The sequence below is a fragment of the Cucumis sativus genome, chromosome 4 (genome assembly GCF_000004075.3).
Source record: "Cucumis sativus cultivar 9930 chromosome 4, Cucumber_9930_V3, whole genome shotgun sequence".
NCBI classification, from domain to species: domain Eukaryota; kingdom Viridiplantae; phylum Streptophyta; class Magnoliopsida; order Cucurbitales; family Cucurbitaceae; genus Cucumis; species Cucumis sativus.
Genome location: NC_026658.2, coordinates 10,562,026 through 10,634,114, shown reverse-complemented (window position 1 = coordinate 10,634,114; position 72,089 = coordinate 10,562,026). Strand labels below are relative to the sequence as shown.

The 72,089-nt window shown below is 32.3% G+C and overlaps 2 protein-coding genes across 2 annotated transcripts; one reads left to right on the top strand and one right to left on the bottom strand.

The window, feature by feature from the left end:
- Window positions 1-18,482: 18,482 nt before the first annotated feature.
- LOC101215628 (BTB/POZ domain and ankyrin repeat-containing protein NOOT2) lies at window positions 18,483-21,750 on the bottom strand. The gene is made up of 2 exons (XM_004150202.3): window positions 20,908-21,750; window positions 18,483-19,650 (listed from the first exon to the last, which is right to left on the bottom strand). Exons 1-2 carry the CDS (start codon window positions 21,409-21,411, stop codon window positions 18,682-18,684), a joined length of 1,473 nt encoding a protein of 490 aa, XP_004150250.1. The 5' UTR covers window positions 21,412-21,750; the 3' UTR covers window positions 18,483-18,681.
- Window positions 21,751-59,151: 37,401 nt separating this feature from the next.
- LOC116403343 lies at window positions 59,152-59,706 on the top strand. Its single transcript, XM_031884143.1, has one exon. It carries the CDS (start codon window positions 59,152-59,154, stop codon window positions 59,704-59,706), a length of 555 nt encoding a protein of 184 aa, XP_031740003.1.
- The last annotated feature ends 12,383 nt before the right edge of the window (window positions 59,707-72,089 follow it).

The following is a 72,089-nucleotide window of genomic DNA, read 5'->3' as shown; positions in this document are numbered from 1 at the left end:
GTCATCACACTCTTAAAGTTTCTTAAACTATGTTGTATAGCACATTTTGACATTGTTGTTTATATAGGAAAAAACAACTGAACAAATTTTGAATGATCTTAGAGTACCATCATTGATGGATATTCCTACTCCTACTCCTACTCCTACTCCTACTCCTACTCCTACTCCAATCATAAATTCCCTACCAGTAAATTCATTTGTAACTTTTTTGTTCCTTTATTATTTTAAAACTATTATTGTTTGAGATTTTTCTAACCATATTATTGTTGAAAAAGAGTGTTACTAGCAACACTCCCCACAAATGTTTGCTACTAGATTGGATTGGTTGAAGAGAAGTCATTGTTGAAGGTAGATGGTCCTCCAATGATCCATCAATTCTTGTCCACCATGTACCTCTTGGCCCCAACGCAGTTCGTGTGTGGGTTGATCCAATGAAAATACCAAATTCCTTCTTATGGAGACCTACTTTTGACATTATTGTTATTGACGATGCTATAGGCACTATTGTAGCATGGCCAATGGATAAAGTCAAACTATGTAAGAAATTTATTTACTTTGTGAATTATGTATTTTTCTTTAATTGATTTATTGTTAGAGTTAGATAATGATATTTCTTTTTATTTTTTGTTAGGTGATTGATGTGTGGAGAAAACAATGGAACAACACATATGTGGGATTATTATGGTATTGCTACAATTTGAACATCTTTTTTTATCATATCAAAATTTTTGGATTATATATATAAAGTGATTTTATTTGAATTAAGAATTTACTTGTTCTAATAGTTAAGAAATTTATTGGAACTTATAAGCGTTGATGATTGTTTCAAACATTGAATGAATATAATGCTCTTTTTTTTTTTATATTCTAAATTTGAATATTTTGGTTATAATTGTGATTGTAGATTTTGATGAATGTGAATTATACCTTTCTACAGTAACAAATTATGACTTGATCTGTAAATATTTTTATGATTATAATTTGATTTTACAATAATAATATTAGATAGTTGCTATTAGATGAATTATAATTATATGTTTGAATTATTACAAAAAAAAATTCTATAGAGGTCCATCAGCAATCAAGTTTGTGTGAAAACGGGATATTTACAACTTGTTTCCATTAAGATGAATTATGCTAATAAAAATAAGAAATTTTCAACAACATCTCTATTTTTTTTATAACGTCTTTCTAAGGTTATAATAAAATTTTATGGTACCTTTTTAATACCATGAAACTTTTCATAACAGTGAATTAAAATTATAATATATCAAATTTTTATATTGTTATTAATGACTCTACGAATACAACAATTAAAAAGCTAGCATTTATAAAACGCTTTAAAAAAAATTATAGCATTTTTTCAATGTTATTAAAATAGTTATTGATTGGTTTTGATAATGTTTTTCGAACGCAATAGAAAACGCAAAAGGCTTTTATAGCGTTTTCACAAGTTATTAAAAACGCTATTGAAACATTTTTATAGCGCCTTTCTAATGCAATAAAAAACGCTCTTCGATTTTCAATAGCATTTTTCCAATGTTATTAAAATAGCTATTGAAACGTTTTCATAACAATTTTCGAACGTTATACATAATGCTATAAAATATCTTTTATAGCATCTTTCCATTGTTATTGAAAATGCTATTGAAACATTTTGATAGCGACTTGCCAACGCAATAATAAACACTATCAAAATTATTCAGTAGTCTTTTTTCACGTTATAAAAAGCATTAATAACATCACATATATGCTATCACTGGGGACATATTATAGCGTTGTGCATAGCATTGTAAAAACACTATGAAAAGTCATGGACTTTCAAAACATCGGCTACGAGAGTATTTCAAAAACGATATCGAAATCAACGATAGCGTGTTTTCGATACTATTGTAACTGATATTTCTTGTAGTGTAGGAGATCTACGCAATATCTCGCGGTGAAAGTTGCATAGAAAGCTTAGGCGATTACACCTCACTAAATTGTGACAGATGGATTGGGTGACAGGGTGTGACAAATCACGAGTAATCAAATAGTTCTATAAATATATTTTAGCAAAGCATAAGAAACATATGTTTACCAAACTCAAATAGTTTATCTCAAACATTCCCTTTCATTTGTTATACCATAAATGTCATGCCCTGCTCTGCACTCGTCCTTGACCTTGCTATACGGAACATAATGCAACTTGAGCAATTCTGACGCATCTAATGCGAAATACCAAAACGCTCGCTTAAGTCCTTTTAAACTACTAAGCTATGAAGAGCACAACCATAATGTAGTGGAATAATAAACAACATCACTTCACTTTTATTCACATAAGCTCATGCATTCTACAATCACAATAATACAACCATTGTTAATACAAGAGCCAGCTTAATACGCTCCTTTCAACCTATTAGCCATCTTAGTAGGCTGCTAAGCTTAATACGCTCCTTTCAACGTATTAGCCATCTTAGTAGGCCGCTAAGCTTAATACGCTCCTTTCAACGTATTAGCTAGCTTCTCACCAACATGTGGTTCTTTCACTCCATGGCTCCCTTGACTCATTATGTGCACATAATTATCTAGCTCATTGATAGGAGTATGACTAATGGTTTACTCTCAATCAAAGCATACAATACAATCATGTAAAACATATTTTAAAACATATAACTTCACCTTTATAAAACACGATTTACCGAAATTAAAGCTCAACATAAATATGCATGACATAATAATATGTTTTCTATTATGCGCAATATAACGTGATTTAATTAAACAAAGAGCTTTAGAAAACTTTTCTTTTCTTTGAAAATCACTCACGGTACTTAGGTTTCCCTTTTGCTAAAAATGCTTACCCAAACCTTCTTCTCGCCAGAAAGCTCCTTAACAACACAATCCTTAAGTAATTTTTTAATTTCCCAAAACTCGTCAGCTTTTGCTTAGCTATAAAATGAATGTTATTCTTAAGACACCTGGATTCTCAGTCGACATCGGTCTGAGATCAATCGAGATCACCAATTAAACCCTTTCATTTCTCCAATCTCAGTTGACACAGCCTCGAGATAGCCTCTAGACCCTTCAAATTCCTCTTTTACCTTCAATCTTGGTCGAACTCATGTCTAAGATTATTAGAGTTTCCAATTTCTTGAGCATTCTATTTTTTTCTCGGCTGAATAGAAAACAAGATTGCCTGGGGATGAACCTTCTGTTTTCAATCTTGCCCAAAATTCCCCATGACTATCCAAGATTCCTTAATAATTTCCTTCCTGCTTCTAGTCCTGATCGAGTAATACCATGAGATGGCCCGAGACCAACCTCTAAAAACCTTTTGTTTTTCATATCGATTGTTCTACATCGAGATGCCTCTACTATAGCACATGGATTTTCTCTCTACTTTATTATTTAAACTTAACAGATTACAAGTTTGGTATTTACATGTTGAAACAAAACTATATACAACAATCAACACAAAACTTAGCTATTTTTTTAATCCATTTTGCTCGAATGTCCACAAAATTCTATATCTGAAGGGATAAAAGCTCATGGCAGCGGAAGATTTTACAGAACCATTCCTCAAATTATTTTGAAAATCCCAAAATACCAGTACATTGACAAAATTTAGAATCAAAATTCTAAATAAAAACTAAGCATACTTTTAATTTAAAAGATACAGAGAACTTACTTTTATTGACATCTCTGAATTTACAAACCACCGAATTGGAGACACCACCCATCTTAGACCTTCCTATCCTCTTGAATGAGATCGATTTGTGGGAACCAATTAGGATGAGAAAATTTTAGAGATATTTGAGAGAAACTATTTTCTTTCTGTAGAGAGCAAAAATGTTTGACTTTTTTTCTTGATTAATTCGTTTTTAAAGAAAACTGTTTTCTTTTAGATATTTATAACTCTTTTTCCTTCTTGAAATAAGAATAGAAGTAGGAGAGAATCGTGAGATTTTATTAATTTAGAAAACATTAAATTAAATGATATTTCAAATCTACTACTTAATTAGTTAATAATTAATTAAATCATATTTAGTTAATATTTCATTTAAATCTTATTTAATGAATATCTCTCCAATATCTTATTTGTTGATTTTGTGGGCATGAGCTTTTTGCTCCTTTTAATTGTCCACCTGTTTCCTTCATGGCAAAAAGAGAATTTTGGAAAGTATTTTGTATTCGAAAATTTCAGTACTATCACCTACAAGATATTATGCACTTGATAATATATTATTCTAATTAATTGTTCACTTATTTATTTTCCTTACCTTTTTTAATATCGTTGTATTTTTCTATTTTAGTTAATCTCTTTCATCGTGTTCTTTTTGTGCAAAATCGAGAGAAAAACACAGAACTTCAAAGCATTTATATTCTTGGTATTTTTAAAGAGTTGGTGCTGTGAAAATTGCTTCTTGTGAATTTTCTACAACCTGTATACTGTCAGTTGATAATGTTTTAATAAGCACGCTGTAAAGAGAAGGAAAGACTTTCCCAACAGTGTTAGTTCTAAAGAGTCAAGATCCGCTCCGTCGACGGTCATTATTTCAGGGGGAGACTCCATTAACTATTCTCTGTTAAATGGAAAGTTATAGTTGATTAAGATTGTTGATTTTGTTCCAATATAATAGAATTGTGCTTTGTCAATCTTGTGATACTAGTGTTGTATCACATGTCAACTATAGAGTGTTTAAGTTGATGAAATTTTTTTGTACTAGAATCATATTAAGTTGAGTATGATTAACAATTATTAAAGCAATAAAATATCAGATCATGGGTCAAGGACCATCATATGTAGATGTTGAGTCATTGAACTGGGTTAACAACATTGCATGTTCTGACTGTTTACTACTCTGTGTTCATTAAGTTGTTCCTTCAGTTTCTTATCTTCTGATACTTATAATTGTTATTTTGGTTTACGCTTCTGTTTATTTTCTCAATTGGTATCAGAGTGTGGTTCTCTATCTTAAATGGATACGACTCAAGAAGGGACCTTCACTTCAAGACCACTTGTTCTAGATGGAACCAACTATGCTTACTAGAAAGTGAGAATGATCTCCTTTCTGAAATCAATTGATAGTAAATGCTGGAAATATGTAATCTCTTGATGGGAACCTCCATCTATGAAAGATGATGTTGGAAAAGTAACTGTCAAACCTGAACTTACTTGGTCAAAGGAAGAAGATGAAGAATCTCTAGGAAACTCTCATGCACTGAATGCTATATACAATGGAGTTTATCAAAGTGTCTTCAAACTTATCAACACATGCGTTTCTACTAAAAAGCTTGGAACATATTAGAAGTTGCATATGAGGGAACCTTAAAGGTGAAAATTTCACGTCTTCATATTCTGACTTCAAATTCTAAAGCCCTTAAAATGAATGAAGACGAAACTATTGCCGAATTTAATACTCGTGTTTGGGATCTTGCAAATGAGTCTTTTGATCTTGGTGAAAAACTCTCTGACACAAAACTTGTAAGAGAAGTCTTGAGATCTCTTCCTACTCGTTTTAATATGAAAGTCACTGCCATAGAAGAAGCAAATGACATTACAAAAATGCGACTAGATGAACTAATTGGTTCTCTTCTGACCTACGAATTAACCCTTGTAGATGTTACCATGAAAAGGAAGAACAATATTGCTTTCAAGGGTGTAAGCGATGATCCAGCCAAGACATGTCAAGTGAGTGTAACTGATGAAAACTTAGTAAAAACGGTGGCTTTGCTAGCTAAATGGTTCTTGAAATTCAAAAACAAATTTTATAAAACATCTAGAGAATTTAGATCGCATCAAAGTAATGATAAGAATTTACAACAAAATGGAAATCAAAATTTTGCTTCATCTAATTCAACAATTATGTCAAGAAGAAAAGAAAGCGATCACACAAACAATAATCAATTCAAAATTGACATATCATTAAAATGCTATGAATGTGATGGATTTATACATTATCAGCCTAAATGTGCTAGCTATCTTAAAAGAATGAAGAAAGGTTTTTCTATTACCCTGTCACAGATGCTGATGATTCATCAGATAGTGAAGATGAAGAATGTGAAAAAGTCTTGATGTGCTCTCTAACAAAGGATGTAGCTGAGGAATCTAAGTTATCCAAAGCCATGGAGTCGGAGACCTTCTCCCTGACTAGTGAAGAGATCTTGAACTTGTGGGAAGAAGACCAAAAGTTTCTCAAAGTGATGCGTGAGTGAATCATTGCCCTAAACGAAGAGAAGTTGCGACTGATGGAAATAATTACATCATTAAAGGGAGACTTAAAAAAATCACTATACAACTATGACTCTCTATCAAAGTCAGTTAGATTACTCAACTCTAGATGATATCTTAAACAAACAGATCATTAAAAAGGACAAGTAAGGAGTTGGCTTCTATGAAGAAAATTCATTGTCAAGAACATGTCCTATTGTATTGTTCATGGCTCTGAAACTAAGCCTATTGAATCTGATTCTAGCACTAAAGAAAAATTCAAAGTTGAGGCTAATAAACAAATTCACACTAATAAGTCGATCTGTCATTATTGTGGTAAACCAGGACACATTAGACCCTTCTATTATAAATACCATCACGTTAGGAGTCTCTCACTATGTCAAGAAGCATTTCTCATTAGGAAAGACTAGTAAGAAAACATTCTTTCTGTCAAAGACTATCTAGAAAAGAAAAGAGTTACCCACTCTAAATATGTGCAATGTGGCCTTTACCACTGTCCATTCACCAAACTATGAAGACTGGTACTTTGATAGTGGGTTTATAGACATATGACAGGCAACTCTCTCCTCTTCTCATGTCTAGAACCAAGCAAAATAGGTCAAGTCACTTTTGGAGATAGAGCAAAAGGAAATGTTCTGGGAAAAGGTAATATAAATCATTTGGGAGCTCCAACTCTCAGCAAATCTTATCAGTGCAAGTCAACTGTGTGACCAAGGTTACTCAATCAGCTTTTCAAAAGAAAAATGTGTTGTTTCGAATACAATGAATGATATCATAATGATTGGGACTCGTCTATCACACAACTGCTACTACTGGAACAATAATAACAAAAGTCTGATATATATATCCAATCTATCTAAAGTTGAAGAAACTATGCTCTGGCATAAACGAGTCGGACACATAAGTGTCTCGACTATTAGTAACACATTAAAAGCTAATGTAGTTCAAGGAGTACAACTACTGAAACAATCATCTGAAATCTTTTGTCCAGAATGTCCTTTGTCCGGATCTTATGGGTCCTATGCAATTTGAAAGTCTGGGAAGAAATAAATATGTGCTTGTGGTTGTTAATGACTTGTCTAGATACACATGGGTAAAATTCAACAAAGAAAAAGCAGTACCTTTAAAGTCTTTCGATCTTTATGTCTACAAATTCAACACAAAAAAGATAAATATGTGAGAATAATCAAAAGCGATCATGGTAGAGAGTTTGAAAACTCTATGCTCTCTAAGCTCTCTCATTACAAAGGAATATTTTGCTCCTTTAACTCCTCAAACTGGAGTAGTTGAAAGAAAAAATAGAACTCTTGAAGAGATGGCTAGAGTCATGCTTCATGCTAAAAATCTTCTCTTATACTTCTAGGCTGAAGCTCTCAACACAACATGTCACATTGATAGCCGGATTGCTCTGCATCCTGGAACATTGGTGACCAACTACCAACTATGGAAGGGGAGTAAACCTAATGTCCAATACTTCCATGTTTTCATAAGCAAAAGCCATATTCTAAATGACAGAGAATATAAATAAAATTGGGACTCTAAGTCCGACGAAGGTATCTTTTTGGGATATTCAACAAACAATAGAGCTTATAGAGTCTTCAACAAACGTTGGTCTCTCATCTGATACCAATATCATTGCCACAAAGTAGATATTCAAAAACAAAATTGACGAAAAGAGAAATGTCATAAAAAACAAAGCTCGTCTTGTAGCACAAGGTTACGCTAAAATCGAAGGCATCGACTTTGGAGAAACCTTCACTCTTGTTGCACACCTTAAGGCCATCCAACTGTGTTTAGGAATGGCATGTTTCCGAAAGATCAAACTATTTCAAATGGATGTCAAAAGTGTTTTCCTCAATGGACTCATTTGTGAAGAAGCCTATGTGTCTCAACCAAAAGGCTACATTAATCCCATTCATCCTGACTATGGTTACAAGCTTCACAAGGCCCTACACGGTCTAAAACAAGCTCCTCGCGCTTGGTATGCCAGATTGTCAGATTACCTGGACTCTAAAGGCTTCTCGTGGGGAGGCTCTGATAAGACTATGGTTGTTCGAAAGCATGGTTCCTCCTTCTTTGTTCCCCAAGTCTATGTGGATGACATCATCTTCTGTGGACACCCTAATTCTCTGATCACCGACTTTGTTGAATTAATAAAATCCAAATTTGAAATGCGTATGGTTGGTGTTAATCTTCTTAGGCTTTCAAATCTCTCAATGTGACTTAGGAATATTCATATCTCAAGAGAAATATGTTTGTAACCTAATCAAGAAGTTTGATCTATCCCATGCTAAGTCCAAACGAACTTTAGCTGCCATTCACCTCAAAGTCTCCAAAGATAATCTCAATGAGAAGGTTGATGAAAGTCAATAGGCAGTCTTCTGTATCTCACGGCAAGTCGTCCTAACATTGCATTTGCAGTTGGTGTATGTGCTAGATATCAAGTTGATCCTCGAGTCTTCCATCTACACTGTGCAAAACATATATTAACATACATATCAGGCACTGTCGACTTTAGGCTATGGTACAATTTTGGTACCACATCAATTCTAATTGGCGACAGTGATGCAGATTGGGCATGTGCCGAAGATCGTAAAAGCACCTCTGGCAGATGCTTCTTCCTAGGCAATAACCTCATAGCTTGGTTCAGCAAGAAACAAAACCACATCTCTCTCTCTACAACAGAGGTCGAATATATTATTGCAAGAAGCAGTTGTACCCAACTTTTGTGGATGAAGCAAATGTTGTCAAAATATGACATCCTACAAGACACCATGCTTCTATACTGTGACAATCTCAATGCTATCAATATCTCTAAAACTCTTGTTCAACACGGTCGCACCAAGCACATTGACATCAGACACCACTTCATTCATGAGTTGGTCGAAGTAGGAACAATATCCATGCAGCATGTCTGTAGCTCAGATCAGTTAGTTGATTTTTTTACTCAGCCTCTTGAAGTAACTATTTTTTAAAAACTTTGGGTTGAGCTTCAAGTCTGCTGACACCTGAAATAACAACTATAGGTCATAACACTTGGGCCGCCCATCTCAAGTATACTAACCCATTATATGTTACCCATCATACAAGGAAGCTATTTTAAATTCAAATTCTCATATCTTTCTATCGCTTCATCTTCAACTGTCTTTTTGCCCTGTAATCCAGCAGTTGCCTCCACTTAATCCTTCTTCAACCATGGTATCTACACGAAGCAAGTACTATCATTTCACTCCTCCTCAAATGTTGAAACCCTAACGATCCTCTACTTCACCGTGCAAACCCCAAGGTTCAAAATGATTTCAACTAGAAACCTTCTAAGACGTCTTTGAAAAATTCGTGAGCTTCACAAATCTGATTCCTCTAGTTCTACATCTTTGTTTGAGCAGTATGTCGCTTCCATCCATGCAACTTCTCCAACACAATCAACCAAAACCTCTACGACATCATCATCTTGTCGTGCCAGGTTTCACGTATCTGACTTTGAATCCATCAAACCATTGTTGTTGACTTTGGCTCCTCAAGTGAAGACAATGTGATTTTGTCTAATATTCTCAAATGAAAGGCCTCAACAACTATCTCCCCTCATAAAGGAACACCGCTGGACAAATGCAAGAAACCCTTTGTCTCGGGTTTATCTAACGCTGACAATCTCTATGAAGCCCTATTCGGTACCTTCTTTGGTCCACGACATGCCCTCCCCATGGGCTCTGTTCCGTCATCCTCATGGCTTGGCTCATCGGCTCCTCGAAAACTACTTAAAACCATTATTGAAGATCTATTCACTGAGTTCGCTCAAGATCTAGAAGGACTCTCCTCCAGGCTTCATTAGCGGTCCTCATCGACTAACACTGCTACTAAGTCAGCTCCCGCTCCAGGTTTCTCCACTACCTCCATCCCAATCCTACTCAAGCTACTGAAGACCCCAACACTCACACAACTCCTAATACTACTGAGCCAACTCTTACCTCCAAGTCTGGTTCCTCCAAGTTTCAAACATGCATTCCCTCTCGCGAACAGAAAGTGGTTACCACCAAGTCTGGTCGCTGTAATCTCCCACAAAATGTCCCTGCTGTTCCTCTTGATGGCATATTCTTTCACTTTAAAGACAGTGTTCTAAAATGGAAATATGTTGTCTAACATCACATTGTCGATGATTGTGAAATTTCTAATAAACATCACTCTTGTGCTATTGTCATGGATCTGATTACCTTTACTAACCTTCTTCCTACTTTGTCTGTTATTGGTAATTTCTATCCTTGATTCATTTGTGAATTTATTATAAATTTACGAGCTGATCTTAATGATCTTGGCACTCCTAACTATCATAAAGTGCATATTCATGGTAAATGTTTTAATATGTCAATTGCCTTACTGAATGCCTTTTTAAATATATCATTGCTGTCACATTTCTCTGTAACCACACCATCTACCGAGCAGCTTGCTCTAGAACTGTCTGGTGGATCCACTAGCCATTGGCCTTCTGATGGTCAATACCTAGTCACGAAGCTAAGTATGAAGTATGTTATTCTTCATCGTATTGAATAGCGAACTTGCATCTAACTTCCCACCAATCAACTATTTCCACCATATTAGCACATCTCTTTTTTCAAATTGGTTCTGGATCGTAAGTTGATGTGGGTGAACTTATCTTTCAACAAATTATGCAACATGTTGATACATTTGGGATTAATATTCCTATCTGCTTCCCTCACCTCTTGTGTGGCTTTCTTCTCTCTTAGCATTCGGATGTCCTTTCCAAGACAGAAGATATAGGCCCTTCACCGAAGATCATTAAACTCAATTACAAGTTGTTCCAAGGGTCCCATGTTTCGAACCTTCCTCAGAACTTTCGACCTCCCAAACCTGGATAAACTTCTATTGCCTTCAGTATGAACGTTTTTCCTTCTCGTATGCAACTACCTCAGAAGTTGGTCTTTCATCTGATCTAGTTGTTATCAGATGAAAATCTCTCACTTAGCATTGACATTCAATTTCATACTGATTCCATTTCTTCTCTGACTAGTCATCGTACTGTTGTTCTCGTTGCACTATAGGTTATCCATCACTTGATAGATGGACAGACTTCTGACCGTGCTTCCTAATTCTGCTTCGACATGTAGGGGGAGTTGTGATCTCTTTTTGCTAGTCTATCATTTTGGGCATGTCTAAACAAATGAAGGAAGTTGGCCCCAAGGAGGAGTTTGTTGATTTTGTGGGCCCGAGCTTTTTGTTCCTTTTAATTCTCCAGTTGTTTCCTTCATGGCAAAAAGAGATTTTTGGAAAGTATTTTGTTTTGGAAAATTTATGCATTATAGTCTTGATAATATATTATTCTCATTAATTGTTCCCTTGTTTATTTTGCTCACCTTTTGTAATACCGTTGTCTTTTGCTATTTTATTTCATCTCCTTCACCATGTTTTTGTGTGAAGAAATCGAGAGAAAAACACATAACTCCAAAACATTTATATTCTTGGTATTTTTAAACTGTTGGTGCTGTGAACATTGCTTCTTGTGAATCTTTTATAACCTGTATACTGTCAGTTGATAATATTTTAATAAGCACGATGTAAAGAGAAGGAGAGACCATCCGAACATGGTTAGTATTGAAGAGTCAAGATCTGCTTAGTCGACAGTCATTATTTCAGGGGAGCCTCTATTAACGATTCTTCTATTCAACAAAAAGTTGTAGTTGATTAAAATTGTTGATTTTGTTCCAACAGAATTGTGCTTTGTCAATCTTGTGATACTAGTGTTGTATCAAATGTCAAGTATAGAGTGTTTAAGTTGATGAAAAATCTTTGTACTAGAATCTTATTAAGTTGGGTTTGATTAACAGCTATCAAAGCAATAAAATATTTGGTCATTGGTCAAGGACCCCAGATGTAAATGATGAATCATCAAACTAGGTTAACAACCTTGCGTGTTCTGATTGTTTACTACTCTGTGTTCTTCAAATTGTTCCTTTAGTTTCTCATCTTCTTATACTTATCATTGTTATTTTGGTTTACACTTCTGTTTATTTTCTCAAAGTTTTATATTAATTTAATCAAATCAAATTTAATAAAATACTATTAAAATAAACTATTAACTAATTCTACAATTAATTAATAACTAAATTAAATATCTTATATTTAACTTATGTTAAATTTGAATCATATTCAAATATAAGTTTTCCTCATACCTAGTAATTTTTATTTGAATCCAATTCACATTAAATTAATATTTGAAATCATTCAAATATTTTATCTTTCATAAATTAATTTTGAATCATATACAAAATTAAATTTCTATAATAAAGTTTTATAAACTTTATGTTATAATGTATCACTTACATTGTACTAATTCCTAAAGTCAATTTGAAAATTTCAAATTACAACCAATATAAATAAAACTCATTACCCTTTACGAGCTAGGAAGATGACCTAATAGACCTACAAATTAGAAGCTACAAAGATCTGAGATTAATAGGCTAAACTCATTAATCACATTAATCAATATTTGTTAATTGTGTGTACACTCAACTAAAGATCTGAGATTAATAGGCTAATAGACTTATAGATTAGAAGCTACAAAGATTTGAGATTAATAGGCTAAACTCATTAACCACATTAATCAATATTTGTTAATTGTGTGTACACTCAACTAAAGACTCACAGTTGAACTCTTCTCACTATGGATATATTTTTGTGTCCACATATATAGACTAGTAACAGTAAGTTAGTCTTTCACGAGTGTTTGTAACACTAGCTGGGTCAATTTACCATTTTACCCTTGGGTCTAATCCTTAAATTGAAGGAATGGAATTTCCATAGCGAAAGCGTGTGAACGTCGTGCAAAAGAAATTCAATTTGAAACACATAGAAAACATCTAAACATGCTCCTATGGAGGATAAGAAGAAAAGAAAACTAACATTTGTAGAACCTCCCAAGAAGTCTTGAACCTCCCAAGGAACACCACGAGCAGAACACCATAGAATCTTCCTTGTTATCCTCATGATAAAAAAAAAAAAAAAAACACAAAGAGTTTGTGGGGCTTCTGTGCTTTTGTTTTGTTTAAAAGGAAAAAACTTTTCAAAGAGATTGTATATATCACCTCCCTTTTATATCTTAACCAAAAGATATGAAGAGCGATAGAGAGGGAAGTTATCAAAATAACTTCCTCACTTTCTCATTACTTAAAATAACTTCTTTGGGAGTTATTCTTTTATTTAAATTAATATAAATATAAATATAATCTAAATTCAAATTATACTATAACTTATATAATAATAACTTTATACTATATATTATATTATATCGTATATAATATAACCAATTGTTTAGATCTTCTTATATGATCTATAGTTCTAATATTAATCAAATCCATATTAATTTTTAATCTATAGTTTATTTATGAATCATATTCATATTATTATTATTTGAATCATATTCAAATATTAACTTCTCTCATAAAAACTTTATATTATAATGTATCAAATACATTATATTAATTGTATCATATACAATTTATTCCTTTTAATCAATTTGAACGATTCAAATTAAACCAAAATAAATTTGATTCCCATTTATCTTTATTGAGCTAACAATGGGACCTTATGGACCTAAAGATTAAAGCTCAAATGATGTGAGATTAATTAATTAAACTCTTCAATTAAATTAATTACTATTCATTAATTATCAGTCATTCCACTAAAGACCAATAGTTGCACTCTTCTTACTGTAGATATATTTTTGTGTCCATTAGATATAACCAATCAATAGTGCAATGATCTTTCACAAATTGCACATAAGTACAGCTACGCCAATGATTACCGTTTTACCCCTATAGTTACATCTAACTCCTTAAGTACCACCAATCCCTTTAATGAACAATAGTTATAGTCCAACTATAACTAAACTCCTCTCGGGCCAAGAGAGGGTGTGGCGCCACATTGTTCAAGCCCTGGAATCAGCCCCTAAGAGAGCAATTTCTCTACTTACTCTATCTACAGAGAAGAAGTGAATTTCTTCTTGTATAGTTGTGTTCCCAGCTCCCTAATCAAACGAATCCCCAAAATGATAGGCCTATTGAGTCAACGATATAGGCCACTCTCACCCATGCAAATCAAAGGACTGCCTTCATAGGCAGGAGTTCACAACTCACTCAGGATTTAGGTCAAGTCACCTATGGTCATCTTGGTGAAATATAGTCTCAACTAGTAACGGTGTTGATAAGAGAGACTATTCATTTCATGGTCCGATCTTATACAAACTCTTTGTATAGAATACCCCTACTCTAATATCTCGACAAGAATGATTAGGATCAAATCATTTGTAGCACTTTAAAATAATTGTAACAACTACAAAGCAAGTCGTATTCGTAGTGTCACCAGGATAACGTATCCAACCTTATCCATCTACTACAGACCATTTAGGTTATCATTTAAACATGATCCACTTGTATGTCTCCACATACATGTTTAGGTTACATAAGATAACCTTGGATGTTAGTTTATTGGTTTTGTGGGTTAATACAACTAAATGTCAAATAAAATAATACACTTTATTTTATTAGATAAATAAAATGTTTGTATAACATATACAATTACAACTACAAAACCACAAGATTTAGGGCATCAATCCGAACATAAATATCAGTGCTCCTCCAATGAACAACATGTTTATGGTCATACCAATAAATAGAAATCTCTCTCGTGTCGTAGAGAGGGTAAGGGCCCTTTGTTCAAGTCCTAGAGACACCATTTAAGGGAGCACTCATCTACTTACCTAAAGTAGGTTATGAGTGAATTCCATCTTGTGTAATTATGTTTCCAGCTCCCCACTCGGTCTTGTCCCCAAAAATGATAAGCTTATTGAGTCGACAATCTGGCCACTCTCACCCATACAAATCAAAGAACAATCTCTCACAAACAGGAGTTCATAATACACTCAGGATTAAGACTAAGTTGCCTAGGTCATCCTAGTGCAATAGAAACGTAATTAGTTAACGGAGTTACATCTAGTGGTTACTTTTTTGCGGTCTGGTCTTATGCAAACTCATTGCATTGGATACCCTCACTCCCATGTCAACTACACGAATGCGTTGGATCATTGTGTTTGTATCAAATACAAAATGAGTCGTATCCATACTATTACCATGACAAGGTACCCAACCTTATCCTTATAGTATAGATCTTTTAAGTTGATCTCGAACATTGATCTCTGTATGTTTCTACATACTGTTTAAGATTCATTAACCAGCTTAGGATGTTAGTTTATTGGATTTGGGTTATTAAGACAAAACTAATAAAATAATCAATAACAATTATTACAATAATAAGACTTTGTTAATAATGGTCAATGGATTATATTTACAAACCTACAAGTTTTAGGACGTAAATCCCAACAACATCTATAACTCTTTTACCTTTATCCAACGTAGAACCTCGTCGTGAGGGTTGTTGAATCGAGTGGGGTGTTATTTATGTTTAAGTTGATTTCTCTTCACCTACCTTGCTTTTTTTTCTTACATTCCTTTTGATAATGACCAACCTCTCTGCAGTTAAAACATTACCTACAGTTTTCTAGATGTTTTTTTCCACGTTCCTTACATTTTTGTCTTTGTTTGCCTATCCAACGTGAAGCTTGGCTACAACTTGATTTAACTTGCTTGCTAAATCTTTCAATACTTTGCTTTTCTTCCTCACCGCTAACTGTTAAACTTGTCCTATTTCCCTTCAAACTTTTCTCCAACCGTAAAGCTGCATCAACCATTTCTACATAATTACACCGCACAACTTTTGATGTAACCAATGTTCTTATTTTGTATCTCAGTCCATGCTTAAAACGTTTACAGCTTTCCTTCTCAATTGCTACTAATACTAATGCATATTTTGCCAACTCCATAAACTTCTTTTCATATTCTCAACATAAAACTTATCTCTAATTTTCATCCAACTCTTGTTCATCTTGTTAAAATGCCTAACAAATAAATATGTTATATTAGTTTTATATCATACTTTTAGCCATTGGAATAGCCTCTTTGTGTTTGATATAGGAGGAGGAGGCTATTCCACTGGAATAATTTCTCACTTACATTCTCTTCGGAATGAAACCTCGGTTGAAATAGCCTGAACTTTCTGCGACCTTTTCGAAAACGTCGCAAAAAGTACGTTTTCGTGACGCGGAGTTGGTTGACGTTGCGAAAAGTGGAAAACGCAATTTATTATGCTTCCACTTTCCGTGACGTGTGTCAAAGGCACATCGCGGAAATGTTCTCTTTCTGCGACGCGTGTCAGAGGCACATCGCAGAACTGTTACCTTTCCACGAGGTTCAAGGATAAAAACGTCACAGAAACTGTAAACGTAATAAATTTGGTTTCGTTTCTTTTATAAATAATCATTAATACTACTAATAATATAGTTATAATATATTATTATTACTTTTCCATTTCCTTTTTCCTCCTTCAATTATTTTCTTTTTCATTAATTTAATTTCTCTTCCACACCCATCATAATAAAATAACACCCATAATTTTTTAAAAACATATCTAAATAAAATAACACAACTTAGTTAAGAGAAATACCTAAAAGTTTGGGGTGTTATAGCTGTAATCACTTAAAGATATTTGTGGATTACCTTTCTTTGGCACACTGCCCCTCAAATGTAGGTATCGTATAAGCGAATTGGGTTACCAGCTCGTGTGTGTTATAGTTGTTTCTCTTTCTATTAATTTGTTCCTATATGTGTGATTGTTAGGATGTGTTGTGTGACATCTTAATTTATGAAAAATAACCATATTCCAAATTTCTATTTAGTAATTAATGTGTTTGGTTGAATGCTATTAAATTGTTAAAACAATATTAAGTCGATCAAATCATAATTAATTAATTAGTTGAGATATCATTAAAATTTGACTAAATTTCTAAACCACATATTTTATTGTTAAAAAAATCATTTTAAACATCTCGAATGAAAATTACAATATGCTAGGCAAAATTTTGGTGTTATTTTAAAAGCATTTTCAAATATAATTAACAAAATATAGACCAATTTCAATTTTTTTTTTTAAATTATCTATTTGATAGACTTAAACAGAATTATTTGAAATAGAGCAAAATAAACCAAAATATATATAATATGTTTGCTTGTAGGAAAGTCTATCAAACAGCTCCATCTCATAATCGATTTCCCTCCTGACAATATATTGTAAATAATTTGGTTCGTTTTGCTTCTTTCGAGACACATCCTTTGAGTGTATTAGCAATATTAATAGACTATGAGAAAAGTCTATTCAATATATATGATTGACAGAATATGAAATTTTGTAAATTTTGTCAGTATAAAATTATGAGACAACTTTAAATTAAAATATTAATACATCTAGAATTAAAATATTAAAAAGGAGAATAATTTATCATGTAACAGAATCAGACAACCCAAATGCACCTAAATATTTTTCTGTATATATATTAACTTCAATGTAATCAAATGAAACAAGACCACAAACACACATAAACCTTACCTTTTATCTCATGAGAAAAAAAAGGGCAAAATCCACTATTGTTTGATCACCTTTAATTACCCATTAGTTAAAACACTAAACTACACTTATAAGCAGTTCATAAACTTAAAGGCAACCCTAACTTTGGTAGGTAGCGTTTTAATTACCATAGCTACAAAGTACAATAGGTGAAGGACCCCCCACACATATGGAGGTCTATATGTGTGCATAATCAACCCCATTATTATTTTTCTCATTGGGAAATTATGGTCTTTAAATTAAGGGGTATATTAATTTTAAAAAAAAAAAAAAAAAAACAGAGAGAAGGAACTAAAAAGAAGAAGAAGAGACTTTGGAAATGATTTGAATTTAAAAAACAATTGATCTCTTTCTCCACATTTGAAATTCGAACAATAATTTACTCACTGAAGTAAATCATACACACACACGTATAAATCAAATTAATCTCTCGTCTTGCAACCTCAATGCATGGATAGTCCTCTTTGAAATTCTCCTTCTAGAGTCACCATTGAATAAACCTATAAGAATTGAAATCAAAGAACGAAAGAAAAGAAAAAAAGGAATCCCCTAATGACAAAAAAAAAAAAAAAAAAACGAAAACAAAAACAAATACTACCATAATTAAATTTTAAAAATATATATATTTGGTGCATTTCAAGATAGTACCATTTTTATGCATCTTAATCTCATCATACACAAACAAACAAAACAAAAATATTTTATAGAAAATCAGAATTGAATAATTTGGCAGAATCGCACAAAAATATGCTTGGAAATATTTTGCTTACTCAAAACCCCATGTAAAGCAAAATGAGCTCCACAATTTTAATTATATATCCTCTCTTTCTCACTATATATATAATGCATGGGATGGGACACATATAAATATATATATTGATGATATATATTTTGGTAAATAGAAAGAAAGATATATATAATAAAAATTTGAAGTAGTGAGATAGAGTTTAGAAATCATGGGAATGATGATACATTGTTGGGTCATTTCCTCCATGTCTATGATCAGCTCCATCAGCTCCCATTTGAGCTGAACCAGAATTAGCTCCAAGATTAAGATAAACCAATCTTGTGTCAAGATTCAAATTGCTTCCATTGCTGCTGCTACTGTGATCTTCACTCATTGGCGGATAAATTGGATTTGAAGACGATGCATTATTATTTCCATTATTGTTGTTGTTATTCCCTTGTTCTCTTGATATTACAAGTGCTGCTGATTGAACCAACTCCAAACAAAGCCTCAACTTGTTTGGTTCTATGTGTGTCATCCCTGGCACTGCTCCTTTGAATAGGAAATCTGAAGTTAGGGTTCTTAGAATGTCAAGCGGTGTCACCCCGTCGACTGTTCGAATGGTTGGATCAGCGTGGTGGTCGAGGAGGACGGCTACCATGTCCGCCGAGACCATCTCGGATGCAATGTGCAAGGGTGTTTTCCCTGCCGGCCCGGCTGGGTAGTTGACATCCGCAGCTCCAAGTTCAAGTAGGGCTTTGACAACTTCTCGGGTGCAATTCTCAACAGCATAATGCAATGCCAATGCTTCATCGAGATTTAGGCCCTCGCCCATGACCATTAGCTTGACGAGTTCGACGTCGGAGGAGTCCAATGCTCTCCGCATTCGACGAATCTTTTGCTCCTCTAGGTCAGCTGCAGCACTGAGCTGGAGGTGGTGATGGTGGTGGTGGTGGTGAGGCATTAACGATGATCGACGAGCAAGGGAGGATTTGAGGCGAAGCTCCTCGATTTTGGCAACTACATCGAGGGGAATATGTTTCGCTAGAACTTCTGTTGGAAGGCCAGATTTTGCCACCAAATGAGAACAAGTAGTCCATAGCTGATGCATGTCTTGTTTTCTTGAAGCAATTAGAACTTTCATTACATCTTCAATTGAAGCTTTCTCTACCATGCTTACCAATTGCTTCTGGAAATGTCCAATAATACACCAAAAATTCGTTAATAAAAATGTAAATTTTGGTATAAGAAGGAAATTAAAGGAAGTCTTCAATCCCCACTTTCATATCATTAACAATATCACTAGCTAGTCTTCAATCCAAAAGTGTTTTAATCAATAATAATCTGCATTTTTATTCAACTATAAGTTAGTATTATTCATTCCATTGACAAATATACAAGGGGATCGAAGTGTGACATATAAATTTAGAAGGAAGCTTTAAATAAAATGAATCTTACTTTACCAAAGTTAATTGTGTCTCACAAAAATTGTTCATGCAACATAGCTTAGAAATTAAGTTCTGCCTCTCAAGAGAAGGAAGAAACAAGGACTTTGGACTATACAAAAAATTGTTCACAGAAGAAGAAGAAAAAATCTATTAAGAAAAGATAAATCTGATCATAATAAAAATTAAAAGAAATAAAATCGATCTTTTTATGTAAAAGCTATGAAAATACCAATAATCTAATGATTGATTTAACTCTCCTAAATCTTAAAGCACAATAATAATGCTTAAAATGTTGGTGTTTTTATAATGTCTAATCTACATTTGCTCTTAGTATGGATTAATGATGTTTGGAAGAACATAGTTTTTAATGATTTTGAGCAAATTAAATCAATATACCCATTTAAGAAATATTCCAACTAGTCTCAGAAATTACTTCTCCTTTCCCAAAATTAAACCCAAAAAAATTAAAAAAAAGGAGTGAAGAAAAAAAAAATTATAATTTATACATACATATCATATATATCTGATTGGGGAGAAAAAGAAAAGGATAGAAAAAATGGGAGAGGAAAAACAAATAGCATTGGGGGGGAAGGGCTTGAAAAACTACATAAGATATAAAGAGAAATTACATATATATGAGAATGTTAATGGAGGGAATATAGAAAAAAGGAATTAATAAGAAAAATCTCTTTTGCTAAAATCAGCTTCCAACAACTTAATCAGTCCAAATCCCAAGAACACACGAAAACAACCAAATGACCAGAGAGAGAGAGAGAGAAAAAAAAAGAAGAAGGGTAAAATGTTGTTAAGAGAGAGAGAAAGAGGAAGAGATCCCAAGAGAAACTAAACATTCCTCAAGATTTTAGAGAGAGAAAGATTACATTGAAACCCCCCATTTTAGAAACAGAGAAAACAAAAAAGAGTAACAATAATTGACTCCATTTACTGAAATCCATCAGCTTAAGCAACATTCGAAAAAGCTAAAGAAAATAGAAAACCTGAGTAAGCAATGCGAGCTGTTCAACCCCAAAAGATCTAGCGGCAGCTAGAGTTTCGAGAGCGAGATCCACGGCTGAGGAGCAATGTGTATGCCAACACCCTCTTTCGCCACAATTCGGGCGAGGCTCATGCTTTTGCGGCAGAATCGAAACTTGACCACTATATAAAAACTGGAGCAAGAGTAGAAACACCTCGTACCCTACGCTGTTCACCGGGATAACACCTTGCGGTGGAAGTGATGTTGAGTTAGCTCCACTGCTGCCACGGGAATTGGATCCGGAAGGAGAACGAGAATCGAAAACCGGACCGGGAGAGGAGTTGGAGTCGGAGGAGGAGCCACAAAAGAACTTGCGAAAGAAGAGACTACGTGCAGCAAGGATACATCGGTGGGCGTGGACGAGACGACCCTCGACGCTAAAGGTGACATCACTAAAGGCTTGGCCATTGATGAGAAGGTTAAGGTAATCAAGAGAAAGAGATCTTAAGGAGTCTTCAAAGGTCATAGCTCAAAAAGGGAAAAGGTTTGAGTGTAGTTTGTTTTTGAGTTAGGGTTTAGGGATTTGATTTGATTTGTTTTTTTTTTTTTTTTTTTCTTTTGTTGTTGGGAGAGAGAGAGAGAGAGAGAGAGAGAGTTGGTGAGAGAGGATTGTTTAAATGATTGATATTTGCAATATTTGTTCTGTTTGAAAGGAAAATCCCAGTTGTTGTGTTGCTCTTGAAGGAAAGGAGAGAGGAGAGAGTGTTCAAAAAAGAAAAAAAGAAGAAGAAGGAGAAAGAGAGAGAGAGAGAGAGAGAGAGAGAATAAAGAGAGAGAAGATTATGGTTTTATGAATATGGGTGAGTGTGGGTATTCTCAGAGGTTGAGGTACTTAAAACAAAAACAGTTGTAGCATAAATTAATGTGGGGATGGGAGATGGGGATTACTAAACTACTTTTCTTTTTTTCTTTTTTTTCTTTTTATATATTAAATTTTTTCTTTTTTTTTTTATCTAATACCATCATATAATATCTTTAGTCCTTAAATATTGGTTTATTTGTAAATATATTAAATTTCTCTAACTTTATATTTGTTAATAATTTAGATTTTGTTTGGGGTTGACCTAGTTTTTAAAACAATTGTTGGCACTACGGGTAAACTTAGTTGTAATATATGAAAAAATAATAATAACTAAAATGGGCTCTATATAATTTATTATTATTAATACCAACCCCTATCTATTTCACATCCACCATCTAATATATTTTAGTATAAAATTTAAATGATTTTTTTCCTCATTTAAATTTTGGGAGATTGTTTGTATTTGAAAAATGATGATTTACATCTACTACTTACCATACCCAATCAAATCGACTTTAATTTTTGCTACCCAAATGTCACATCTTTTTTTTTGTTTATTTTTGAAAAAGGATTGTTTATATTTAGAACAACAAATAACAGTGATGAAACATAAACGCAAACATGAAATATTTTTTTAAACAACTAGTTTCATGGCCTTTTCCATTTTGGTACCTAGATCGAAAATATTTCGACGATTGCTTATATTTATTTAAGTAGCATTATTATGAAATATAGTAAAATGAATAAAGAAATATTTAAAATTTAGTAAACTTTTATATTCTATCGAATAATAGATTAGTGATAGAAGTCTATCATTTTTAGATATTTATGTCTATGAGTGGCTATTAGTATTATCATTAATGGAATTTAATATTTTGGTATATTTTTTCGAGTTTCGTTCATTACCATGCTTTTCTAATTTTAAAATTTTAAATTTTAAAATTAATTTTAGTAAAAAAAAAAATTGCATATGCTTTTATGAGAATCTAAATGCTAGGTAGAAGAAAAGAAGTGATATTAAAAGGAGTGTTAAATGAGGAAGTGATTCAAAAGTCATTTTAGAGGACTGAATCATAATGTGTTTCCTAACACAAAAAAGTTATATTAAGGTTCTTTTATAATCACTTTTATTTCTTTCTAAATCAATCCCAAATGTAATCTTAATCTCTATTGTAACTTCTTTTAATCAAAATTAATTTTTAATTTTTATTAACTAGTTGACTTTGTATCTTTTGATTAGTTCATGGACTTATTAAGATTATTAAATCTTAATACTAACATTAATGATAAAACCTAAATTTCTACAAATTTTAAATTAGAAGGCTTTAATTGCTACATATAAGTTTGAAAGAACTAAATTGCTACACATTTTGGGAATGAAATTTTTACTTAGGCCGTGATATAGTCTAGGGACCGAAAGTGATTTCAAACCTTAATAATTAATATATTTAAAATTTGATGTTAAACTTTATTTATATTTTTTAAAAAAATACAAGTCATATATATATTAGACATAATTAAATTATGTGATATTAATAGTATAGAGAAAAGATGTTTGAATAGTTTACCAACAATTATGTGCTAAATGTAATTGAAAGTGTGAAATGATATATATATTTGGAGGGGTTTAAATGGGATTGTTGGAACTGGGCTGCAATTGTAGATTCTTTGTATAAAGCAAGACACTAAATTTAATATAATGTATGTATGCATTTGTGAGAGTGTATATGAAACAAAAATTTGGCAGAATCTCGTATTTGTTTGTTTATGTTGCTGTATTTTTTAATATTATCTTTAACCAAAGATGTGGGTTCCATTCCTAATTTCTTTTGTTTCTTCATCAAAAATATGAGTTTATATTTTCTAAAGAAAAAGTATATTCAAACGGAACTAAACGTTTTTTTTATGGGATGTAAACATACATTTTCTTTATTTATATATTTATAAAATTAAATTAAACTTTAAACAAAATGAGAGGAACACTAAAATAAAAGTTCTCAAAATTCTCATTCTTTCAAATTCTACACTTAACTATTATCCACATGGTTTTGCACAAATAACCTTATTACGAGTTCAAATAAAATTGGGCTTAAAATTCAAATTTGTTCAAAAAAATGTCTTTTGCTTACGTCAGTCCTGGTAATTGAGCCCACAAATTCTCACTTCTTCTTCTAGCTTCTCGTTCTAACTCCTCTTTCTACCTTTTCATTTTCGATGATAGTTCATTTTTCTAGTTCCTCCTCATTAGACCGTTTTTCTTTAATATTTTATTGTTTTAGCTTCTCCTTCTATTCTATCATTTTAACTTCTCTTTCTAACTTCTTGTTCTACCTTCTAACTTCTTTCTCTAGTTTCTTAAGTACGTTAATAATTTGTTTTTTCTCTTTGTTCACATTCTTCCTCTCCCTCCTTGCTTCTTTCTCTTGTTTTTCATCTTTCATACAATGAAAAAATGCATAATGAAAGAAAAATGGAAGAAGAAAAAACAACGAAAAACCAAAACATAAAATTGAAGAAATAAGAAAAATAATGTCATTTGTTTTTTTTTTTAACTTTGAGTTATTTTTGATTTGGATCCTTTAAAAGGGTCCTCTGTACAATTATTCCCAATATATTTTGGGTTGTCCCATTTTCAACTTCATTCATATATATTAAGTCTAACAAGAGTAATAACTTTTTATTTAATATATAAATAAAATGGTCTAAATTACACATAATAGCTTAACTAAGCATAAAATTTATAATATCTATATGAAGGTTAGAACTTGGATTACCAACTCAACCATTAAATTATTTGTAAATATAAAATTTGAGAAAAGATAAAATTGTTTTAAAATACTTTTGGAAGTATCATAGCTTTTCAATACAAGTACATATAGGTAAAGAGAGATTAATTATCAATATATATAAATGAATGATGATGGACGATCAAATTAAATAAATTAAATTTAGGAATGCTCCACTAATTTAAATATTGGTTTAAATGTATATTATTGATGAAGAAGTGAAAAGGTTTGAACTCTTTTATATTGTAAAATAAAAGACAATATTTATGAATAAAACGTAGGGTTAGAGAGTTTGAATAACCAAATTACAAATATATTTCACATTGGGTATCAACTAAAAAACCTAAAAAGGAAGGCAAGAAAAAAGGGATATGTCTTCTTCTTTATCACCAAAAGGGTATCTTTTAAATTTTAAAGTAGTAGGATTATTATGCAATAAAGTTAAACGACAAGCCCCATTAATAAAAATAAAAAATAAAAAAAATAAAAGAACAACTATTCAAATTCAAAAGTAAATTTGTAAGTTACATAAACAGTCATTCATCTTGAACTCTACGTTCAAATAGTGTATCATATATTAATTTTTCAATTTTCAAATAAATTTTACCCAAATTCTTCTCCCTCTTTTTCCTTATTTGGTTTATCGTCTCGAGACTTTAATTTTAGAAAGAAAACAAAAAGGTTACAAATAACTCATACGTTGGTTAGGATTAGAATTAAATATATTTTTTTGAACAACTAAAAATATTCTTTTTAATTTGAAGTGTGATATGATCTCTCTTTATCAGTGATTTTTTTATTATTCGTGGTTTCTACTTATCTTTAATTGTTGATTTTATAATAGTTACCAACAAAGAAAAATTACTTTTTTAATTATGGAGGTGATCTCGATAATAGTTCATTCAAAACTAAGAATATAACTCTTTTCAAAATGTATGTGATTGATAAATGCATCTATTTCACCTAAACTCTTTACAGAATTGAAACAAACCTTAAATCCATGAAAATAATAATCTCAAAATAATTGAATGGAAGAGTGATATGAGTGAAAAACACACATAGAATAATGTATGATTTTGTTGAGTGGTCTTAAAGGGTGACTTTTATCTTTCAACTTTTCCACTGTCATGCACACTAAAAGCAATGAAACTTTGTCTCATGATTTTCGAAGACCCATAGTTCGAATGCTAATTATAACCCACATTTTATTGTATGTTTTAAAAGTATATGGGTTGATTACAATCATATTTTGATTACTAAAGTTGCAAAATCATTGTGAGAAACCTATATATTAAATAATTAATTTCTCGTGTTATGTTAGTATTGGATGAGACTTTTAAAATAATAATTAAGTGTATAGCAACATTTTTAAATAATTGTAAATATATAGCAAAACGCTATATAATCTAATGTCGATAAATTTCTATTAGTGAGATTTATTCTATCACTAATAAACTTTTTACCGACAATATGATCTAAATTTCTTTATATGTACGAATTCTTTTGTCTTTTGTTATATATCATGCAAATATATATTTTGAGCTTGATTGTCTTGTATTTACAATTATTGTTTTAAAGTTTTTGAAGTCTCCTTTAAACATGTTTCGAGTTATATTTCTTAATAATTGATATTGAGATGAAACCACACTTGTTTCTGAAATTCATTCTAACAAATATTTTTATTATTTAGGAAAAAGAGAATACATTGAGGGAAAACTTGTACACCAAAATAGTAGGTTTCTTTTTCACAACAGTCCCTCTCTCTCTCTTGCTTTGAGATGATTTTACTCATTATATTTTAATGCTATGTTATACATTTTTCTAAATATATATATAAGTATATTAAAATTATAACCAAGTTATATATATATATATAGTTAAAAGGTCTATATCTTGATTGAGATATTGAATTGTCAAATCTAAACGATCGTGTATAAAAATAGCCATAAAATCTAAAATGATCGTGTACCAAAGAGTCTATATCTTTAAAAAAAAATGTTTAGATTTAAGTATCAAATTTAAATTTAAATGATTGTGCACCAACTATGACTCTATGGTGTAACAAAAAATCTTGAAAAAAAGTTGTTGAGATTTAACTATCTAAAGTTAAACGATAAAATCTAAACGTGCACAATTATTTTTATAAAAAATTGATCATAATGATTGTGTCAAGTTTAAACCATCGTATATAAAAAATCTTGAAAAAAAATAGTTTAGATTTGGACCCAAATCTAAAAATCATAATATAAGAAATAGTTAAATTTAAACGATCGTTTACCAAATATATTACACGTTGGAGGTCAATTAACGAGGAACATTCGAGGGGAGGAGTTTTTCCATTTTTGAAATTATTTTATATTATATTTTCTAAAAGACCCACACATGTATATAAAATAAAAATATTGAAAATTAGCCAATAAAATAGGTTTGTAATTTAAATGTTAAATATATGGGCTCATAAGAATTAAAACCTACCAATTTTAATAATTTTGGATTAAAGTTTCATTAACTTTTATTGAAAAAGAATACAGTCCTTATTTACTTATGTGATCCACATTAATTAAAATACCAATTAACTATGATAACGTTGATAAAAAACACTATTCTTTCAAAACTTTCACACCCCATGATACGAAATTGATTGAGATAACTCAGTTCCCTTCTAGGTAATTTATATATATATATATATATATATAAATTAAGTTTACAACACTTATGCATTCAAATGTCTTCATTTTCTATTCTATCATAATTACTAATGTAAAATTTAAATTCAACTATTATACTTAAATATCCAAATCATCCAACAAATTAGACAAAAAAAAAAAAAAAGACTTAATTATAAAAAACTAAAACAAAGAAATTAACTACAAATGATTGTAACATATTTTTTGAGGATGGAAAAACAAAAAAGAAAATGGAGAGAAATGAATGTTCTTTTTTTAAGAAAAAGAAAGAAAAGAAAAAAGGAATTATTTAGGTAGCAAGTATTTTTGTAGTAGGAGACTACATGTGATTGGCAGTGGGAAAGAGGTGATATTACATGTTCTCATAGAATGAGCATTGTCTCCTTTAACAAATTGCTAAATAATTATTATTATTATAAAAGAAGCACAAAGCCTAAAATATTGGAAAGTGTCAAAGCATGTGGGAAGAACAAAAGGAAACAAAAAAAGAGAAACACCTCATTTTATAATTCTTTTTTCTTTTCTTTTTTTTATCAAAACTAATGGTAATCTACAAAGGAAATTAGTTTCTTTTTTTTAATCGTTTTCTGATCCTTAAGATGTTTTGGTTTTCCTGAACCGTTGTGAGCCAAGCCCATAAAAAGCCTTTTCTCCACATTTTAGAAGCATTCTATAAAATTTCCCTTTCTCTACTCTTCTATTCTCCCATCCCATCCCTCTTTTTTTTTTTTAATTTCATCTTCTCTTTCTCTTACTCTTTCCTCTCCACTATCCGTATTTTAATCCGTCTTTCCCTAGTTTCAATCATGTTGTCTATTTTATCTTGGAGACACTATGAAATATTTCAAATTGTTTGCACACTTAGCAAAGACGTGAATTGTCTAAACAGAGCGTGATTCACAACTCAACATTTCTTCAATGAGCGTCATTCGCTCTATAATTTTAAATTTTAACCTTAATATTTAGTGGTAGTAAACTCGTTATTAAAGCATGAATTTTGATGATCTTGGAATGAATTCTTTAGCATCATTTAGTATCCTATTCAATTTTCCCAATATCCCAATGAATCTTTTTAAAGATAGATGCTTTGAAAAGCCTTCAGTTAAATTTTAATGCGAAACCCTAATATGGATAGCTGATTGCATGAATTAGATTAATGTCGTTCTTCTGCATTGTTTATTAAATTAGGAGAAAAATTGATTGAGGATCAATTTGAATACACATACCCTTTGTTTCAATGATTAGAATTAAAATGAATCACACCCAATTCTCTACTTTTTTAATTGGAAGAGAACACTTGCCTTTCATTTCTTCATTTCTTGCTTACAATTCAATTGCTTATTAGATTAAGATTTCTTTCTTTCATTTTCTTGTTTCCAATTTGTCACAATCAATTAAACAGCTCTCCTTGCTAACTGCTATTCTTTTAGATTCTTGAAATGACTGATTTCTTTGATTTATTGGTTTCAAGTGCTTACCAAGAATTTTCATGGTACACAACCTTAAGTTTCGGTATACTACTTACAATCTTGTTAACTAAGTTGGGTAAAAATAAAATGGTTGAAGGACTTTTTAGGTAGAGAGATATTCTTTTATACCCAATAGTAAACTTTTTTTTTTTTTTTTTTTGTATACCCAATACTATTGCATATATATTGTTGTATTCATTAAATTATCTTTTATGTATTAGTTACCCATTCTTGCATACACTCGCTTCTTTTAAACCATCCATTTCTTTTAATTTTTTAGAAATTTTGGAGGAATTATACATTTTTTCTTCATCGGAGAGGAAACACATTTGCATTTCATTTTCAAACACTTATTCCAACACTACTAACTAATAGGAAGATAATTTTGTAATTATTTTTTAATTATAATAAATAATAATTTTAAGAATAATAACTAACCATATAACAATATTTTTTCTATAAAAGAAATGTAAATATAGCAAAGTCTATGATGGATCTATTAAGAGGTCGGGGCACATGCCCCCTCACATTCTCGGTTTTTGTATCTCACATTCCCGATTTTTGTATTTTAATATTAGTTTTGAAGTGTCAAATTACCATATATATCTTAAATAATGCGTTTTTTTACTATATTTTGTTTTTGGTATGGTGACTGTGCCCCTTTAAAATCCCAAGATCTTATATTTGCAATCTTTTTATAATATTGTTATATATCTAACAGCTATATTTGCAACTCTAGCTTGTTTTTCTTAAAAAAATAAATTTAAAAAATGTGATATATATATATATATATATATATAAAATGTGATATATATATATATATATATATAAAAAAAGGAAGAACATCATTATTAATTTAAGAAAATCACTAATACAATTTTTAATGTTAAAATTAAGGTTAACTTTCATAAATAGAACAAACGAGCCAAATATTTATGGTCTGTGTCACAAATTGAAAAGGCGTATGAAATTTACCTTTTTCTTAAAAATTCTAGGTTTGCTTTTCTTGACGGTCGTCTTTCAATTCCCTTTTGCAATCTTTTTTCTTTTCCTCTTTGATTGGTGATATTTTTTCATCCAAAGTTTTCTTTCTCTCTTCTGCAGTTTTTCTAAAAATATTTTTATTTGTTCTTTCATTTCATATTCTTTGTTTGGCCATTTTTCCTTTTCATATCCTTTTTCTTTTGCAATTTTTTTCTTTTTTTCTCAAATGTATTTTTTTTGTTTTCCTTCCCAGCGTCTTTTTCTTTCTTCACTAATTTTTTTTATATTTTTCTCAAACGGTTATTTAGTTTAAAATTGTGTTATTTTTTTTATATTGTTATTTGATTTTTGAAGATATGTGTCAAATATAAAAGATCGTAAAAAAATCGTTTAGATATTGGATTGTCAAATGTAACAAAAATAGTCAAATCTAAAGCATCGTGTTTCAAATATAAATAATAATCAACCAAAAAAATGTTAAAAAAAATTGTTTAAATTTAGATTTAGGTACCCATAAACGATTGTATAGAGAAAAATAGTGAAATTTAAAGGATAATTTTTCAAATATATTAGTAAATTATGGATGTATATGTTTTTCATTTAATGTCTAATTAGTGTGGGCAGTTAAAAGAGTTTTATCCTACGCATCCATAATATTGGAATTATTTATTTATTTGTATCTTTTAACTAATGCACTCTAAGAAGAGAATATATAAACTTAAATATTACATTATTAAAATAATACTCTTTTTTTTCTTTATTGTAATATTAAAATAATACTTAACTAAAAAGGAATCTACTAGATTTGTCCACACTTCTCCCTCAAAAAATCTTATCCAATTTTATAAATGGCTGCTCCTTTTCATGTGGATAATTTCTATAAGCTTCTCCATCTCTTAAATAATATTAATACATACATATACATTATATGTATGTATGTCTTTATATTATTCAAAAAAAGAAAAATTACTTTAAATACCAAAATTATTTGGAATAATAAAATAACTTTTTCCTCATAATAAGTATTTCTAAATGAACATAAAAGAGCTTTAAATTTTAGAATGAGTTCCTTAGAATTGAAATGATAAACACTTTTCATAACATCTTCCCATCATCACATGCATTCATGAATGTATATATAAATTTTTGATATTCACAACTTACTAGTAATGACTTAACTAATGAAATAAAGTTGATTTAAAGTTTGTCATCTACATTCATATATCACTTGTTGGTGTGATAACTTAATGGTGTATATGTAAAAGAGTTCAACCATATTTAATTTATAAATATTATTGTCTAATTTTACTAATATTTTAATTTTTATATTTTGAAATTTGTTCAATTTTAGTTTAGATATTTTTCCATGTGGATTCTAAATTTTAGGTTTTTTTATGCACATCTTAACCAATAATTTTATGTACAATCAATCTTACAACATTTTGGCGTCAAGAAAAACTATACTATTATTATTATTTAATTAATAAAAATAAAAGTTAGTTTTGAAGGAGTAAATTTAAAATTGGGCGAAAGTTTGGATAATTTAAAACATACCTTAATTAAAATATAAGCAACATTAAACGTACTCTGTTTTAACATTAGTCTAATTACTTTAAGTTTTACAAAATATATATACATATACATATATATATATATATAAAAAGTCTAGTTACGATTTAAAGTCTTTAAATCATTTAATTTTAGAAAGTTGAAGTGTTTCATCATTACTAAAATCAATGTTAATAATCATTAGAAAAATAAAATATTTTAAGTGTAACCTTGTTGTGCACTTTAGTTTATAGTAAAAAATGGAAGTTAAAAAGTAGAAAATTTGAATTGGTAGAGTGTAGGTTTGTGTAAGAAAATGTAAAGTAAAATGTAAAGTGAAGCAAAAGCTATAGATTTGAAGATGAAAATTTGTAAAAATTTGAAATTTTAGAGAGTAATTAAATTAGAAACCAAATCCAAATGAATTGGCAAAATCACAAATGTTGTTGTTTTTATTACTCTTTTATGGAATTTATGATATTAGAGAGGCAGTGGTTAAAAGGGAGAGACCAAACACCAAAACTTAGTAGAAAAAACTAGTGGATAAGGATATGAGATCTCATTGACACTATCATATGGCAATATATATTATACCAGAAAATTAAAATTGTGAAGATAATGATAAAATAAAATGCCTGTGCTCACATGTGGAACACAGACCACTAATAACTCACACCTGTGACCCTTTTTATTCAATATTTGAATTTATTACATCTTTCAAAATGTAGTAAAATAAATTAAATATTTTGTCCAAGTTTTTATTTTTCACAATTTCTCAAAATAATAATAATGTGTGCATGGATTATTTTTTTATTTTTTTATTTTTTGAAAGAAAGGCTACCGGAGATATTAGTGATATTAGCGAAGCCACCGTATGGGGGCGGCGGGTGCTGCAGCTTAGTGGTGGAAAGAGATGGCATTGTTTGGATGGGGACAATATGGGAAAGCATATTATTTACTTTTGTTGCCATTCCAAGATTTTGCTTTTAAACTCTTTACTTTTCCATTATTTCACAACCCCACCTTTTCTTTTTTCCTCCACATCAACTCCAAAACTTTTATCCCCAAAACTCACTTCTTTATTCAATACATGGAATCAAAATATGAGCTTCATATTACTATCCTACTATTTCCGATTTCAAGACATTCATCCATCTTTACTTTTTTGTTTTCTCAATTCTTGCATGTACCTACTTACGTGTGTGTCTATATACACACAAAAATAAACCTTCAATCATTTTTTTAAATACAAAGTTAGTATATGTTCATATTCACACCTACTCTTATTTATACTAAAAATAATTGTCCAATATGATTTTTTTTCCTACCCTTCTAAATAATATATATGTGAATAAAATATTGATTGAATTCAAAACGGCTATATAAAATAATACACTTACCATCTATGTACCAACTCAAATCTAACACAAAATGTCATCCAAATCATGTCAAAATATTGAAAAAATAAAGTTTGTGTAATTTCTATTTTCTATATTTGTTGTTGAAGCACTAAATTTAATTGAAGATATCTGCTCCAAATTAGATTGTTTTTCTTAAAAAAAAAAAAAAAAACCTAACAACAAAAGCCTAAATTAGACTATTTCAAATAAGATAACTTAGGTGAAGTTACTATTATTATTTTAAAGGGAATAGTCAAAGAAGAAAAATAAGTATTTAAACTTGGTAGAAAAAATTTTCTTTTAAAGTGTAAATAGTTGATTAAAAAATAGTTTCTTTTTCCTTTTTAATTTAAATAAATCTGAAATTTAATTCTTTAAAATTAATTTTGATCCAAGTTGGTTGAATGATATCTTTGAAAACATGGGTTGATTTATAATAGTTTTTTATAAAAAAAGGTGCGTGGAATATATATATATATATATATATATAAATTTGTAAATATTTTGAACAGTTTTCTAAAATAAAACTCAAACTAAGATAAAATATTTGAAACAGTATTTTTAAATATAATAAAATAGACAAAAATATTTATAAAATATAATAAAATTTAAATTTGATAAAAAACAATAGTTTCCAAGGGAATTGTAAAAAAATTTAGAAGCATAACAAAATTTAAGATTTTATCCATAACAAATATATTTAATAAACACTAATATGTTTTGACGAGGAGTATAGCTATATTGGTGATAAGTGATAGAAATGTATGATTGATAGAATTAAAAAGTTTTTCTATAGTTTGTAAATATTTTAATTTATTTTGTTATTTTTAAAAATATGATATCTATAATTGCCAAGACGTGAAACTTTAATATATTTTATAAATATTTTAATCATCAAGAGGTGAGTATCCAAAATTTTAATATCCATAGTTTTTTTTTTTTTTTTTTTTTTTTTTTTTTTTTTTTTGGTGACAGGAGGTAAGTATTTTCCATTTTCTTCTATTTAGAGTAATTTTTCTATAAGCTAAAATAATAATTGAAAATGTTGTAAATATTTGAAAGGTATTGCCATTTAAAATAGTATATTAGAGTAATTTTTCATATTTAAAATAGTAGGTGAAATTTTAAGTTATTTTGTAAATAGTAATACACCAAACTCTTTTGATTATTAAAAGTAAAAGAAAAAGAAATAGAAAAAGAAAAATGAATAGATTGATTGACAGCACATTGATCCCTCTGACAATCTTATGATTTTTGAAGAAGTGGATTTGACGTTTCACTTGTCTTTTCATTCATTCACACACACTCTCTCTCTTTCTTCTTCTTCTTTCTCTTTTGATTTCTTGTTTGTATTCTTTTCTGTACTAATGTACTTTTCATATCATCCTTCAACTTATGCTTTTCTCTGCATTGTGCTTAAGTATGATCTTCACATTTTTTATTATTCATTATCTTCCCATCTGTATGTTGCTCTTTTATCTTTTTGTTTTCCATCAAAATATAATTCAATTCTATTAATTTTTTTTTTTAGTTTGTTAATCCATGAATTTGACGGTTTTAAAATTTGTTAACCAATTGGATTCTTACTTTTCAAATCTTACCAATTTTACATCATTTGGTATTAAATCAGGTGGTTTAGATCAAATCAAATATATCCGTGAGTAAAAGAAAGAAAAAAGATCTGGTGAGAGGAAAAAATTCAGCAGTGAATTAATCTGCCCAAATTCATAATTACATACCAATCGGAGAAGAAGGTGTGTATAATTATTCAAGGCTTGTTAACACAAGAGAGCTTGTTATTACGTAGGTGGACTTAATGTTAGAGTATTATCTAGTATTACTTCTTTCCAACTTTTGCAGGAAGTAAAAGTAATAAAACAAAGTTCACCCAAGTTCTTTTGATGGTCACAGTTGTAATGAGGGTTGGAAGTATCACTATTCTTTTCAAAGAAATTCGAGACAAATGCCAAGCTTTGACATCTAATGACCACAAGGTTGCTCTCTACAAGGGAGACCATCCAAGAGATGAGTGTTGAGAAATTGACCATGCATGTTTTCTTCTCCTTCTCACTACTTCAAAACTGTTTTACAAAGGCTTTCATTTGGATTCGAGGGTGAATCTTTCACTGGAAGCTTGTGAGAAAGATATGAACGGATCAAACATCAAATTATTAATTATATTTTATTTAATAATTTTGATACAACTTTACTATTTTCCAATTTTATCTTTTTTAATAATATTTGATTCGAGCTCAGTTAGTCATTTGATTATGTTAGCATTAGAGTTTTTATTATCAAGCGCCTATTTAAGCCTATCCATTAGGTTGTAAAAACAAACTTTGCATATTGCATTTAGAATGAGATTTTTCTTAATATTCATCACCTGGGTTTTAGAATTCTTGATCTAGGATTGCATGCTCAATAGGTAATTTTGATCAATTCGGATCATCTTTCTTACAAAGTGTTCAAACCTTGGCTCTTATTTCTTGGTCTTCTATCAAAAGGTAATCCAATTCAAGTAATTTTCTTTGAAGTTGTCAAATTGACTAATGGATTTTAGAATTTGATATTAGAGGATCACTCATTGGATTTGTATTTTCAAATCACCTGGTTTCGATATCAACAAAAAAATTCAACCTCAATTCTGAATTATTCATGGGCTCTCCTGTCTATGGGAGCAATATTTTTATTTGCATTGGATAATCTTTTTATTTGCATTGGATTAGAAGGGAATCATTCCTTCGTAAGCATGTGATCGATCGCCATGCAATACGAAAAACAATTGTTCTTTAATAAAAACAACATGCTAATTATATATTAGGTGATGATAAAAACAAACATATAACTTTAGTATTCTACTAATGGTGTTGGAGATAGAGAGAAGTAGAACTTACCTCTGAAAATTCCAACCTTCACGATTTTCTTTTCACATCTCAAGCGATCACAATCTACATCACAATCTATAACTCCTCGATGAATCTCGAAGAACAAAAACTACGTGAACTTCCTCGTTCTTTTCTTGGATTTCTTAATGAATTTGATGTGTGGACTCTATTTCTTAGGAATATGGAGTGATTAGAGAATAAATTGGAGACTTGTTTTAGGGAAAGATATATATGGAAAATTTATTATGTGAAGGCTAGGTTTGAAAGGCAAGAGAATAACCATCTTTAAAAATAATTCTTTCTCAAATGAATCCATCCAATTAAATTAGGTATAATGATCATATATAGATTCTCTCAAAACCTAATCCTTTTAGGATTTCATAATTCTCACTTAATTAACCAACCATGATTTATAATTATATTTAACATAAAATAAGTAATACATAATATTTATAATATACCATCTTTATAAGGGGCAATTTAAAAAAAGATAAAATAAGTTATAATAATTAAGTTATAATAATTAAGTTTACAGCACACATTTATTATTTGTAAAAATGGAAAAAACAAAGTCCAACCTATATATATACAAGATGTAAAAATGTTACAGTCCTCACTATTGATACACATTTGATAAACTTGATACACTTCATACTCCTTGATACACTTGATACTCCTTGGTTACACTTGATTCTTTTTTATAAACTTGATACCCTTTTTGACTTCAATATACTTAAATGCTTCACTAATAAGTTTAATACACACTTGATGTCCTACTAATAAACTTGTTATGCTTCATTGATACACTCAACAAATTCGATATGCTTGATACATGTGATATGTCTGATACATCTGATGTATTGTATGTCACACACCGTCTCACAAGCATCTTAACACGCTGCGTTGTGCGGGATAATTTTCAATATTCGTGACGCATTTAAACGTCAGAAAGCTTTGGTCAGATCCTTAAGCTTTGCTTAATTAATCGCCTAATGACTTAGCTCACAATATAGTTCCTTAACTTAAGTCGATAAAACTTTACATTGAATACTTTCAACTTACGAAACGATACAGAACCATAACATAATGGAAATTAACAAAAACTAGAATTTTTATTAGCTTAAACCATGTGATTTACATACATCTTTACTAACAAGTCCTAGGTACTATTACAAAAAAAGAACTTAAATGCCTTGCAAAACCTTCCTCGCCTAGCTTCCTTCTCCTTTATCTCTCACACTTGGCCTTAACGCCTGATCACTTGGAAGGAAAAACTTTAATTAAGATGTAAGTCAAAAGACTTAGTGAGATTTTAAGAAAACCTTTTTGGAAACACTTTTCATAGCATACACTTTTAGTTCAAAATGGTTAATTGTCTCATTTCATAACACTCATTAGTCTCGTTGTTCTTTCGTTGAGAAATTTGAAACCATTCCCTACTCTAAGAATCATCATATTGCGTTTAGACCATTGTAAACAACATCCGGGAATATTATGGCTTCCTCCTCATTGCTTAGGGCTTTTCTGCATGGTTCCCTTTACTTTTTATGTGTACATAACAATTAGCTCATCTATAGGAAGAAGATTGAATGGTTTGAACACACTTTCACGTTCATTTGACACATAAACATATTTTAAACATAGTATAAGCTTGATTTAGAAATCTCTTTGAAAATATTCTTATCATTTCAAATTAGTAAGATCTTAAAAGAAAGCTTTTAACATTGAAAACACATAAAGAAAACCACTCACTAAACTTGATTACTTCATCTCCTCTCATAGCCCTTTTACAACAAGAACTTAGCAATAAGTTTTTTCTCTTCAACATTTTAGAGTAACCCCCAATTAATAATCTGCCTTCTTGCTCTATTTATACTAATCTCAAAATGGATTAGTCACCTCTACACTCTTAATAACTCACCAGCTCCTGCTCTTAGTGGTACACGTGTAAGCTTAAAGTTTAACTTAACCATGCTTGACTTAATCCCCTACAAGTAGCCCATTAAGTATTCTTGAAATTTTTTCAAGAAGTTTCCTTACTCTTCATCGACTAAAATTCAGTTTGTGAGGAAACTCAACACGTGTTCTTAGGTTTCCTCGCCTTCTCTTTATCTCGTGATGAACTCCAAACTTCTATGTCTTATCACCTAGCTCTAATCAAAATGCCTTCTTCAAATACTTAATCAAATTTTAGTCCTACTGATTTAGATATGGGTCACAGATACACTCAATTGATTAAACATGCTTGATATGCTTGAAGTCCTACTTATACACTTGATACACTATTAATATGTACTTGTAAACTTGATTGATATACCTGATAATGATTCACTTTAGTAATATGCTGAGATAATTTAGTAACATATTATCGATATACTTTGTAATGATACACCGAGTTATATCATTCATATACACTGAGTCATGGATTCATCTTTTACTTTCTTGTACGGGTTTTTTAATTTTATGGATGGATTTCTAAATGGATCTTCTAATAGTTGAAAATTTCTTTTCATAAACAATGAGAATTTTATATTTTAATTCTTTTAAATAAGAAAATTGATAATATTCTTTCAAAAATAAAAAAAACATTGGAAATGTATATTTCAAGTAAATGTGGATTGGAAAAGATATATGAGATTGAACATAAAAAAAAGGGAAATATTTTACCGCAAGGAACTTGATTCCTATGGGAAAGTTCGTGGAGATGAGGAATTGGATAGAGGGCGAGGATGGGGATGGAAAGTGGCATCCTTGGTTCCACCTCACCCCATGAACATCTTTACGCTTAAGGCTCTAGGTACCCCAGTTTTTTAGTATTCGACATATCCGGTGGATGCCAAGGCATGGTTCAACATGCTAGAAAAGTGCTTTAAGGTAGTGGATTGTCTTGAAGAGAGAAAGGTTAGGTTAGCCATTTTCCTACTTTAGAAGGAGGTAGAGGGATGGTGAAAGTCCATTCTAGTGAGACGCAATGACGCCAGTTCACTAGGTTCACAGACCTCCAGAGACATATTTAAGGATAAGTACTATCTGAGTGCTTACTGTGAAGTGAAAATAGATGAGTTTCTTATCTTAGGGAAAGGGTCACTATCAGTGGTCGAGTATGAAAGTAAGTATACTGCGCTTTCTTGGTATGTTGAGGTTATAGTAGCATCTGTGAGTGATAGATGTAGAGGTTTGAGAGGGGTTTATAGTAGAAGATCTGTACCCCAGTTGTAGCTATTATCGAGTGGCCAAACTTCTCATAGTTAGTTGAGACAATTAAGAGTAGAGTAGAACTTAGAGGACCAACGAGTTGTGGTAGAGTCTAAAGTGGCTTTATAAGCTTAGATTAAAGGAGACACACAACTGGTGAATCAGGTAAGCAAGATTTTAGAAGTTGTGCTATCACTGTAAAAAGACATGCCACTTTAATAGGGATAAATCGCATTTGAGACAAAGATGCAGAGCGACTAGAGGATCAAGTCCCAGCTAGTAGAGCATCTGAGAGCTTCAATCGCTGAAGGAGAAACGACTAGTGGTTCGAAGCAGAGGGGATTTGTGGGAAGACCTCGTCAGCAGGGCAAGGTGTATGCCATGACTTAGTAGCAAGCGAAGGACACACCAGATGTTATTACTTATACAGTTCTCATCTGTAATTTCCAGTTTTCATATGTAATTTCCTGCTTATGTTTGGTTTGACCTAGGTGCTACACAATCCTTTGCATCTAGCATGTTTATGAGCAAGTTGGGTAAGAAGTTAGAGCCCTTCGATGAATAGTTAGACGTTTATAATTCAGTTGGTGATGCAATGCTAGTTAGTGAAGCATTGCGAGGTTATGAAGTGCTAGTGGAAGGTGTTAGCTTGCCAGTGGATCTTTTGCCACTTGAGTTGAAAAAAATTAGATGTTATACATAGAATGGACTTCTTGTATGCACATTTTGCTTCTATGGATTGCCATAAGGAGGTAGCTTTCAGAAAACAAGGATTTCCAAAGGTAGTGTTCAGAGGCCAAAGGAAAGTTGTTTCATCTAGTTTGATTTTAGCTTTGAAAATTCAGAAGTTATTGAGGAAAGAGTGCCCAACATTTTTTGCATATGTTTTAGTAGTGCACAAAGAGAAGTTAAGACTAGAGGATGTTATAGTAGTGAGAGAGTTCTTGTATGTGTTCCCAGAGGAAATATTAGGATTTCCACTTGATATATAAATGGAATTCACCATTGAGTTGTTGCCAGGGACAACACCCATTTGACTGTGGCATGATATATATGCAGAAGTGTCTATCATGGCTTTATCATGTTAGGCTATAAGCCAACGACTATTAGGCGACTGAATGAGGTTATGTGTTAAAAGGTGCATTTCTATTCATGTGTTGATGCTTTGTAAAGATATACATGTCGTGCAAGTTTTTCTCCCTAGTAAGTCCAATAAAGATTCTGCGGTATAACTATAGAATAAAGATTATGCACAATATGTTTTTACCCTAACTATTTACACTAAGGTGTTTGGTGGTGCAAGATGAGCATGTTGGAATGATGAGAATGAAGATTGAACTCATTTCGAGGCATGGAGCTGAAGCAGTAGTTTGATTATCTAAAAGCAGAGACTTGTGCTTTAATAATTTAAGATGGTATAAATCATCCATTAACTTGTCAGGTGATTACCACCAATCTCATTGTTCATCTCTCAAATAAACAATGCTTTGATATTGGAATTAACTCAACAAAACTTAGAATAGAAACACTATGATTCTCTAGGCATTAAAAACGCAATTTAGTGCTAACAAGTTAATCAATTCAATAAAAAAAAGAGGAAAAGTAATAGACGAGTAGATGAATGGAAGAAGAAATGCATTGTATTCATAAAAATAACTTTAGGCCTAAAAGCCATGTCAATCTTACAAAGCAATACAATAAAAACTATATAAAATGGAATATATAAGAAAGTGTTATGCCTAAGAGAATGATTTCTCATCCTCCTTGGATCTGATTTTTTCCTAGTGGTGAAGGGAAGATGCAAAAGATGAACTCTCTGTCTCTCATTTTTTAAGCTTTCTCCTCAAACTCAAAGAAAGGGAGAAAATGGACAATATAAGGAACTTGCTCTCTGGCTAATTTATGCACACATATTATAAAGTGAGAGGCTCCATTTGTAGACATAAAATTATGTTGACAAAAAGCCACAAAAGAACGAAAATCATAAAAGGAAAATTTATAAAAATTCCAAGAGTAACACCCCCAAATTTACTTCTCCAAGCGAGAGTCAAATTCATTAGGAGCTAGATTTGTTGGTTGAATGGGGAGAAACAATGGATCAAATACGACGTGTTGAGGAACAAGCTGGTAAACACTGTGTGTGTATATTTCATCTGAGCTACAAATTGTTTGTCATATCGATCTACAATTTGATTGTTGAATGAAGCTGAAAGACCATGGTTTCAAGACCATCTACTTTGGCGCTCAACCTCATGACTGTGGTGTTGAGGCTGACGATTTGTGTCTTTAGTTCCATGTTCTTTGTGAAGAGGATAAAGACCTTAAGCTATATTTCGTTTTGGTCCACACACATGATGCTTTTCCATTTAAGTACTTTCTTAAAAGCATCCTTAATGGGCTCCATGATTAAGTTGGTGAACAACTCACCAAGATCCTCTTAGCTTTTACGGGGGCTTCATTTGTTGCTTCAACTTTTCTAGTTGAGTTTGTCTCACATGCGCCATCAAAGATAAATTATTTTTCTTTTATGAGAGGGTCATAAACGATCAAGTGCTTTTCAATGTTACTTGGCATGATATCCTCTACTGCATTCTCAACCGCTTCATCCTCTTCTGATACTTCCATGATTGAGACGTTCAAATCTGGCTGTTTAGGGTCTAAATCTATTGTTGGTGATGGTTGGCTGGACGACAAAGTTCTTCATTGCGGTGGAGAGCTCTGGGGGTTTGATGTTTTAGAGAGGAGGGAAGATCATTATGAGAGTTAGATAGAGATAGAGATGAGCAAGAGGAAATACTGAAGAAGGATGGGGAATAATGATTTTCGTGGTGATAGCCAGACGAGGGTTTTGCTGGCTGGGCGAAATGGGTGATGTATTTGTTGATGGTGGTGGTGCAAGAGGCAGGATAATATCAATGCTAGGAAGAGGTGAGATAATTTCTCCTTTCCTTTCATGGTCACGAAAGGCAGGAGGGGCATCTGTAGATGTGGAGGGATAATATTAAATGTTTGTGCACTTGGAAGGGGGGAGGTATATCATCTTCAAGGACTAATTAGTCACCAAGAGATCTCTTGGTGACTAATTTTCTCCTTTTTCTTCGTAGAGGGTCCTACTCATATGGGTTTTCTCTTGTCGTGTGAACCTTATCCTTTTTCTTAGGCGAGCTCGAAGTTGACTTGGCTCTCCTTTTCAACAACAGAGGAGGCAGAGAGTCTTGTTCGTCATTTTCTTCAATTACCTTCTTCCCTGTAGTTTTTATGTGACTCTCTTCCTCTTTATGCTGATGGAGGTGGATACCTCTGTTGAGCCTGGCCATGTTACATCTCCCCCTACCATATTGGTATGTGGTAAGTGAAGAGATAAAAGCCCTATGGCAGCGAAATAATTTAAAGAACCGTTTCTCAAATTAATTTGGAAATCTTAAAATACCGGTACATTGACAAAATTTTAGAATCAAAATTTTAAATAGATTCTAAGCATGCTTTTAAAGATAAGATACGAGAACTTACTTTCGATGACGTCTCTGAATTTACAAATCAATCTCCAAATTGGGAAACCACCCATCGGAGATCTTCCTATTCTCTGGGATGAGATTGGTTTGTAGAAATCAATTGAGATGAAAAAAGGTTTAGAGATATTTGAGAGAAACTCTTTTTGCAGAGAGAGAAAACTTTGGCTTTTTTCTCTTAATGAACTTGGCTAAAGAAAACTGTTTTATTCTAGATATTTATAGCTTTCTTTCCTTCTTGGAATAGAAAAAGGAGTAGGAGAGAATCATGAGATTCTTAATATCAAATCTACTAATTAATTAACAATTAATCAATTAGTTAATAATTAATTAAATTATATTTAATTAATATTTCATTCAAATCTTATTTGAATAAAACATTTCTCCAATATCTTATACATTTATATTAATATAATTAATTAAATCATATTTATTTAATATCTCTACAATATCATTTTATAAATTTAATTAAATAAAATAAAATTATTAATTAATTTTCCAATTAATTAATAGCTAAGTTAAATATAAGATATTTACTTAAATTAAATTTGAATCATATTCAAATATAAGTTTCTCTCATAACCAATAATTTTAATATGAATCCAATTCACATTAATATTTGAACTTATTCAAATATTTTATCTCTCATAAATTAATTTTGATTCATATCCAAAATTAAATTTATAATAAAGTTTGACAAACTTTATATTATAATGTATCACTATACATTAAACTAATTCCCTAGGTATATTTGAACATTTCAAATTAAAACCAATATAAATAAATCTCATTACCCTTTACGAGCTAGGAAGAGGACCTAATAGACCTACAAATCAGAAGCTACAACAATATGAGATTAATTGGCTAAACTCATTAATCACATTAATAAATATTCGTTAACCGTGTGTACACTCCACTAAAGACTCACAGCTGAACTCTTCTCACTGTAGATATATTTCTGTGTCCACGGATATAGACCGATAACAGTAAGTTAGTCCTTCACGAGTGTTCGTAACACCAGCTGGGTTAATTTACCGTTTTACCCCTAAGTTACCTTTAATCATTAAATACCAGTGCTCCTCCAATGAACAACCTGATTATGGTCCTACCAATAAACAGAAACCCCTCTCGTGCCATGGAGAGGGTAGGGCCCTTTGTTCAAGACTTGGAGACACCATTTAAGGGCACACTCATCTACTTACCCTAAAGTTGGGAATGGGTGAATTCCATCTTGTGTAATTATGTTCCCAGCTCCCCACTCGGTCTTGTCCTTAAAATGATAAGCTTATTGAGTCCGCGATCTGGTCACTCTCACCCGTACAAATCAAAGGACAATTGATTGTTTTGACATGTCTTCTTCAATCATTCAAGTGGTTAAAAATAAAATATTAATTGCTGAAAATTATGCGACGTGGAAGTCAAACCTGAATATGATTCTGGTTAACGATAATCTATGCTTCATCTTAATGAAGAATTTCCTCCTTTCCCTGCTCGAAAATGCATCTTAGAATATCAGAGATGCATATAATCGGTTGACAAAGGCCAATGACAAGGCCAGTGTCTATCTCTTGTCTAATAATTCTGACATACTAAGAAATACGAGACCATGGTCACTGCACGTCAGATTATAGACTCCTTCCAAGAAATGTTTAAGAAGAATAAAAAAGAAGGTAAATATGAGTTACTTGTCTTAGAAACTTGGTTAGTGGAAAGTGACCAAAATGCCTGGATACTTAATTAAGGAGCCACTAGCCATGTTTGCTATTCTGTAAAAGAAACTAATTCCTTTAAGCAGCTCGAAGATGGTGAGATTACTCTTAAGGTTGGAACGAGAGATGTCATTTCAGATCGTGGGAGATGTTAAGTTGTCTTTCAGAAATAGATTCCTATTTTTAGAAAACTTGTAAATAGTTCCTAAGATTAAAAGGAACTTTATATTTATTTCGTGTCTTATTGAACAATCATATAATGTAACCTTTTCTTTGAATGAAGCGTTAATTTCTTAGAATGGTGTACATATTTGTTCAGCTAAGCTTAAAGACAACTTGTATGTATTAAGACCTAATGAAGCAAAAACAATTTTAAATCATGAGATGTTTAAAACTGCTAATACTTAAAATAAAAGACAACAAATTTCTCCTAAAACAATACCTATCATTGAGATTTAAAATTAAGTCACATTAATTTCGATTGGATCAGAAGATTGATAAATAATGTACTTCTAAATGAGTTAGAAGATGATTCATTACCTCCATGTGAATCTTCTCTTGAAGGAAAGATAAATAAAAGACCTTTTACTGGAAAAAGATTATAAAGCCAAAGAGCTCCTAGAACTTATATATTCAGACCTTTGTGGTTTGATGAATGTAAAAGCTAGAGAATGTTTTGAATACTTCATCTCTTTTATAGATGATTATTCAAGCTATGATTATTTATACTTCATGGGGAATAAGTCTAAAGCTCTTGAAAATTTCAAGAAGTATAAGGCTGAAGTTGAAAATCTATTAAGTAAAAAGATTAAAATACTTTGATCTAATCGAGGTGAAGAGTACATGGATTTTAGATTTCAGGACTATATGATAGAACATGAAATTCAATCCCAACTCTTGGCACTTGGTACATCTCAACAAAATGGTGTATCAGAAAGGAGAAATAAAACCTTGTTAGACATGGTTCGTTCAACGATGAGTTATGCTCAATTGCCTAGCTCGTTTTAGGGGTATGTAGTGGAGACTACAATTCATATCTTAAACAATGTTTCCTCGAAGAGTATTTTTGAAACACCTGTTGGGTTATGGAGAGGACATAAACCTAGTTTAAGTTACTTCAGAATTTGGATTGTCCAGTTCACGTGTTAGTAACAAATCTCAAGAAGTTGGAAAAACGTTCAAGGTTATGCCAATTTGTTGGTTATCCTAAAGAAATGAAAGGTGATATATTCTTTGATCCACAAGAAAACATAGTGTTTTGTATAAAAAAATGCTACTTTCTTGGAAGAAGACTACACGAGAGATCATAAACTACGAAGTAAATTAGTATTAAGTGAAGCTACTGATGAATCAACAAGGGTTGATGAAGTTGGTCCCTCATCAAGAGTTGATGAAACTAGCATATCAGGTCAGTCTCATCCTTCTCAATCGCGTTGAAAATTCCTCGATGTAGTGGGAGAGTTGTATCACAACTTAACCGTTACTTGAGTTTATTTAAAACTCAAGTTGTCATACTAGATGATGGCGTTGAGGATCCATTGTTCTATAAACATGCAATGGATGATGTAGACAATAACCAATGTGTCAAAGCCATGGACCTTGAAATGGAGTCCATGTACTTAAATTAAGTGTGAGAGTTTGTAGATATACCTGAAATGGCAAAACCTATAAGGTGCAAATGGATCTATAAGAGAAAGAGAGATTCAGCTGGGAGGTAGAGATTCAGCTGAGAAGGTACAAACCTTCAAAGCTAGACTTGCAGCAAAAGGGTAAAGGGAAGGGGTTGACTATGAGAATTTTTTTTCCTCTATTGCTATGTTAAAGTCTATAAGAATTCTCTTTTCTATAACCATTTTTTTATGATTATGAAATATGACAAATGAATGTCAAGACTACTTTTCGGCATGGTAATCTTGAAGGGAGTACTTTATGTTTCAACTCGAGGGGTTTATAACCCAAGGTTAGGAGCAAAAAGTTTCCAAGCTGAATCGATCCATTTATTGGTTGAAACAAGCATCTAGAAATATAAAGTAGGTTGTGTATACAAGAAAATCAACAAAGGTAAAGTAGCTTTCTTAGTACCTTATGTAGATGATATCCTTCTCATTAGGAATGATGTAAGATACCTAACTGACGTTAAAACTTGGCTAGCAGTCCAATAACAAATGAAAGATTTGGGAGAGGCACAATATATTCTAGGGACCCAAATCATAAGGGATCGTAAGAAAAAAATGTTTGCACTATCTCAGGCAGCCTATATCGACAAAATTTTGGTTTGATATTCAATGCAAAACTCTAAGAAGGATTTCTTACCTTTTAGGCACGTGGTTCACTTGTCTAAAGAATAGTGTCTAAGATAACTCAAGTAGTTGACGATATGAGACGTATTCTCTATGCCTTAGTCGTGAGCAACTTAACGTATGTTATTCTCTACACTAGGCTAGACATTTGTTACATAGTGAGAATAGTCAGTAAATATCGGTCCAACGCAAGGTTAAACCACTGAACGACGGTTCAAATTATTCTGAAGTATGTTAGGAGAATGAGAGACTACATGCTTGTGTATGGAGCTAAGGATTTGATCCTTCCAGGATATACTAACTTTGATTTCCAAACCGAGAAGGATTCTAGTAAATCCACGTTAGGATTAGTGTTCACCTAAACAGGGGAGCTATGGAGGCCGAGTACATCGTTGCTTATGAAGTAGTAAAAGAAGCAGTTGAGCTTAGAAAATTAATGCATGATTTGGAAGTTGTTCCAAACACAAACATGCCCATCACTTTATATTGTGATAATAGTGGGCCATATTGTTGATCCATTTACCAAGACTCTCATGAAATATGCATAAGACTGGTTCTTGCATGTGAGGGTATTAAGATAGTAGCTGACATGCATGTGAGGGTATCATATGCAATGAGTTTTCATAAGATCGGATCACGAAATAGTAACCACTAGATGTAACTTCATTAACTAGTTAGGTTTCTATTTCATTAGGATGACCTAGGTAACTTAGTCTTAATCTTGCGTGTATTATGAACTTCTGTTCACAAGAAATTTTTCTTTGATTTGTACGGGTGGGAGTTGCCAAATCGTCGACTCAATAACCTTATCATTTTGAGGACAAGACCGAGTAGAGATTTGGGAGCATAATGACACAAGACAAAATTCACTCATTTCCTACTTTAGGATAAGTAGATGAGTGTTCCCTTAAATGGTGTCTCCAAGATTTGAAGAAGGGCCCTATCCTCTCTATGGCGCGAGAGGGGTTTATGTTTATTGGTAGGACCATAAAGAGGTTGTTCATTAGAGGAGCACTAATATTTAAGGATTAGAGGTAACCTAGGGTTAAAACTATAATTTGACCCAACTGGTGTTACAAATACTCGTAAAGAACTAAGTTACTGTTATTGATTTATATCCCTAGACACATAAATATATCTACAGTGAGAAGAGTTCAACTCTGAATCTTTAGTGGAGTGTACACATAGTTAATGAATATTGATGAATGTGGTTAATGAGTTTAGCCAATTAATCTTAGATCGTTGTAGGTTCTGATCTGTAGGTCTATTAGGTCTCCTTCCTAGCTCGTAAAAAGTAATGAGGTTTATTTATATTGGTTGTAATTTGAAATGTTCAAAATTAATTTGGAAATTAGTTTAATGTATAGTGATACATTATAATAAAAAGTTTATCAAAATTTATTATATAAATTTAATTTTGGATATGATTCAAAATTAATTTATGAGAGATAAAATATTTGAATGGGTTCAAATATTAATTTAATATGAATTGGATTCATATTAAAAAAAATTCTTGATACAATGTTTATCTTGACGATCATGTACATCAAGAAAAGTCCATTTATTTTGTTGAAGAAATACAAAAAAACGTAAAAAAAAAATGAATTTTTATTGTAAGACTCGTTTTTAATATGACTATAGGAAGTAAAATTCAACTAAGTATTAAATAAGTTGCATTTGAATACATCTGCGAAAAAGATTAAGCGATAATATCTTTTATGGTTAAGTATAAGTTTTGTGATTAAGAAGTTAATTCGCCAGAAAGTTTTGAGGAAAAAAGGGTTTACAGTAGAATCTATAAGTGTAAAGTCTCTCAAATGAAGGTCTTCGCATAAATTGAGAAGTGAAGTTTTGACTAAAATGACTAGGCGTTTGGGTAGTATTCACAATAAGAACCAAGGGTTTTGCGATGAAGAAGTCTGCGCGGAAGCCTTGAAGTTTATATTCACAATAAATGTTCTAATCGAGTAAAAGTTGGTTAGTTCATGAGGAAGATTGCTTGTAGTAAAAATATAACCATGCGATAAGGTTATTCACGAGAAGTGTTAAGTGGTTAAAGTTATTTGAGGTACGAGGTTAGGCGAGAAGTAAGGTCTGACGAAGAAAATGTCAAATCTAATTTGACAGGGGTTAACATGTAAGATTAAGAAGTTAAGCATGACTGAGTTGAGTATTAAATTTACACATGTAAAGTTTTAAGCAGGAGATGACAAATTGAGAAGAGTTTAAGCATGACTAAGATAGTTTAAGGGCTCTATAAATAGAGGACTTGGTCAGTAAGTAAGCCCAAAAGATTTTATTTAAAAAAGCTAAAATGTGTTATTGTTTTGCTTTTGCGAGAAATAGAAAAACAAAGTGTTAAGTACTACGATTTTTTATGCGAGAAGGCTCTATAAGAAGAGAAGGTAGAGGAGGATTTTTGGTGAAGTATGGTGAGTGATTTTCTTCTTAAAAGTTTTGTGATTCTGCTTTACTATTTTAAAAGATGATTTCAAATGAAAAGTGTTTCAAAAGATATTTCTATGAAAAGTTTATATATGTTTTCAAGCATGATTTATAATGTTAAAGCTTGATTTGATGATTATGATTTCCATACTATGAAATTGTTTTCAAACCATTTATTATTTCTTTGAGATGATGCTAACTTTTATGTGTACAGAAAGTGTCAAGGCTACCATTGGGTGTACGGGCTACATGGTGATAAGTAGTTGTCTTATGCGTTGAAAGGAGCGTATAAAGCTTAGCAACCTGAGCAATAAGGACAAATCTATATGTTCTCGAATGCTTTTGATATAGTAGTCTAAACGTGAGGTATTAAGTAGTACATGTAAAAAAGATGTGTTATGCGAACTTTAGTTTAGGGATCCTTGGCGAAAAGAATAATTAACTGATGTGTGTTTGTTTGAGATGATTTATTATATGCAAAAAAGACGTGCTATGACAACTTTAGTTTATGCTAAATGTATATTGATGTGATTTGCGAGATGGTTTAGTTCTATTGTGAAAATGATTACATGCGTTTAGATATATTTTGTGAAATAAAGTGTTTAATTGATAAATTGATTGATGTTGGTATTTATGATTTGACGAAAAGGATTTATCAAAGGGCATTGCGAAAAGGATTTCATAAAACCTCACTGTGTCATTTTTACATTTTAAAAATCCCATCTTTCAGGATCATTTTTGTATTGTAGTTTTGTATATCTTTAGTCTTACATTGAGGATTGTGTGGGAAACTGCGAAGTTATAGGTCGATCGGATAAGGCAATTTAGATGAAGTCAATTTACTAGAAGGATTGAGTCAAATGCATTAGGTATTATGACCTTCTTGTACGATAAAGGTGAGTTTAGGTCTCATTGGGAAGCATTTGAGTTTGAAGGAAATAAGGAGCGTCTTGTTATTCATAAAGTTCTTAAACTTCTAGGACGGAATGAGTACGCCGTACCTCGAGCCACGAGTTGTCTGTCGGGTTTATCATGCCACGTTTAATACGACATGACCTTAACCATATGGTAACCAAACCTTTAACTCTAGTTAAGAGCACCCATTTAAACCTTCCAAAGCTTCAAAGCTCAGCATTTGACCAAACACAACATGTCACAAAAGCATAAACTGTCATATCCTTCAAATCACTACCATTTAAAAAATTCTTCTCATAGTTTAACAAGTTAATCCTTTTATCTTTCACCAATAAATGCTTTTCTTACAAAACATCTCATAAGACTACAAGGTCTTGAGACCCAAGTGACCCACCTTCTCGCCTCATTGTGCGACAAGTTCACAAAAGATGAAGGATGATGAGATAGGTTAGGAAGAACTGAGGGAGAATCTTCTCAATTGCTGCCTTAGCAGTAAACTTGGCAATTACTATGTATTTTGGGTCGCTTATTTTGTAATTCTTATTTCCAACCTTATGTAATGTGTATCTCTTTTTAGTTGTGCTATTTACAATACCTGTCACAACTTATGATACAATTCACTTGCGTTTAATATTTCTTGTCACGAGCTTGGCTCCCCGCTTGTTAGTATTCTAATTTTTCTTTGCGATTCAATAACACTTCAATGAAATAAATTATTTGAAATAAAGTTTCATTTGTTATTTAGGCATTTAACTTGTTAAGAAACCTTATGAAATATTTCTCTAGTTTATTAGATGAGCAAGCTTTACCTCAAACCTCTTTTATAAAAAAAATTCGCGAATAATCTTATCATTAACTTTTAGCAATGAGGATACTGCCTCCTATAAATTTGGGGGTGTGCGAGTTTCACATTAAAACTTTTGAAACCTTTTGAAAATCTCCTTAAGGCGTTAAACAACAAGGAACTTTAACAAAAGTTAAATCTTCGCCAAAAATATGAAGTTAAATTTGATAATTTTGTATTCAATTAAAAATAACAACTCCTATTTTTATACTTTATTTCATTAATTATTTTATACCGCCTAGATGATAAGTAATTCCTAAAACTAATGTCTTGAATCAATTTCCTATGTTCGACCCTAGATCTCAACATTTAGCCTCCCAAGATTCTATATCTCAACATTTAGCCAAACTCGAATGTCATGAAACCAAAAGTTGCCATCTCCTTCAAATCACTACGATCCTAAAAGTTCTTCTCCTATTTCTTTAAGTTATTCCTTCTATCTTTCACAAAGAAATATTTTCCTTACCAAATCCCTCTTAAGAATAGGAATTTCTGAGAATCAAGTAACCCACCTCCTCGCCGCATTGTATGACAAGTTTATAAAGGATGAAGGCAGGCAAGATAGATTGGAGAAGACCGAGGGAAAAAATAAAGGAATAAAAGGAAATGTAAGGAAAGAAACACAAGAAAGTTACAATATGGAAAGGAATAAAATAAAATGTAACGAGAAGAAAAGAAGAGGAAAAAAGAAAAGGCTAATAAGCAAGGCAAGGAAGGAGAATAGTGTGCTTCCAGTGGAAAACACTTCTTTGCTTGAGGTTGATTTTAAAGGTTTAGCAAAAAGGACCCAAGGAAGTCTAACTAAAGAAATTTGGGACCTTGGAAGAAGAAATCAAGAAGTAGAGTTGGAGATAAAAGTGAATGAGGAAGCGACCAAGGAGTTTGAGAAAGAAAGAGACAGAAATAATTTGTTGGAGGAGGAAGTGTCCATCTGCAATAAGGGAAGACAAAAAATACAAGCAGAAAGCGCTTGTAGGCACACATAGAGGTAAGGCAAAAAGGAAAATTGAGACCTCATCACCATCCATATGACAAAAGGTAAATCAAATACTCGAAAGTCAATTAAGAATATGAAGGGATTGAAGAAAGGAATGTGATGACAATTGAAGACAAGACGAGGAGGAATCCTTAGGATCGAAGAGAGGACAATCCCGTAAGGTTGAGAAATCTAAGGACGTCTTGTCGCATACCCACCACCTTGACCTCTACGTTCCAATTTACCACCTCCAAGGATAAATCACTCAAACTCCTCACCTTTCCAAATCACCAACACTTCCGATTCTCAACTCGTTCAAACAATTATTAATCACCTTTTTCTGACCTTAACAAATCCTACAACGCATTTTGACCCGAAAACACAAGGAAGGATAACTCCACCAGAACCATTTGCACAGAAACCTCATTTACTGTCGTAATCTTAATAAGGATATGCTAAGCATCATCCATTAGTATTTTCTATAAGTACGTATGTAATTTTTATTTCTTCTTACTTATGTTCTTTAAAATACAAGTGATAACTTTTGATATAATTACTTTGCGTTTAATCTTTTTTGTCGCAAGCTTGGCTCCTCACCTTTTAGTATTTTAATTTTTCTGCGTGTTTCAATGATATTTCAATGAAATAAATTATTAGGCTAACAACCCTCCTTTGCAAAACTTTTCCATGAATAATTTTACCATTCATTCTTAGCAACGAGGACATTGCCAACTACTAAATTTGGGGGTGTGCGAGGATTGCACTAAAGCTTTTGCAACTTTTGGAAAATCCTTTCAAGGTGTTAAAAAACAAGTCGTTTTAACAAAAGTTGAAACAAAGCCAAAAGGGTGAAAAAAATTGATTTTTTTTTTTTTTGTATTCTTTCAATTAACTAAAATAAAAAATCCTATGTTGCCTCCTCTCACAAAAATAAAGAAGCAAAGCTTCAAAAGTAAAAATTCAGAGAGTTGGGTAATAAGAGCGATAAGAGTTACAATTGAGGAGAGAAACAGACTCATAGAGTACCTATGATTTTCCACTCAACGCCAAGCCAGAAGTAAATATAATAAAAGACATTCTTTCACCAAATAAAAAAATGGAAATCTTTCTGAAATTTTAGCCATTTATGATTCTTAAAATAAGATTAACTATTGGGATTGAACAAGGGTATTTTGAGTATTAAGCTTGCCGCATTTTTCACTTAGAAATTTTTTCATAGGAAGAAGTACGAGACGAGAGTAAATCCTAAATAATGAATAAAACTTTCTCACATTTTGAGAAGTTTAGAAACACAAAGAGGAAGGTGAATCTTTAAGGAGGAATGGTGCTTAATTGGGGATAAGCATAATACGAAGTGAAGCTTAATGACAAGCATTATTCTAATTTTGAGGGTGTGATAACGTGTATAAATACCCGTTATCATAACATCTTTTATTAGAATAACGAGGTCAAAATGCATAAGAAGATGATCAGAACACGTAACTTATGTGGTGAATACATAAGTATTTAGAAATACATCTTAAATAAGTATTATGCCTGTTTTACGCGATTTCCATGTCTTAACGCAAGATAAGTAGGAAGGAAGAAGCTAGTGAATCACAACAGACACCTCACGTAATTTGGAAATCTCAAAATACGAGTACATTGACAATATTTAGAATCAAAATTCTAAATAAAAAAAACTAAGCATGCGTTTAAAATTAAAAGATATAGAGAACTTACTCTTGTTGAAGCTGTCTTTGAATCTACACTCTACTGAATTGAGGACACCACCCGTCGGAGACCTTTCTATCCTCTGGGATGAGTTTGGTTTGTGGGAATCAATTGGAATGGAAAAAGGTTTAGAGAAAAAGAACTTTGCATAAAAGCAAATTCATTAGCTTTCATGTGGATAAGAAAAGCTTTTTTTTCTGTCGCATGTTTATAACTCTCTTTCCTTTGTGCTTTAGGAAAGGGAGTAGGAGAAAATTATGAGATTATATTAATTTAAAAAATATTAAATTAATAAAAATTTCAAATCAACTCATTAATTACTATTAATCAATCAGTTAGTAATTAATTAAATTATATTTAATTAATATTTCATTTAAATCTTATTTAATGAATATCTCTTCAATATCTTATAGTTTTATATTAATTTAATTAAATAATATTAAAATAAACTATTAATTAATTTTCCAATTAATTAATAACTAAATTAAATATCTTATATTTAACTTAAGTTAAATTTGAATCATATTCAAATATAAGTTTATCTCATAACCAATAATTTTAATATAAATCCAATTCACATTAAATTAATATTTGAACTCATTCAAATATTTTATCTCTAAAAAACTAATTTTGAATTGTATCCAAAATTAAATTTATATAATAAAGTTGAATTAAAATATAAAATTTATATTGTGATGTAACACCATACATTATACTAATTCCTAAAATATAAAATCTCATTACCTTTTATGAGCTAGAAAGGGGACCTAATGAACCTACATATCAAAAGCTACAACAATGTGAGATTAATTGACTAAACTCATTAACCACATTAATCAATATTTGTTAACTGCGTATATACTACACTAAAGACTCACAGTTAAACTCTTCTCACTGTAGATATATTTATGTGTCCACAGATATAGACCAATAACATTAAGTTAGTGCTTGATAAATGTTCGTAACTCTAGTTGGGTCAAAATACCGTCTTACCCCTGGGTTACCTATAGTCCTTATATACGAGTGCTCCTCTAATGAACAACCTGTTTATAGTCCAACCAATAAACAAAAACCCTTCTCATGTCATAGAGAGGGTAGGGTTCTTTGTTTCAGTGCTGAGACACCATTTAAAGAAAACACTCATGTACTTACCCTAAAGTAAAGAAGGAGCGAATTCCATCTTGTGAATTATGTTTTGAATTCCCTAATCGGTGTTGTCTCCAAAATGATAAGCACATTGAGTCGACGATCTGACCACTCTCACTCGTAAAAATCAAAGGACAATCCCTCGCGAACAAGAGTTCAAAATATACTCAAGATTAAGACTAAGTTACCTAGGTCATCCTAATGAAATAGAAACCGAACTAATTAACGAAGTTACATCTAGTGGTTACTATTTTGTGGTCTGGTCTTATACATACTTATTGCATAGGATACCCTCACTCGCATGTCATCTACACAAACACATTGGATCATTGTGTTTGTACCAAATACAAAGTAAGTCATATCAATAGTGTTACCAAAATAAGGTACCCAACCTTATCCTTATACAATAAACCCTTTAAGCTAATGTCGAACATTGATCCCTGTATATCTCTACATACTGTTCAAGACTCATCAAACAACTTAGAATGTTAGTTTATTGGATTTGGGTTATTCAGACAAAAATAATAATATAATCAATAAGATTTATTAAAATTATAATAGTAACACTTTATTAATAACATTAAATGAATTATATTTACAATCTATGAGTTTTATGACATAAATCCTAACGGTGCCCTTGGCACAACTTTTAAAGAAGGCTTTGTTTGGAAATATATCAAAAGGTCCTGATTGTCAAGATGTTTCTGGTCCTTCCATTTCTTAGAACCCTACTTCCGTTTGTCCTGCATTTCAATCTATAAATACCGAGAGTACTTCTCACCCTCCTAATGAAAATTGCTCTACTTAAAATCCTTCTACTTCTGTAACATTAAAATCTGATTGTGACGACAATGTTCCAACTCATCAAGAAGTCCCTATAGATAATGATCCTGTTTCTAAGGGTTCAAATCCATAAACCCAAGCTGATTGTCCTAAAGTTCCTAACTTAGCTAATACGTGCCTTGATGTTGAGGAATCTAATCATATTTCTAAGAAGTAAAAAGAAGTCATCCAAAGGGCCAAAGGTGATTAGCACCAAAGCTGGACGTAGAAACTACCCCCCAAATATTCAATCTGTTCCCATTGATGGAATCTCCTTCCATCATGTAGAAAGTGTCCAACGGTGAAAGTATGTTGTCCAAAGAAGAATAGCAGATGAAGTTAATATCTTGGAGAAACATCACTCCTGCATTAGTATTATGAATTTAATTCTGAAAGTTGGTCTCTCCACGACAATTGCTAATATAGGTCCTTTCTATCTAAAACTAGTTAGAAAATTCATTGTGAACCTTTCTTCTGACTTCAACGATCCTAGTAGTTTAGATTTTCAACATGTGCATATACGAGGGTCTCAATTCAGAATTTCTCTAGCTATTATTAATAGTTTTCTTGGGAATAATGTTTCTTCTTACTATGTTGCATCTTTTCTTTCAAATGATGAGTTAGCTTCCGTCTTATCTAGTGGCACCCTATCAATATGGCCTATTAATGATATTCCAGCTATCTCCTTGAGTACAAAATATGCTATATTATATAAGATAGGCATTGTCAACTAGTTCCCATCATCTCATGCTTCAAGTGTTTCAGTTGCCTTGGGAATGTTTTTGTATCAAATTGGTACGGGTTTCTCTGTTGATGCTAGGTTGTTCATCTATACTCAGCTATTAAGACATGTAGGAACACATGGTATGAAGGTCTAAATTGTTGTACCTAGATTTTTCTGCATCTTATTACTTCATTTGAATCCTGGAATTCTTTATGAGCAAGATGCCCTACGACCTTATCCGAAGACCTTATCACTCACTTATAAACTTGTAAAGACCCGACTTTTCTAACTAAGCCAAAGTCGTTAAACTAAGCCAAAGTACCAAATTCAATTAAATTTAAAAACTAAAAAAAGTACAAAATTTATGTTTGGGCCCTGTTTAAAATAATCAAAACTTTCAAGGAAAAACTTATAATTTTCCAGTTTTTGGATACAGTTAAACCTCAAATTTTCTAATCAGTCTCAAGTACGAAAACAAAACAAAAAATTAATCATCAAGCGGAAGCGAATTTAAAATGTCCCCTATGGCGATCACACTTCCTTCCTTCCCCTCGCGGTTTGCCGCCTTTGTTACTTTTGCTTGAAAAAATAAACATAAAGGGCTGAGTATAAGAATACTCAGTAAGGGACCCACTACTGGTTCCGTTAGGGGAAAATAAACTATTAGCTCCCTATGGAAAACCCTGCACAGTCACAGTCTTGTGATCCCGAAGGATTCACACAATCAGTCTAACGCCCCCGTAGGATGCAAAATCAGTCTAGTGTTTTGCAGAAACACATATCAGTCTAGTAATCCCGAAGGATACACATCAGTCTTGTGATCCCAAAGGATGCACATAAAGGTGGTGATCCCGTAGGACACCGGCAAGGTAACTGTCCAATACGAAACTAATCATTTTCCCCTCAATTCAGTCTAAATATCTTAACAGTCAATCTCAATTCAATTAAATGTCCTCATCGCTTAAACTCTTAACTAAATCCCCAATAGTCAATCTACTCTATCTTAGCCCAAAGCCAGTTAGAAGCATATCAGTGTATCAGTCAACAACTAGGCAATCATAACATTCATTTCAGTCTACAAGAACACTACCACGACCTTTCCTCGATTTACATAAACACAACCATAACCACATATCATATATTCAGACAAACAACAACCCACCAGTTCCTCCCTACATTTATACCAGAAACGTCTATAACCTTTATTCATTCAACATCCATATGTGTATATATATACATATCCAGTCAGTCACAACAGGTACTCAATATCAAATCCACAACAATCCATACACACACACACACATATATATATATATAAATTTCTCCCAGTCAAACACACCAAAAATTAAACATTGGGTCCACATCCAAACATTTATCATAACCGTCATCCTTACTCAGTTCACATATAACGTTATGGTTCATACAGTCAACACATCTTGAATTTATTATTGAGTCCAGTAGAAAGTCCCTTACCTCAAAGTTAGGGAAGCGCCTTAATCAACTAACGTGCACAAATCAATCCTAAGCACAACAATACAAAATTCGATTACTTTCACGATACATATCTCACTTACTTTCCTCAAAGTAGATTTTTGCTTACCAAATGTGGGTGAACCGAATTCAAAATTCACAAATTGGCTGTGAATTGAAGTGACCCAATGTTACCTTCAACACCTTCAAAAATGATTTATCAATTAGCCAAATATCTTAACCGTAACGTTTAAACAACTTTGAAACAATCACAATCGAACTTCAATTTCCATCAACAACTTCAACCATCCACAGTAAAAACAAGAAAAACAGTAGGGATTGAACCTAAAGGCAGAAATTGTGCCAAACAGATCGAGGCAAAGCTGTTTACACTTCGCGGTTGGGAGGTGGGGAGTCGCGTGACGGTAGTACATTGCATAATGGAGGTAGATCGGAGCAGAGGGTGTGGGTGGCGTCAGAAAATAAAAAAAAATGAAGGAGAAGGGAGATGGTTGGCAGCTGGGTTGTGGCGAACTGAAGAAAAAGAGAGGAAAAGAATGGGCGGCGACTGTTTAGATCCGAAGAAGAAAAGAAGGACGACCGGAAGGAAGAAGAAAGGGACGACCGGCAGCTTGTGTGGCCGGCTGGGTTTGGACGGAACGGAAAAGAGAGGGAAAAGAAATTGGGGAAATTGACAAAAATAGGCCAAAAATGGGGTAGAAAAAGAGTTTTAGGATTGATTGTAAAAAAGTTGAGATTTAGGATAAATTGGAGGTAAAATGACGAAAATACCCTCTTTTAATTTCAATTCACATTTGCTCTTCTCTTCTTTTCCAACCCCCCTCTCTCTCTTCAGTGTCATTCACCTTAAGGAAAAAAACAGAATTTCGAAGGCAGCCTTCTTCTCCTCTCCTCATAGATTACGTAAAGGGAAAAAAAAAAAGAAGAATCCTTCTGTTGCAGTCTCATAGATTACGTAAAGAAAAAAGAAGCATTTCTCCTCCTTCTCATAGATTATGTAAAGGAAAAAGAAAAAAGAAAAACCCATTTGCGATTCTTCTCCTCTCTCAAAGTTTGTCAACTTTTCGCTTTACTCCGGTGTCGTTCATCATCTACTCCGGCGAACATCTCACGCATTGTGGTTTGTTTTAATTTTTAAATCCGAATCTGAATTTTGTTGTGTTATATGTATATATATTTTTGCATCTTAAATGTATAAATCAAATGTTATTTTTTATTGTTTCAACTTGATTTAGGGTTGATTTAAGGTTGCTTTATAGATGTTTCAATGATGTTAGCAATTTATCATTATTATTATTTTATCTCGCAAACATCTCGCAGACATCTTGCAGGTTCTTAAATTGAAATGTTTAATCTGAAATGAATTGATTTAGGGTGACTTTTAGCTATTGTTTTTTGTATCTCGCAATATCCTAAACATTTTGTAGCTGTCAATATCGTAAACATGTAGGGTGTGACTATGCACGTTTTATTTAGTATTTACCTACTGTTTTTTAATAAACTTTGTTTATGTGATATGTCAAATTCTAACTTCAAATCATTTTTTGCAGCAATTGAAAAGTATAAGGTGGTTTAAGGATATCCTAAACATTTGGTTTAAGTGTATTGCATCGGTTTTTCCCTCCGCATTCCATGGACTTTGTGTCCAACACTTGACTCAAAATTTGAATGATAAATACAAGAATGACACTATAGCTACTTTGTTTTACAATGCATCTAGAACATATCGTGAATCAACGTTTTCAGAAGCGTGGAGAAGTATTCTTGCATTTCCTAATGATTCAGGAAAATATTTAAACGATGTTGGAATAACACGTTGGTCTCGTTTTCACTGTCCAGGAAGACGATATAATATGATGACAACAAATATAGCAGAGTCCATGAATTCTATACTGAAAGAACCTAGAGATTTGCCTATTGCTTCATTCCTTGAACATGTTCGAGCTTTACTACAACGTTGGTTTTGGGAGCGTCGAGAAGAAGGCATTAAAGTGACGTCTACATTGACTAAATGGGCAGAGTTAGTTCTACAAAAGAAACAAGAACGAGCTTTGACAATGAAAGTCAACCCAATTGATTGTTACCAATTCCATGTTAAAGATTTAGATAAAGAGGAGGTCATAAATCTTCATACTCAAGAGTGCACTTGTAAGGAGTTTCAAGCTGAGCAACTACCATGCGCACATGCCATTGCTGTTGCACGGGATCGCAATATAAATGTTTATAGCTTATGTGCTAACTATTACACTAATGAATGTTTTGTTGGCAGCATATTCGGAGGCCGTCTACCCAGTTGGGAATCAGTCGGAATGGAAGACAACCGAAGAATATGTACATATGACTGTCTTACCTCCGAAAGTAGTCAAAAGAGTTGGTCGACCGAAGAAAAAGAGGATTCCAAGTGTCGGTGAAGCACCAAAATTGTATAAATGTGGTCGATGTAAAGAAACAGGCCACAATAGATTAACGTGTACCAATCCAATTTCATACATTCAGAAGTCGAGCATACAAGATTATATTCAGATCCAAAAAGTGGCCGAACTTTGTATTTCTAAATAAGGTTAATTGATCCGGTTTCAATTTAGCCTTTATTGTACGCGTACTATTTTCTAAATGTGATAAACTACTTACTATAGACTGAAAATGATGAGCAGGGTCAATCTTGTACATGGGACCGTTAGTTGATGTCAAAGCCATACTGAAACCTGCATAAAAAGAAACTAATTAAATATAATTGCATAAGAGACTAACTAAACATGGATGCACTAGCATCTTGGGACTTCTACTCAAAATTTTGGAAGGTGAGAGATAGGTGCTGATAGGTGCGAGATGCTGGAAAACTTCAAGGCAAAGTTGCTAAGTCTAATAAAATTGCTAACCCTAAAGCCTTAACACCTAGTAGAGTAGCTAAACATGCATTCTAAACGGTTTAGGAAGTTAACACTCTTATATTGAGACTTCTACTCAAAATTTTGGAAGGTGAGAGATAGGTGCTGATAGGTGCGAGATGATGGAAAACTTCAAGGCAAAGTTGCTAAGTCTAATAAAATTGCTAACCCTAAAGCCTTAACACCTAGTAGAGTAGCTAAACATGCATTCTAAACGGTTTAGGAAGTTAACACTCTTATATTGGGACTTCTACTCAAAATTTTGGAAGGTGCGAGATAGGTGCTGATAGGTGCAATATGATAGAAAACTTCAAGGCAAAGTTGCTAAGTCTAATAAAATTGCTAGCTAAACATGCATTCTAAACGGTTTAGGAAGTTAACACTCTTATATTGAGACTTCTACTCAAAATTTTGGAAGGTGAGAGATGATAGGTGCGAGATGATGAAAAATTTCAAGGCAAAGTTGCTAAGTCTAATAAAATTGCTAACCCTAAAGCCTTAACACCTAGTAAAGTCCCTAAACATGCATTCTAAACGGTTTAGGAAGTTTACACTTTTATATTGGGACTTCTACTCAAAATTTTGGAAGGTGCGAGATAGGTGTTGATAGGTGCGAGATGATGGAAAACTTCAAGGCAAAGTTGCTATGTCTAATAAAATTGCTAACCCTAAAGCCTTAACACCTAGTAGAGTCCCTAAACATACATTCTAAACGGTTTAGGAAGTTTACACTCTTATATTGGGACTTCTACTCAAAATTTTGGAAGGTGCGAGATAGGTGCTGATAGGTGCGAGATGATGGAAAACTTCAAGGCAAAGTTGCTAAGTCTAATAGAATTGCTAACCCTAAAGCCTTAACACCTAGTAGACTAGATAAACATGCATTCTAAACGGTTTAGGAAGTTAACACTCTTATATTGGGACTTCTACTCAAAATTTTGGAAGGTGCGAGATAGGTGCTGATAGGTGCGAGATGATGGAAAACTTCAAGGCAAAGTTGCTAAGTCTAATAAAATTGCTAGCTAAACATGCATTCTAAACGGTTTAGGAAGTTAACACTCTTATATTAGGACTTCTACTCAAAATTTTGGAAGGTGAGAGATGATAGGTGCGACATGATGGAAAATTTCAAGGCAAAGTTGCTAAGTCTAATAAAATTGCTAACCCTAAAGCCATAACACCTAGTAGACTAGCTAAACATGCATTCTAAACGGTTTAGGAAGGTTAACACTCTCATCTTGGGACTTCTACTCAAAATTTTGGAAGGCGCGAGATAGGTGCTGGTAGGTGCGAGATGATGGAAAAATTCAAGTCAAAGTAGCTAAGTCTAATAAAATTGCTAACCCTAAAGCCTTAACACCTAGAAGACTACCTAGACTAGCTAAACATGCATTCTAAAGATTGTATTCTAGTGGAACTACATCACTAAAAACATTAACAAAGTAGAGAACAACAATGCAGCTTATGATAATGTCTTTCAACAAATTGCAAAGGAAATGGTCTTTCAACAATGCAGCTTATGATATTCTATTGTACTGGTAGCTTTGCAGAGTTTATATGGGATACCAAATATATGTTCGAATTCAAGTTCTAAACTCCAAGGTATGGTTTTTCTATTATTACAGTACATTGCAAAGGAAATGATGGATACGACACTGCCAACGTAGAGGAGTGGATAAGAAATGAAGAGGTCCGGTGAAAACAAACCTGAAATCGAAATGGATGGAAGTGGAGAAGCGTCCGCCGGAGTTGAAGTCGAAAGTAAAACAGAGACCCGTGCAGAAGAAATGGAGACGTTCGGTGAACAAGTTGAAATCGGAAAATATAGCGGAGAGTCGTGGAGAAGAAATGGATGGAAGTGGAGAAGAAATGGACGGAAGAGAAAAACGTTCACCGGAGGCGGGAGAGAGTTGAAGGGGGTAACTGCAGACGCGAGAGAGTTCAAATGCTCTGGTTTACGTTTTTCTTTTGAACGGCCTTCTGTCTTTGGGTTGAAGAAAAGGAAAAAGAAGAAAAGGAAAAAGAAGAAAAGAGGAAGGAAAATAAAAGAGGGTATTTTCGTCATTTCACCTCCAATTTATCCTAAATCTCAACTTTTTTACAATCAATCCTAAAACTCTTTTTCTACCCCATTTTTGGCCTATTTTTGTCAATTCCCCAAGAAATTGGGCGGCGGCTGGGGAAAGGAAGAAAGAAAAGAAAAGAAGAAAACAAAAAAATGAGCGAGGGGGGCTGTGTGCGGCACGCGCGAGAGAGAGAAGAGAAAAGAAATTTCTTTTTTTTTTTCTTTTTCCTTTTTTTATTTAATAATTATAATATTAATTATAATAATAACAATAAATATATATTATTATTATAACATTTCCAATCCTTTTCTCTCCTAATTCCTTTTCTTTTAAAAAAATAAATCTTCAAACAAAAATACAATTTAATTTAAAAGTAAGATACCTTAAAGTTCGGGGTGTTACAAAACTGTTTAAGGGATCACATGTCTCTGACATAGAGCATTCTATGCTCCCTGCAAGAACTCTTGGAACTTTTGACTTTGAGGACGTGGATGTGACAGTGGAAGATATTTAATATTCCTCGTGATTTGGCATCACAGATTATTAATACTCTCACTGCTTAATCTCAAGCTCTTAGCATATCCATTAATTTATTATCTGATAGAAGACTAGAAATAGATGGTATTGTTCGTCATTTGAAGTCCCTAGTGCCATCCTCCAGCTCTCCTAACCAGTCCCTAAATGGTATGATTTTTTTTTTATGTTCAAATGGGGAGTGGGTTATTAATATTAAGATGTTTTGTTGATGTGTTATTATATGGAGATGTTCTTTTTGTTATATGGACGTGTTAGTAGAATATTTATGTGACTCCTTGTTTAGGTGTTCCTTTTTGTGACTATAACTAACCTTTCTTATTGGGAAAGTTGTATTCTTTCATACTTTTGCTGAATGATCTTTATATGGAGGTGATGTCTTGATTCTATCCTTTCTATTATTATTTTCCTTATATGGCATCTGGTTAAACATAAAAACAATACTTCTTTTCTGGACAAAAAGGGAGAGCTTGTTGAGTATTTTTGTCAAAATAATTAATAAGTATTCTTCTAATTATGAGATTCTTTGAAAGATTATTATTTTTAAAGATAAAATATTTTTCTCATAAATAAGAATCTATTATCTATATTATTGGAGAAAATTTGTTATGGATATTTTATTTGAGATCTTTAAATAACCAAGTCTCAAACTTCATTCAGTGTGCGAATCAACAAAAAATCAACCTGGGAGGAGCTCTATTTTGAAGATTTATCATTCGTGAAGGTAGTCAAATTGCGTTATTCGATATATTATATAATATTGAAGAATTTTGCAAGTGATTTCATGCTGCACCAGTGGTAAGAAATATAATGAAGATCAAGTACAATTTATTTGTATACAACAAACTCAGAGGAAGCCAAAGTTATCTTAAATAAGATGGAATATATATGTAGGGGCGCCTGTTTTATTTAAGTTTTCGTTATAACTTAATCTAGTAGCTTTGATTAGAGTAGTTTTCTTCTAAGTTGAGACAAGCTGATTACTGTAATGAATCTTAATAATATTTCTTATCTGAGCAGTAAGCTCCCTAGACGTAGGTGGTATTTACCTAATCGAGTTAATAAATTCCTCTGAGTTATTTGTTTCGTCTGTTATAATAGCTATTACTGTAGTTAATAACTTTATGTATAACTAAGGATATTATTGATCATTTGTTTATTTTAAAATGACTAAGTATAAGAATAGTACGATATGAGAACGAAGCATGCATTCTAGCAAGGCGGCACGAGGAAGAAAAGTATGCATAATAAAGCAATCGATGTGTTAAGACAAGATAATGAGAAAAGGGAATTTAGTAAGCATTTTGAGCTAAGTAAGGAAGAACTAGGCATGAAGAAAGGTGGCAACTACTTGTTCATGCAACATTCATTCGTGGATTTTTTATGTGAGAAACTTAATAGGCGACTAATACATGATGATGGGATAAAAGAGGCATTTCCTTCCTATATGTTGATGATTTCCTAATGACCTCTCTATCGCCCAAGTGTAAACGAAGAGATATTTCTTGGTAATTCCAAGGTCAAACTTAGAGAATTGGTGTTCTTAATTGAACCTATCCCGCAACTAATCCTATGTGGTATACTCTATATAGTGTAATTATGCACAATATTATTATCCTAACTATATACACTAAGGTGCAATTCAAGGTGCAATATGAACATGGTGATGAAGTATAATGGAGGTGAACTCATGTAACAAGCATGGAAAGAACAAATATTTAACTACTTAATCGCAATATAATGTGCATTAATATTTCAAGGAGATACAAAGCAAGTACTAACTTCAGAATCAAGGCGAGCATCCTCTCGACTTTTTCACCATACTTGCTCGCCTCTTAGGATCCAAATACATAAAGTTAAGCTATGATTTGTATCTAATCAATTTGTATGGGATATGAGTAATTTATCCTAATATAAGGTGAGCATCCTTTCGATACTTTCACCGCACACGTTAACATTTTTGCAACTTATGTGAAGGACGAATTTGGTGATGTGATTGAATCACTACAATCTCTTCATCATCTGCTTAGTTAAATATGGGTTTCACTTGACATGTGATTACTATCAATGCGATTGTCTTTCTTTCGAATAAAACAAAGCTTTGATGTCCGCGTTTAGTTAAATAGAACCTACAAAACATTTATCCATATTCTTTAATATCAAGAACTCGTTACATTGTTTAGAAACTAATTAAATGCATTGAAAATGGATAGTAAAATAGAAATGGGAGAGTGGTAGAAGAAATGCATTAATATTATGAAAGAAGGCTTTAGGCCTCTCAGCCATAAGGTAAATATTACAACTTAATACGTGAAAAATAAAAATGAAATACATAGAAATGAATCGAGCCTTAGAATATGATTGCTCATATTCCTTAGCTCTGAGTTTTGCCTATTGTGATGAGGAGAAATGGTAAAGAGAAAACTCTTTTTCTCTCTTGTTCTAAGCTCTCACCTAGAACTCAAATTAAAAAAGGATGAAGGAAAAATTAGTTTGCTTTTTAGGATCCAATTCAACACACTTTGTTCGAAAGTAAATGCTTCTATTTATACACATGAAGTGATGTTGAGAGGACATTCCATGCTTGATTAATGTTTATAATAAAGCTGCATTGGAGCTACTTAGACGTTATTTTGTCATTTTTCTTACATTTGCGCTAACTACATTTGTCTACTAGTGCTTCAAATCACCTAGCTTGTTGTGTTCGTCTTCTTGTTGGTTGAATGCATCTTCTCGTCTGACGTTCTATTGTTGTGCTCTATATCTTTTTCCCTAAATTCTTGACATAAGACAAGTAAAACACAATAAAACATGGATAAAGTTGTTTTTGTAGTTTGCAATACATAAGTTAATGAAATCTTCTACTTTTTCTCGCATTTTCTTCCATTCTTATGCGATAAGACTATTATTTTACATAAAAGGCTACAATAACTTGTATTTCTACAAGCTATCAGTAACGAAAACTTAACCAAGTACCAAATGACAACTTCTTACGTGTTGGGTTAAAATTAAGCATGATTAGAGAAGATATTAAACCTACATGTATAAGGCACTAAGTAGAAGCTGACAAGCTAAGATGAGGTTAAAGATGACTAATCCAGCTTAGGATTAGTATATACAGGCTTTAAAAGTTTAAAGAAAGTCATAAGAAGTCCTAAGTGTTGAAACTATGTCGAAAGAGCATTAGGCGAGAAGAAGAAGAAGGGTGTTAAGAAGAGGATTTAGGAGAAACATTTAGTTTTTGTGAGTGACTCTTCCAAAAGAAAAGAACAAATATTTCCAAAGCTTTTGTTCAAGTCATGTTATATAATGTTTATGTACGATAAAGTGCATGTTGTATTTTGCTTTCAATTTATAAGAAAAGCATGACCTTTCAAAAGTATGTTTCCAAGTTGAAATGTTTCAAAATTAAAGTTTTTCACTTTATGTTGCTTGGAGGAATTACTTGTATTCGAGTAAACCATTAGCTTTATTCCTACTATGAGCTAGATATTACCTGCATATAAGAGGCAAGGCAACCATGCATTGAGTGGTCCACATGGCAAGAAGGTGACCTAATGCTTTGAGAGGTCTGCATTCGAGCTGACCACCTAAGCAACTTGAATTGAACATGTAATCTCCAAGAATGTTGATGATGATACGAGTTGTCACAGTAGTCTATGCATGGAGAAGGTACAATGTCCTAGCAAAAGGAATAAGTAGAGGTTAATATGATGATTATTGCTTTTAATGCATGATGACGCGTTTTGAAGTCGATCTTTGTAAAATGAATTTACACATGTACTTGTATTCCCCAAATGTTTTCCTAAGATGTCACTCACTAAGCATTAGACTTACATTTTAAGTTTCCCTTCCCCAAGAAAGCGAAGCAAGGAGGCCATGTAAAGAAGGCGAGCCTCTGCGTTGGGTTAGGCAATAAAAGTTCTTCAAGGAGTTAGAGCTTAAGTTTAACATCTTTAAGTTTTAAAGTATTTGTCTTAAATGTACCAAGTTTGTTAAAGAGTGAATAAAGTTGTTAAGTTTTTAAGTGTGGTGTTCTCTTGTCGCGGAGGAAAAGCTTTCAAGCTTAAGTTCTTAGAAGTAGGGATTTTGACATTCTCTATAAGTGTAGTTGAAGTTCCACTCCAAGTATGAATCAATTGTATTTATTATTATATGTAAGTTAAGTTTAAACACATAAGTAAAATGCTTAGTGAGTGAGGATTTTAGAAAACATTTTTTAGAATACAAGTCAAGCACAACACATTTTCTTTTCTCAAATTCGTCTTCCAACACCTCATTTCATAAATCACAGAAATCTCACATTAGCTTCTCTTATTCCTTTCCATCAAGAACATGAATCCTTCCCCTCGCCAAGCCTACCACGATTCACTCTCACCATTATCGTCTGGTTGAGCTACTGTGATGTTCACTCCCATCCACAACATCTTGGAAGTTTCCTAATTCATTTATTTCATGTTGCATCGACAGCCCACACGACGCCGTTCACATTATGCGCACACCGCGTAAGCATTGTTTGCTTGATGCGAATAAGGCTAATGGTTTGCATGCATTCATCACAATCATCACATAAAAAGCAATAGTTTTATCTTTTAAACCATAGCAACAACAATAATAATACAGAGAGATACAGAACATGTTATGCATAACTCAACTAAAAAGAATCTAATAAAAAAACATTTACAAAAACATTAGCCTACAAATCACTCTCATAAAAGTGTTTAAGAAAGTCACTCACGTAGGAGTGTCAAGTTTAAGAAAGTTACTCACACAACTGCTGGTCTTTTTCTTCCTCGAATGCCTGTCCTTGAGAATTACAACTTTACACGTGTCTCTTTACCACCTTGTCGCATCAGGCAGCCAAACCTAGCTCGACACATAAGCCAGCGGTGAACTCTCGATTTGGTATTCCCTCAAGACGCAAACCTTATCATCTCATAAAGCCAAACTCTTCCTCACCTTATCTCTTCAAGAAACTAGACTTTTTTTTTCTTCTGCCTTCTTTTTCCTCACAACAAACTACAACCACCCACTTCTTTTTTTACTTATCTTACCATTACTTCCCTTAATCACCTAACTCATCTTGTGATAAAACTCCTTCGCCGTACTAACTTTTCCTCCATCTCCTTCTCTCAATGTGACTTCCTTTCCTTCAAATTTTATCTTTAGAATGATCAGTCTTTTCATTTTAGAAGAATCATTCCACTCCTCGACACCAATCTTCTTCAATAGGTCTCTCTTTCTCGGATCTGGGCCTCACACATAAACTATGAAATACAACTTAGATCGTCTTGCCCAGCTTTTCCACATAGCAACTCACCTTTGTTGTCTAGACTTGACCTTAATGCCTGAAAACTTAGGGAGGGAAAGCTTAAAACATAAGCCAAAGCTTATTGAGTGATAATTGTTGAAAACCTTTTTGGGCATACAATATATACAATTACTTTCATAAACTCGGCCTTCAACACCTCATTTCATAAAATATAAATCAGTAACTAGTCTCTCACAATACTTTTTTCTGAGAACATGAACCATTCTCACACATAGATTACTAAGAACTCCTTTTCATCAACAACATCCTTTCGAGAATTTTTTGGTTCACTTCCTATTTCTTAAGCCGCTAAGCTCAATATACTCCTTTTACTGATTCGCCAACTTCACTCCACCATGCAGTCCTTTTCTACATGGTTATCTTACTCCTTATGTGCACATAATAGTTAGCTTCATTGATAGGAATAAAACTAATAGTTTACACAAACATAGCGTACACTCATCACACATAAAACATTACTTGAAACAAAACACAACTTTCTTTAGAAATCATTCATCTTATAAACATTTGAACGTAAATAACATTACAAATTAACAAGGAATTTAGACGAAAGCTTGAAAATCTTTAAACACTTTTAAAAAATTATTGACTACACAAATTTCTTTCGTTAGAACACCTAGTTCCCACAAAGTTCTTCTTTTCGCCTAGTGAGTCTTCCTTTCAATAGAGTAACGTTAAGAATTTCAGCATTACCTTTCCCACTAATCCTTCATCTCTATTTATACTAATCCTCATTGGATTAGTCATCCTCAAGTTCTTAATTATAAACTCGCCAGGTCCTACTTAAAATGTTACACGTGTAAGCCTAATAACCTTTCAAATCATGCTTAGCTTAAACTCTTACACATGGCCCATTATAATTAAGAAATTTCTGAGACTTTTCCTAACTTTTGATTATCAACACTTGGCTTCAAATCACATTGAAGCTTATACTACCCAACAGAGGTGTAAGAACAACCCGACAATTCGAACTATGTAAACTATGTTGTATGAATTTGGTTGGGTAAGTTTAAAATATGTGTTAGGTTGGGTTTAAAATTTTGGTTTTCTTCGAACAGGGCTGGGTTTTGAGTTGGCGGTTGAAACATTCGATTCAACTTAACCTAACTCGAATAAATAATATATATACATATATTTATCGTTGTTCGCACGAGATTTCCGGAGAAATTTAATTCGTGGACTTGAACTTGGGTTGATGTTGTATTTTTGTTAATTTGATGCGATGCGGTTCAATCTCTAGAATTTAATCCTCTGATTCTCTCTCAACTGGATGCTTCAGCTTGATTTGGAGGAAGCGAAGTACGTGATGTTCTTGAAATTGGAGCCTTGGAAGAAAGCTTGTATCTTTAAAGAAGCTTCAATCTTCGAGGATGGTCGACTTCAAGAGTTAGGGAGTCTTCTAGCTCTTGGAAGAATTCTCTCTGGATCTTCTAGAGTCAAAATTTTCCAACACCTACAAATGAGAAGAATTCCTCTATTTATAGAGTTCACTGGTGGGCTTTATGGGTTTGAACCTAGTTTGTCCATGGACCAGACCCATGGGCTCAACCATATGGACTTAGGTTATATTTAGTATTTGGGCTCAATTAAGCTTATTTTTTGGATTAATTGAACTTAGTCCAAGTAAATAATATTTAATTGAACTAAAATGATTAACTTAATCCAACTATTAATATGAAAACATGTGGCATTATTAGAATGACCATTTTATTTATTTTTAACTCTTTAATTTGGAGCATATGTCAATTTTAATTAGTCACAAATTTAATTATTTGTACTTTTCATCATTAACTTAATAAATGATGTGGCAACTTGTGATTGGTCTCAAAATTTCTTATTCAACAAATGCCCCCTTTTCGAGATTTATGCACGTATATGGGTGAATGAATCTCGAAAAAGATAAATTTGAAGTCAAATACGAGCTTCGTTTTTTTTTTTTTACTCAATTCAACATATCAAATTAATCAAACTATGAATTTAGTACGTGAGTTTGATTTAAATTTAAAATAAGGGTTGAAATATGGCCAAACCTTAAAAAAAATTCAAAGTTTTATTTCCCACTTAATTTTATTTGAGGAAAAAAATTTAATATGATGATTTTTTTTAAGTAAAATTTGGAATATAACCAAAATTTTAATTTTGAAATAAGGATAAGGTTTCTACCGTACCTTAATTTATCTTGGGGATGCATAAGAATTTGGAATGACCAATTTTAATTTTAGATAAAAAATCAGGTCTTCAATCTTAGGTAAAATTGGATTTATGGCTCCGATTTAAATTCATGATAAAAAGGAGGTCATATATGCAAGTTAATTTAACTTGAATTTTGAAATTGAGAATATTTATCTATATATATATATATTTTTTTTTTTTAAAAATGTTGAAATTTTTAAATATTTTAAATATCTCAATAAAAGTTAAACTTGAGATTTATCCAAAAAAAGAAATAATTTAAAATAAAATAAGATAATTGGATTATCTTTTCTTTATATATATATATTTAAAATCATTCCTATTCCTTTTAGGAATTGGATTTGTTTTAAAAAAATAATAATAATAATTACATATCATTCCTAATCCTTTTAGGAATTGGATTTGTTGGACTTACTTATACCTCATCCAACGCTTATTCCTCATCCAATCAGCAGAAAGGTATAGAAAACTTTTCTTCTCCCTTACTCTTTTTTTCTCTTTTTTTTGTGTGTGTGTGTGTTTTTTTATTTGTTTTGTTTTTTTTTTATTCTGTTTTGTTTTTTTTTTTTTTTTTTTTTTTGTTTTTGTTTTGTTTTTGTTTTGTTTTGTTTTTTGTTTTTTTTTGCAGGAATGACTTTGTCGAGCTTCTTCTAGGGACGATCGGGCTTTTGCCGTCAAATCTATCGCCCTAGTAGGAGAGATCGACTCTGTCATCGTCGGGCTTCGATCTTCGTTTGCAGAAATGACTTTGTTGAGCTTCTTCTAGGGACGATCGGGCTTTTGCCGTCAGATCTATCGCCCTAGTAGGAGAGATCGACTCTGTCATCGTCGGGCTTCAATCTTCGTTTGCAGAAATGACTTTGTTGAGCTTCTTCTAGGGACGATCGGGCTTTTGCCGTCAGATCTATCGCCCTAGTAGGAGAGATCGACACTGTCATCGTCGGGCTTCGATCTTCGTTTGCAGAAATGACTTTGTTGAGCTTCTTCTAGGGACGATCGGGCTTTTGCCGTCAGATCTATCGCCCTAGTAGGAGAGATCGACTCTGTCATCGTCGGGCTTCAATCTTCATTTGCTTTTTCTTCCCCCCCCCCCTTTTTTTTTTCTTTCTTTTTTTTTCTTTTATTTTGTTTTTTTTTGTTTTTTTTTTTTCTTCTTCTTCTTCTTATTATTATTATTTTGCAGGAACTCTACTTTTCATCATGGTGCACTTCACTGAGTATTCTGACTCGACCAAAAGGTGTTTAATTATCCTGAAGGACGTAGATCAATCTTTAGAGGAAGGGATCATTCTTCCTGTGAGAGATGAGACATTTGAGAATATTGTGGACTCCCAAATACCCGAGGACAATTTTATCTTTTTGCCTAAATGGTCCAAGGAACGATTTGTAAATCCAAATGCATCTTTAAAATCTTGGTTTCTAGAGTCTTTGATTCACAACAAGCCTCCAAATGAGGATCCAGAATCAACGTTGGGTCGTCGAATTATAAACGACCCAAAAGTTCGTTGGGGAAATGTGCTCAAGGTACATGGAGAATTTTACTATCTTCCTCATTATTGGGAGTGGTTAGAGCTCGTTGTTGCTAGAAATACGGCAGTACTCAAGCGAGCCTCCCTATTTAATGCTGTGATGGCTTCCCTATATACATATGATCGCAACAGTGACATTGATCGGGCTTTCTGCGAGGCATGGTGTCCTTCAACAAACACTCTTCACACCTCAGCTGGTGAGATGTCCATCTCCTTATGGGACTTATGGATACTAGGAGGACTCCCGATTAA

What these genes read in the sequence shown, in the direction of transcription:
- LOC116403343 (XM_031884143.1), top strand. Translation starts at nt 59,152, where the DNA reads ATGACAACAAATATAGCAGAGTCCATGAATTCTATACTGAAAGAACCT.
- LOC101215628 (XM_004150202.3), bottom strand. Translation starts at nt 21,411, where the DNA reads ATGACCTTTGAAGACTCCTTAAGATCTCTTTCTCTTGATTACCTTAAC. An exon ending in AGCTCGCATTGCTTACTCAG is followed by an intron (nt 19,651 to 20,907) that starts GTTTTCTATTTT and finishes GGACATTTCCAG; the next exon opens with AAGCAATTGGTAAGCATGGT.